Source organism: Cavia porcellus, unplaced genomic scaffold, assembly GCF_034190915.1.
Source record: "Cavia porcellus strain 051 isolate PalLab524CR breed Dunkin Hartley unplaced genomic scaffold, mCavPor4.1 scaffold_5, whole genome shotgun sequence".
Taxonomy (NCBI): domain Eukaryota; kingdom Metazoa; phylum Chordata; class Mammalia; order Rodentia; family Caviidae; genus Cavia; species Cavia porcellus.
Genome location: NW_026947488.1, coordinates 24,073,987 through 24,134,934, shown reverse-complemented (window position 1 = coordinate 24,134,934; position 60,948 = coordinate 24,073,987). Strand labels below are relative to the sequence as shown.

Sequence of the window (60,948 nt, the reverse complement as noted above, 5' to 3'; positions counted from 1 at the left end):
TGTGGCCTGGGTGAGGGCGGGCTTCCTGGCCCCGTGGCCTCCTCCAGCTGCTTGTTGTCCACCCTTCTGCCTTTTTTCCAAAGTTGCCGTGGCAAAGTCCCCAAAGGCCAGGTCTTGGGCATGCCTGGCCTTCCCTGTGCATATGGCCCACCAGTGCACTCTTCCTCTGGAAACTCCTGCCCTGGCTTCTTGGCCTAGCTTTCCCTGCCTTTCCTGTTCTCAGGCTCCCCTTTCTGTGTCCAGCACCAACTGCCATTGTTGGTGTGCCCAGGTTATGGGCTCTGGCCTACTCAACTTCATGAAACCCTAAAGCTTGGGACTAATCCCCCAAAAGTGATATCCATGGAGCCTCCCTGGAGCTCTGTCTTTCCATGGACCCACACTCCGTCTTTCTCTGTACTGATCCCTCATCCATTTCCAGTCCAGGATTTCCCCCTGAGTCCCAGACCATTTGATCAACCACTCATCTCAACAACATGCAATTCTTGTTATTCTCCTTTCACCTGATCTTTTTGCATTCAAATTTCTAATCTTTCTTCTCCCAATTTGTTCTCTTTTATGCTTCTTGTTTAGAGGATGACAGCTCCACCATGGTGGGGAACCGTGGCAGTCCCCCAGGAGTCTCCTACTGCTCTCTCCCAATGCCTATGAGAGGGTTGTACCTCCTAGCCATCTCCATCATCATCACCAGCAGTTCAGCCAAGCCATCACCTCTTTCTATGGCCACTGCAGTCATCTGTCAATTGCTTTATTTAAATCCCTTCTTTCCCCCTTTTAAACCAATCCACAACCAAAGTGGTCTTTCTAAAATGTACAGCTTACCTATGCCTGTCCTCTTACTGAAAACCTTTCACCAGCTCTAAGAGAAATGTCTACTTTTAACTTCTCCTGCCTGGCCATACGACATGCCCATTCCAACATAGTTCCTACCCAACAGTTATTTTTTCTTGGTTCTTGACCTCCTTCTCCATGCCCTTCCGGGAGCTAGGCTTGGCCTTTGTAGGGTGATGAATCATGATTGACCCGTCAGCTGTTTCTTTTGCCAATGACTGGCTAATGAGTGAGCATCTGATGCCAATCTGATCAGTGCAAGTCTTCAGTTGTGGTGTTGGCGGGGTTCTCTGAAAGGTGTCTTAGCCCTTTAAAAGACATATAAGGAAAAACCATCTCCTGTCATTCTTCGCTGCTACTGATATGGTAAATACAACATCGGGAGTGACCATAGCCCTGTGGTGACTATAGAAGATGGGGAAACTGAGGGATGACAATGTCCAGGTCCCTGATAACATCCGAGCTGCCTCTCTTGGGACTTCTCTTTATGTGTGATAATAAATCTCTGTATTGTCTTAATGCTTTTGAGTTATTTTTTTTGTACAATCTTTCTTATTGATAAATGCCTCAACCACGATAGCCTTCTAGCTTTTAGAAGGTACCACCATCCTGCTGCTCAAGGCTTCCTTGTGGATTCCTTTCATTCCTAGTTAATTTTCACTCCTCTGGCCAAGTTTCACTTCCTGACCTGGAAAGGTTTCTCTATGGCACCTGCAGAGTTTAAAATTATGGATTTCTGTGTCATGGACACATACTGACTTCCCACAAGGAATGTAAACATTATGTAAAAATACATTTGCAAGACGTAAGTAAAGTTATGGCCCTCTTTTATGTTCATGAATAACACTGGCTTCCTTGCTGTACTGCCGGCCCCATGAAGGCAGACAGCAGGTCCATTTTTGTTCAACTTGATGCATTTTCCTACTATATTTATCGTCACAGAGATTGGACAAACAAGTTCGCTGACCCAGTTGAGATCTGGTAGAATCATTTAGTGCATGCCAAATGAGTTGCCTGAAACTCACGTAAGAAAAGGACTGTTGGTAGAATGGTTTGTGGCTCAGGGTTCCAGAGATGATAAGGTGCCCAGGCTGAGCAGTAGCCGGAAGTCATCACACTTCTAACCCTAAAGAGGTAAGAGGAGGGTGTGATTTTCACTACATGGAGAGAAAACTGAAGCAGTAGGAAAGGGACCATATCTGTGGCCCCAAATAAGGCACCATAGACCCTTCCCATCCACAGCCCCTAGGGAGGCTGCCAGGGTCGTCACTCCTCCTTCCATCCAATCTCTTGCTGGTGTCTTCATTGGTTAAGTTCACCCAGATGCCAGGGGACCAAGGGTGTGGATGGTGCTTACGTCAGCCACCTGGGACACAGAACCCGATGGGGAAGGGCAGAGAACACTCGAGGGGCCAGTGAAGAATATGCAGAATGGGCACCAGTGGTCATCAAACTGTGCAGCCCAACACCTCTTTTCTCTCACTTTTAGATCTTTCTTTTCATCGTGCTCTGTCTTTTGGAGGCTTCTTTCAAGACCAGAAAATTCTAAGTTCTCTCTTGTTGCTCAAAACCCTCCTTTAATCACCCATGTTTTTCTTGCTGCCCCGAACTCCTCTAGTCATCCGGTCTTCTCTGAGGAGGTGGCTGCCTCTCTTCCACCGATTCACCCCATCATCCCTGGGTGCTAGCTTTTACTCCTCACCCTCAGTACAGTTCCTACCATAATGGCCTTCTGATTGCGAGATTCAAAGGACTTTGTTTGCTTATTTTTCTGAGATTCAGGGCATATAGTTTCCTTGTGTACTTTCTCCCTGAAACCTTTCACTATCTTGGTTGCCAAGGCAACCCCCTCTTTTGGTTGCTTTTGCGTTTCTCAGGCCCCTCTTTCTCTTTGTTGCCTGCCCACATCTCTATTGGCCCCTATAATGTCTCTGTCTCATTTTTGTCCTAGGCCCTCTCCCACTCTCTTTACATTTCTGTTGGTCTCACTCACTTCTGGCCTTTCTGGCCTTCCTTCCTGTCTTCCTCTGTCCCAGGGTTGGTCCCTCTAGCTGAATCTCTTCCTGAGTCCCAGGAATCTTCCTGTGCCTCTGGTCCCTCAGCTCTGCTTCTCTGAAGCTGAGCCACTGTTGTTCCCTTAAAGCTGATTCACATGCTATGTTCCCATTTCTAACACCTCCCCAGCATTCATCAAAACCTGCCCAAAACACATGGCAGTTATTCTCAGCTCTACCCGCTATCTTTCAAACAGTCAACAAACAGTATACATTTCGTGTGTGTGTGTGTGTGTGTGTGTGTGTGTGTGTGTGTGTGTGTTTCCCCCCATTTTGAGACAGGGTCTTGCTATGCAGTTCAGGCTGGCCTTCAACTCATTTTGTAGCCCAGGCTACCCTTGAACTCATAGCAATTCCCCTGCCTCAGGCTCCCAAGTGCTGGGATTACAGGGATGGGATGTGCCACCACACCAGGCAAGCAGTATACATTTCTGAGTTTCTTTTCTGAATTGGTCTCTGTATCCATTAGGATTCATGAAAGGAACAGATTTTGTATATACTTCTACATTTAACTATGTATAATTATATGCAATTATATATGTAACTATAATTATATATATGATTTTATAAAGTAGGCTCACAGTGACTGCCTATGGATTCAAGGTGGAAAAATGTGAAATGGTCGCTTGTGCGCTAGAGAGCCAGGGAGTCCAGCAGAAGGTCAAAGGCCCGGAGCTCACTGCAGTCTGGGTGGTTCATGCCTGAAAGCCACAGAGTCTGTGCTGGAAGGCTGAAGAATCTATGCTGGAACCCTGAGAGAACTGGAGACAAATGTCCAAAGGCAACAGTGAAGACTGGAACTCCAAAGAAGAAGAAAAAGGGAGATGGCTTTCTTTCTTCTTTTCCTTTTTATTCTGTCCAGGGTACAAGCTTATTAGTTGTCACCCATATTTGCGGTGGGGTTTACCATCTCAGTTTGTAGACTATGTTTCAATCATTTGGTTCTTCTCAAGTTGATATGCCACAAATAATAATCTCAGTCTCTACCTAGAGACTGTCACCTCCAAATGTGGCCTTTATATTTGCCTCCATAGTAATCTTCCCAAACCAAAAATCTCTTTTATTGAGTGTGTGTGTTAGTGAGGACTGAACTCAGGGTCTTCACAGTGAGTTACATCACCAGCCTTTTTAACAACTTGAGACAGGGTCTTACTAAGTACTAAGTTGTGCAGGCTTGAACTTGCAGTCCTCTTGCTTCAATCTCCCAGAGAGCTGGGATTACAGGCATACATCACCATGCTTGGCCAAGATCACAAATCTGAACATATCTCTACAGTGTAAAATCTTTCCAGAGTGCCCACTGGCTTAAAGAGAGTGCCCGGACTCCTTGACATGGGTACCATCCCGGCCTCGCAAGGCTGAGCTCTGCTTACTTCTTCAGTCTCACAAGTCCCATTCCCTGCTTCCTTCCTCTATATTCCAGAAATACTAGATACTCTCAAAATCGCTCTTGTCCTCAATTCCAAGACTTCACTTATGCTGTTCCCTCCACCTGCAACGTCTGTCCAGCCCCCTCTACCTGACTCACTTTTGCTCATTTTAAGAAGTCAGACAAATGATCACCTCTTCTGGAAAGTTCTGGGCATAACTTACCATACTGGCATAACAGCCTATTTAAATACTGTGTGGTAGGATAGCTAACATATTATTGATATGGTACACACCACACATACATATTTCATTACTGTCCATGCCCATTACTGTCATAATATATAACTTCTAAACTCTAGTGATTTAAGAACATAATTTATTATTTCTCATGATTCTGGGATTTGACAGGGCTTGGCTGAGTGACTTTTGCTTAAAATCTCTTATGTAGTTACAGTCAGATGGCAGCTGTGGCTGGAATCCTTTGAAGGCACAACTGGTTTAATGTCCAAGAAAGCTCTAGCACAGCAGGCAGTCGGCTGGGAGCTTGGTGTGCCATGGATTGGTGTAGCACATGTGGGTTCGCTTCAGTGGGGTTTCTCATAGCAAAGCAGCTCAGCTGCAGGAGGGAGTATTGCAAGATCAAGAATTTTAAGATCAGGACTTCTTATAACCTAGTCTCACAAATCCCACAATGTCTCTTCTGCTATATTCTGTTGCCAAGGTCATTAACATGTCCTAGATCCTCAGGGAGGGGAGTTACATTCCTCTTGTTGGGGTAAGGAGGACAGATATACAGGGAGGGCAGTTGTTGGTGCCCACCTTTACCAGCTGTCTTGCCCACTCTCCTGAGTCAGTCAGAGCTTTGGGGATGATCTGGGGTGTTACCGTGAGTGCAGTGAGAAAGTCAGTGGTTTCAAATAGTCTCTTGAAATCTATAGCAAAAATAGGATATTTGATTGCAGTAGTGAGGCTTTTGTAAGGAGAAAATATCTGAGGGACTCAGAACTTGAAATTGATGCCATAAACAGTACATAAGGAAGAATGCAACTTCTTTCTTTCTTTCTTTTTTTTTTTTTTTTTATGGTTCCCTGACCGGGAAACGAAGCAACTTCTTTCTGACTAAAAGGAAATAAAAGTCTGACTAGCTAGTAGAAGGATCATAAAGAGATATAACTAACAGTAGATCCTAGCTCTTCCCCCACCCCACTAAATTTGGGACATCCTCATGAAGACAGGACTGCTCCCTGGCTCCTCAGGTGTTGCCTGGGAGACCAAAGGCTCCCAGCAGGGGCAGGAGAAGCTGGGAGCCCCAGTGGGCGTAGGGTCTGCTTGTGTCTCCTTGCTTGGTGGTTCTGGTGAGGGTCTGGAGAGCAGATGAGAGCAGGTGCTGCCCTTGGAAATGCCTTTATGGTCAGGATGGATCCACCTTGGCTCAGTGAATAAATGATGGTAACTATCCAGGCATCCGACCATCATGCCAGGGCAAAATGGAAGCTCCTAAAACACAGAACACCTGCCAGAAGAAGATGGGGAGCATGGAAAAAGTGCCAGGAAAAGAGAAGGTGCCATAGTGGGAAGCAGAGAACTGGAAGTGAATCAAGATTCTACATGGAGAGATTTATCGTAAGTCTAGATGGGACTTTGTTTACCCTGAAGTAACAGTAAGTTTTGTGCAGCTGCACAGAATGAGGTGCTGGTGGTGGGGTGGGAAAAGTGAGTGGAGTATTAAAGCGGCTCCTTTGGCAAGACTGTAGCCATTCTGGGCCAGCATCCAGGGCCATCTTCAGTTTTGCATCCTCTCTCCCTGTGTAGCTGGCATGTGCCCCTATTTCCGCCTCTCAGCTTGCCTTGCCTCTGCCTCCTCTCCACCCAGACTGCTAGCTCAGGCTGTATCACTTATCACTGGGTGATCCCTTTGAGTATTCTCCCCAGTCGAGGCTGCTAGGCCCCCTTGAAACCCTTTTCTGCCAAAGCCAGAGAGATGACGGGTTGTATCTACTGTTTTCTTTCTCTAGAACAGTCTCAGGCCTCCTGGGAAAGCACTCTATACACCAACCTATTTGACTGGGATTTCATCTTCTGATTATATAATCTACTTTTGTCAGCCATTAATGCTTTGGCTAAAGGTGGGCCCTGACTTGGGCTGGGTCAATGGGAGCCTTTCCCCAAATTTCTGTAGCTAACACTATGGTACGCTTACTAGGTGGGAGCTGCGGGCTAAGGATTTTATAGGCATCACCTTTGACTCTATGATGTGCTAAAGCTGGTGCTGTTATTATCCTCCCTGCACAGAGGAGGACACTGTAGACAGAGATATTAGATGAAACAGTGAGTAGTTAATTGGCACTGATTAGTATGGTCTCTCAGGCAAGTGCCTACGTATCCATCTGGTGTCTTTGTAGTTGTGACCCTGAATGACATAAACATTCATGGCTTCCAATTCCAGTATGTAGGAGATGGCAAGGCCAGCATGCAGAGATGGAGGCAGAGGTGGGTGAGAGGCCTCCAAACTCCCCTGTGTGTGCAGCCCTTCTCCTTGAGCTGACTGCTGTAGTTCTTGGTTCCCTTGCATTAGAAAGAATATTTTCACTGCAATGAACAGAACGCCTACAAGTGGCTTAACAATTAGCACATTTATTTATTTCAAATATGTGAAGTTCGGAGCTGGGGATTTAGCTCAGCGGCATAAGCACCTCTCTTGCAAGCAGGCGGTCATGAGTTCGATCCCTGGTACCAGAAAAAAAAAAAAAAAGGCAAATATGTGACGTTCAGAAGTCAGCAGTTTCAGGTATTCTGGGCTCTCAATTAACAAAGAGCTACAAGTCTCCTGGCCTTTCTCTCCTGGTCACAAGATGGTTGTCAGAGCTCTATGTTCCATGTTTTCATCCAACAGCATCTAGATGGGACAGAAAAGTGACAGCCAAGAAACCACTCCCGGTACATTTCTATGAGTATGGAGACAAGCGCTTCCCTGAAGTGACTGAAAGTGGCCTCTTCGAAGTCAAACTGGGCCCTGGGAGTTCTCTAAACAGCATCTGCTATATACCCTTTTCCTAGTTCATAAGAGTCACGACCATCCCATGTGACAGACTACGCTTTGGGTCAATTCTGGGTCACTCCTTTTCACCCTTGTGTCTCCCAACGCAGTTTTAAGTGAGTCTTCTGGTTATCTTTTTAATTTTAAGAAATTTTCTAGCCCCTTCACTCCCTGTGTGGCCACAGAAGACCTCACTTCCCCACTCGTGTCCCTGCCTGTTTTCTGCACTGCTATTTCTCAACTTCTGTGTCTTTTCTTTCTTATTCCGATAGATGATAATACTGACATTCTATGCTGTAACCATAATAAAATTCACTCAATATGAAAACTGAATATCAATGAAAACTGAAAAGGAAAAATTCTCATTACTTGATACAACTATACCATGTATTTCCTGTGGGTACCTACCTATGTATTTACAGGTTTTTAGAAAGCTCTAGATAAGTACACACTGAGCCCATTACTGTGGCTACCTCTGGGGAAGAAGGAGGGAATGGGATGACAGTGGGTGGCCAGAAGGGACTTTAGTGTCAGTTGCAGTGTTCTTCTTCTTTTTTTTTTTTTTTAAATGACAATGTATTCATGTTTTGCTTGTGTCGTTAAGTTTTAATTTGAAAAAATTCCCATTCATTTTCAGCCAATTATGCTGGCTCTGTGTGCTTGGCCATGCAGTGTGTTTGTGCCAAGGGAGGACGAATGTTTACTTTGTGCGTGCCTGTGAATGAAGTACAGTGATTAGAAAGCAAATTAAAAAGAAATGTGGCAACCAAAAGGAAAACAGAGTGCAAAAATTAAAAAAACCTCATTACAATAATAAAAACTATAGAAATAAGCCCATTAGGAAATGAGCAAGTTCTTTATGGGGAAAACTGTCCATGGGTGCAAGGGACACATGGGTGGTGGGAATAAGTGCAGAGAACCACTGGATTCATACACTGAACAGCATAGCATTTACTGGTGTCAGGTTCTCCAAAATTAATCTGTAAATGGATAGAACTTGATGAGTGGGCTTTAAAACTCATATGAAGGAGTGAGCTCTGCTTCTCAAGGAGAAGCAGAATAAATTGTATTTTAATTAACAGAAAGTAAAAAATGGTAAAAAGCTATAGCAAATAAAATAGTCTGGTAATGACAAAAACCAATAGATTGGTAGGAAAAAACCAGAGGCCTCAGGATCACCTAGTCTCAGTCTATAAGGGAGCCTCACTCCACACCAGCATGTTGGGGTAACTGACTATTCATTTAGACAAAGGCTAGATATTTCAAGTCAATCATAAAAATCTATTTTAGACAGAAAAATTATAAATTAGAAAATAAAACTACATTTCAATCTTAGGGGGAAAGATGGGTATATATCTGGTATTAGAAATTGAACTCAGGACCTTGTGCTTCTCAGGCAAGTGGTATGCCACTGTACTATATCCCTGGCACAATAACTTCTGTCTAAAATAAGATTCTGTAAAAAATTAAAGGCAACAGCAGGCTGGGAGAAAATATTTGACCATAATCACCAAAGATTAATATCAGATTATATTAGAAGGTTATACAAATCAATGAGTTAAAGAGAACCCAATGTTTAAAATGAGCAAAAACAAACAGGCAATTCAGAAAATACAAATGTTCAATACACATATGAAAATCTCACTAGCAAACAGAAAAATACAAATTTAAAGGGGGATTTAACTTTTCAACCATCAGATTGGCAAATATTTAAGACAAGTGCAAAGTCCAAGAATCTGAGTCCTCTCCTACCCTTTGGCAGGAGGTTTCAATGGTACAGAAATCAAGAAGGGCACCTTGGTAATGCTTATTAAAACTAAAACTAAAACTAAAACTAAAACTTGAGACCTACCATTCCACCACTCCATCTCCAACCAACGGCATCACAGAGTAGGCCATACAAAGCTGCTCTCTTTAGCACTGTGAACAGCTGAGACAGAAAAAGAAGTAACCAAATGTTTATGACACTTAGGACAAATATGGGAATAAATACAATACCATTATTAAAGAGGAAGAGCTTTATGTATCAACAGAGATGTATTGTAAAAATATAAGCTTAAGTAAGAAAATGCAGCCTACAATGAAATTCCAATACTGTGGTACAACTCATTCAAAACACCTATATCCATATTAATATCATTTATTTTGGGGAAGGAGATGCATAAAATTGTGGAAGGGGTGGGCTATCAGAACTTCAGAGGGTGGCCAAATTGTGAAGGGTCTGGAAAATTAGGACTTCAGTGTGTGGAACTGTAGCTATATTCATTTTATTCAACTTGCAAAAAGGAAAATATATTCATGCTTTGCTTGTTTAATTAAAGTATAATTTGAAAAGATTCTAATAATTCAATTATGCTGGCTCTGTTTGGCCATACATGCATGTTTGTGGCCAAGGAAGAAGACGTTTGCTTGTGTGCATCTGCAAATCAAACTCAGTGATTAGCAAACAGGTTGAAATGGAATATGGAAAGACAAGGGCCAAACAAATAAGAGCAGAAGGGACTATTTGCAGTTGGCAGCAAAGCCTTTAAAATACATAGGAATGAATTTACCGAGAAGGAGACAAGACTTTAGCCAGAGAAAACCATAAAACTTCTCTGAAAGACAAAAAGGATGATCTGAACTGGGAGTAGAACAATATGCATTAATAGGAAGACTATGATAAAGATGTTAATTTATCTGAAATTTATCCATAAATTCAGGTAAAATTCCAGTGAAAATTCTAAAACTTGATGGGCTGATTCTAAAATTTAAAAGGTGAGATAAATGCAAGAATGACCAAAGCAATTTTATGAAACCAAGAGAGACGAATTTGTCTTTCCAGTTAGAAAAGCAAAGCTCAGAAGATAAATAGATCAATAGACCAGAAAGAGCCCTGACATAGACCAGCTTTGGGATTTAGAGTCAGACAATGGTAGCAATTTTAAGTCACTGGTGAAATGACAAATTATTCAATATATTGAGAAGCTTAGTTGTCAAATTATTAAACACCAGTACTTTAGCAATCCAATTTTCAGTAAATCTTTAAATGTGAAAAGTGAAAATAATATAACATTTAACACAAGAAAGAAAACTAAATTTCAGGATAAAATGGTTGTGATCTTCACATAGGAGGTTCTTCAAAAGCAAGGTAAGTTTCTTAATTTGAAATACAAAGAAAAACCTCAGTAATAAAAGAGACAATATAGCTGAGGGTCAGCAAGGGTGAGAATGATGGAGAATTGTGCAGTATGCATACAACACATGAAGAATTAGTATCAAAAATACATAAAAGCGGGGCTGGGGATTTAGCTCAGCGGCATAAGCACCTGCCTTGCAAGCAGGTAGTCATGAGTTCGATCCCTGGTACTAATTAAAAAAAAAAAAAAAACACCAAAAAACCATAAAAGCTGGATACTGTGGCTCATAACTGTAATCCTGGATACTCAGGAGGCTGAAGAAACAAGATCTTAAGCTTGAGGTCACCCTGAAAACTTTAATGAGTCTCTGTCTTTTTAAAAAAAAAATTATTTGTTAATTTATTTTTTGTGAGTCTCTGTCTTAAAATAATTAAAAAAGGGGCTTAGTGCAGAATGCTTGTTCAAGGATTTGGGTTTAATCCTTAATACTGTAACAAATAATGTATAAACAATTTTCAAAAACTGATAAAAGGACAACCTCGTAGGAAGATGAACAAAGGATATACACAGGTGACCCAAAAGGAGGAAATATAAACGACTAAGAGTGCTTACAGCATGAGCACTTACTCAAAAACACAAATTAAGTCAAGAAATAATCATGTTTTCTACCCATTAGATTTATAAAGTTTAAATTGCAATTATCTGGAAAGATTAAGTGAAAACTAGAGGGTGCTATACAACATCAGTAATGTGGGAAATTTTATTCACAACGCATACATCAACACTTTACTGTGTAGTAGTATGGAGGGAGATAATAACACCCTTACAGTGGTCTACCTCTGTGGAGGGCAAAAAACCCAAAGTCACAGGCCAAAGGGCTGCTGCAGCCATATTTACAGTGTTCTATTTTTAAAAAGGAGAATGTATTTATCCTTCACTCATTTAATTAAAGTATAATTTGAAAAGATTCTAATTTATTTTCAGCCAGTTTTGCTGGCCTTTTGTGTTTGGCTGTGTGGACATTTGTGCCCAGGGAAGAAGAATGTTTGCTTGTGTGTGTATGCAAATCAAGCTCAGTGATTAGCAAACAAGCTGAAATGGAATAAGAAAAAACAAGGGCCAAACAATAAGAGTAGAAGGGACTATTTAGAGCTGACAGCAAAACCTTTAAAATACCTAGGAATAAATTTACCAAGAGATAGGTAAGACTTAGTCAGAGAAAACCAAAACTTCTGAAAAACATAAAAGATGACCTGAACTACAAGTAAAGCAATATGCATTGATAGGAAGAGTATGATAAGGATGTCGATTTCCCTCAAATTTATCCATAAGCTCAATGTAATCCCAATAACATTTTCCAGCAGAAATTTTCTTGAAATTTGACAGGTTAATTTTAAAATGCATGTAGTGGGTTTAAAATGCAAGAATGATAAAACGATTTTGCAAAAACAACAAAGACTGTGAGAGTTGTACGGCCAGTTAGCAAAGCATATTATCAAGCTTAGGAGTAGGCAAACAGATCAGTGGACCAGAAAGAGCCCCGACAAAATTGCAGTGGGATTTAATGTCAGACAAATGTAGCAATTTTGAATTACTAATAATATTTACATATATTTATTTTACATTTTTGTATATGACATAAAAGGCTTAAATATGTATGTAAGCTACATGAGGATATAAATTTTAAAAATGCCATGACCTTGATGTAGACAGGCCTTTTCCAGGTTGCCAAACCTAAGATAAAAGACACTATTTAAATGATGAAAATCACAATATAGAAAATATTTGCCATATGTGTAACAACGTACTTAACATGTAACTCCTAAAAATTAGTAATGAGAGGATAAACTATCTTAAAAATAGGTCATAGGCAAAGGATATGGCCATATCAACTCAAAGGAACAAACATAAGTAGAAAATACACAGATCTCAGTCTTGCTAGTAATTTAAAAATACGCAAAGTGATAAAAGATACCTATTTTTTATCCATCAGATTAGTTAACATGTAAAACCTGGAGATGTTCTAGAGAGAGACTGAGTTAAAAGGTACTTTGGAGAACATGTTAGCAGTTTGTAGTAGAATTTAAGATGTTTTATCCTATGACCCATGAATTCCAAGTATCTGTCAAAGGGAACTCTCATACATGAGCCAAGGGGCATACACAGGGATGCTCTAACAGTTATGTCTTAAAGGAAAAATTTTAATAGGCTCCAACTATACAATCAGTTTTGACATATGCCTTATAGCTGCTGAAAAGAGCACTGGAGAGAGAGACGAGACAGCAAGGGCCATGCGAGGCAAGTTCCGTAGGGTGCAGGAAACTCAGCACCTCCCCTGTGTAGATCACTCCATCTTTGCAAACAAACAGAAGCAACGGTGGAGCAGAATTATGTTTTAAGGGCTGGAGGAAAAGAATGTGGACAAATGGCAAATTCTTAAAAGAAGCTCCCCTCTGCTACAGCAGAGATCGAGGAGACTAGTAGATTTCTTTATCTATAATGCTCTTGATTTTATTTAAAAGAAAATATATTCATATTCATGTATTACTTGTAAGCTTTGTTTTTTTTTTTTTTTTTTTTTTTTTTTTGTCTTTTTCTTTTTTATTGGTACCGGGGATCAAACTCACGACCGCCTGCTTGCAAGGCAGGTACTTATGCCGCTGAGCTAAATCCCCAGCCCTTCATGTATTACTTGTATAATTAAAATTTAATTCAAAATTTAAATACATTTCCAACCAATTAGACTTGATTTATGTGTGTGCTATGTGGTATTTTATGTGTCCAGGGACAAAACACATTTATTCTGTTTGTCTGTGAATGAAGTGTAGTGATTAGGAAATTGATTAAAATTTGGAAAGTAAAAGGAAAGAAAGGGAAAGTTTATTCACTCATAAAAGTAACAAAACTAGTAAGTATGTAGGAATGGACCCATTAAGAAATGTGAAAAACTCAGAAGTTGGAGGCTGAGGATTTAGCTCAGTGGCATAAGCGCCTGCCTTACAAGCAGGCAGTCGTGAGTTCGATCCTCGGTACTGATAAAAAGACAAAAAAAAAAAAAAAAAAAAAAAAAGGTGAAAAACTTTTATGATAAAAGTGACCAGCCTTTATTTTTTAATCCTTCAAGATTAAATTAAATCCAAAACAAAACAAGTAAGACTCTGACATAAGTGGACAGATACCATATTTACAGATGAGAACAACTGATACTCTAAAGATGGTTTTTTTCCCTCCAGTGCAGTATCACTGGAAATTCCAACAGGACTTTTTCCATTCATGTGGAAAAAGTAAAATGTGCAATATAACCAAAATATTTTTTAAAAAGCGTATTAGGCATAGAGGAGCAGCTTATCTTATCAAGTAGTAAGGTACTTTATAAAGGTCTGCTCTTAAAAATGTGGTATTGGTTCAGAGATAGACGAACAGATGAATGGAGCTGAAGAGCATAGATACAGAAAACTGGGAGAAAAGATAGGGTTGGAATAGTAAGAGGTGCTTAGCAAACTGGACACCCATTTGAAAAAAGATCAAATTAAATCTGTGTCACATCATACATGGAAATATATTTCAGATGGGTTTTGACTTAAACATATGAAACAATGATAGACGTTTTCAATGCAAGTACAGAATGTCTGTGTACATGGAGAGGCCTGCTATTGCTTCCATCAACAGTGTGACAGGACACTTGATGGGACATCTAAATATGTTGGGCAGGGCCGGCAGACTTGGCCTTCCACTTTCTCCAAGGGCTGCCAACAGGGACTGCAAAGCCTCTTCCTTCTCTCTCCAGCTTAGTCTGGTCCAGGGAACAGGGACTGTTGCAAGTTCCTACCACTTTGTTAACACGATAAGGCACGTTTGTTCTTTGGCTTCCTTTCCCTCCACTATGAAATGTAGTAATTCTGATTCTTGCGGGGAGATGGGAAGGTTATATGAGATGATGAAGCTGAGCATGGAGAAACGGCACAGAACTTGGATGGAGGGTAGGGGAGATTCCTAAAGCCCCTGCCACCCAAGACTTAATGCCTTAATTTTTTCTAGCATTGTAGCCTTTGGAAGGTTGTCATAGAAGTGTTATTTTTAGTCAAAAGAAGTTTGGATGTTGACTTTTGATATCCTATTGTAAGGCAGAAAATACAATTTCTACGCAAAGGGCTCAATGCCTGTTGCTAGGTAGTAAGCAAAACAAAAAATAATACATGATTCCAGTCATGAGATAGGATAAAGCTGGTGTTAATCAGACACGTAGGCAATACACAGGTTAGATAAAAGCTCCCAAAAGATCACTTTATTCTCTAAAAGGTAAATAATTTAATTTTGCTCTATTTGGTCAAACACATTATTATTGCCCCAAACTAATTTATCCACCTCCACACTTGATCTTAGTCTTTTGGGAGGTCATTTCACTAATTGTCTCCATCCGTAATCACTCAATTACTCAGGCTCTTTACCCTCAGAATAGTCATATGCCAGCATCTTTCCTTCAAGATTAGAATTAAAAAGGCATGAATCTTGCTCCCCCCCCCCCTTCCTTAGTTGACTTCCCCTTAACTGGCTCCCTTTCTGCTCTTTCCTGCCCTTCTTCACTCTATACTTCAATTTGCTTCATCAAGCGACCTCCTTCCTCCTTTACAAAAGCTGCTTTAGAACACCGCCTCCTCAGGGAAGCCTCTCCGCGTCAGAGCAGGGCAGGTTCCCTTGCTGTCCACCCTACTTGAGGTCTTCCCTTTGCAGTGCTGTAGAATGTCAGAGTCTGGTTATGTCTTCTTCCCTTGCTATTTACTATGCCGACATCACTAGAACAAAGATTCTGCCTGTCTTAATTCATTCCCCACAAAGTATGCACAGTTCTAGGCGCCCTGCCAGGCACAAAGTAGGTGCTAAATTAGAATATGCAGAATGTATAAGCGTTTGCCACTCAACACATCACATTGGGAATTGATGTCTGCCGATGAACTTGCTCTCTTTTCCTAGCTTCAACCTTGCCACCCCCATAATTCACCTCTTTAAGTCTTTCTTCTAAGGTCCTTATAGGACTCTTACGGACAACTTCAAGTCCCTCTCCACGTATCAACTTTATTTCAGTTTCTGTCCCTATTACTGTCCTAAAATGCTCTTATTAAGGTAGTAAGACGTTAGCTAATCATGAAATTCAAAGGAAAAATTCTGTCTTTAACTTGTTGGAAATCACTGCTGTATTTGACAGTGTTGATTACTTTCCCCTTGAAATGCTTCACTACCTTAGTTGTCATGGCAACCCTTCTACTTGTTTTTTTCAAATCTCAGACTCTTTCTTCTCTCTGTCACCTGCCCTTTCCTTGATGGCCTCCTCAAATGTCTCTGTGACTCATGATCCTGCCTCATTCCTTTCATTCTCTATCTCTGGTGGCCTCACTTTTCTCAGGGGCCCCATTACTCTGAGTGGTAATGGCTCTGGACCAGTGCTTCCAGTCAAATATCTTCCTGAGCCCTGAACCCCAGGACTCTTGTGCCGGCTGGGCTCTACCTGCCTGTGTCCCTGGCCCCTGAAATACCTGAGCCACTCTCCTGCATTTCAGACTGGCTGTCCAAGCTGTTTTTCCCACTCAGGGGCCTCCCTGGTACCTACCCAGGACTCTACTCAAGACACATGGGATGCCCCTTGAGACTGACCCTCTTTCTCAAACAGTTAACCATTCATGAATTACTCTTGGTTTTTATCTACTACAAGTTTCTGATCGCTTTCTCTCCAATTTCCCATCTAGCCCCATCTCTCTTATGTCTCTCTCTTTCTCTTATCTGTAGGTACTCTGGTCTGGACTGGTGACGGCTTATAATAAAAACCTGGGTTTTGGTTTATCTTGACCTTCTAGCACCTCTTTTTCCTCCCTACGCCTCTGTATTGCCTTTTGTGATCTCTTGGTCCCTGTTTCATGCGGCTGGGGAGGGACCTGGCTGCTTTATCACACAGAAGCCACAGAGCCCCTCCTCCAACTCCTGCCTTTTAGTATCCAGTGCTGTCAAGGGGAGGCACAAGGCCCAAGTTCAGCCAGCTAACCAAGGTTCTTTCCAGGCACTGATTTCTTTTTTTTTTTTTTTTTTTGTCTTTTTCATTTTTATTGGTACCAGGGATTGAACTCACGACCGCCTGCTTGCAAGGCAGGCGCTTATGCTGCTGAGCTAAACCTCCAGCCCCTCAGCCACTGATTTCTATCCATATGTGGAAGAAATAGTTAGTTATACAATGTTTAAAGGCCACCAGGTAGGACTGCTCCTGACACACTGAGATGTCAAGACTGTGACCCAGTCCTCATGCCCTACATTGCTCACCATTTCCTCCTCTTGTCCTGCTCCTCTGGGACTCAGTTTTTCTTCCCTGTGAAATGGGGCTAAGGCAGCTGGCAGCTTCACTGGGGGCACATGGGGGATTGTGATGATCGGACAAAACAATGGCCATGAACCCAGGACATAAACCATAAAGAGCTGGTGGGGCTACAGTGAGAGCACAGTGTATCTCCTGAGACCCAGACAGCTTCAACTTTGACCTTTGTTTCCTTGTTTAATTCTCTGGATGTTGTTAGAGTCTTTTTCATAAAAAGATATTTCTAAACCTTCATGGCAGACACTAAAGATTTCAGGCAGAAAATCATTATTCTGCCCCTACCTCACCAGCTGGCTGCTGCCAGGTGCCGAAAGGTCAGAGGCAACCGCAGCCATGAGGGGAGGTGGGATGAGATCACAGCTAATCAGAGCAGCAGTCAGGACCCCGAGGGCTGAGCCAGGCTCCTGGAGAACACACAGATCAGGATCCCTGGTAAAATGAACATGATTGAATTTTGTTCTTCCATCAACACGACTAATCCCTTTACCTCAACACTTAATCCCCCTGCTCTGGGGCCCCTTCACTGCCTGTCCTTGCTCTTCACGCTCAGCTTGCACAGCCCTGCCCTGTCCCGGTGTGGCCTGGGTGAGGGCGGGCTTCCTGGCCCCGTGGCCTCCTCTAGCTGCGTGCTCCTTCCTGCTTTCTCAGTTGGACTTGAGATTGTTGTCCACCCTTCTGCCTTTTTTCCAAAGCTGCGGTGGCAAAGTCCCCAAAGGCCAGGTCTTGGGCATGCCTGGCCTTCCCTGTGCATATGGCCCACCAGTGCACTCTTCCTCTGGAAACTCCTGCCCTGGCTTCTTGGCCTAGCTTTCCCTGCCTTTTCTGTTCTCAGGCTCCCCTTTCTGTGTCCAGCACCAACTGCCAACTTTTCTTCCCAGGCTTCTGAAACTCTTGCTTTTTTGGTCTTCTCTGGCTCTTCCTTATCAGTCTCTTTAGCAAGATCCTATGGCTAGAACCACCTCCTAAAATGTCAGTGATAAGGCAGTCTTCAGTCTTGTTTCCATGAACTCTGCATCTTCCCTCATAAGCACATCCCTAGATCCCCATGTTTCCTCTTTGGAAGATTGCTCACACCATTTCTGTGAGCGTAGATCAGCCGAGGTACTTCCTTACTTGATGCCACCTCCAGTCAAGGTCATCAATGAACATTTTCCTTCCTTTTCATCCTTGTTCTTTGGTCTTGCCTCTGATTTATTCATAGGACTTCTAGTAAGAGCTTTTGGAGGTCTTCTATAGTGCCTATCTTTATTTCATCATAGTCTAGATTGTCTTAGAAACTGTCTCCTCATCAAATTGTTACTCTAGCAGTTTCTCTCAGAATAGCAGTCATATTGCCTGCCTTTCATTTCCTGTCATCTTTCACACAGAAAACTGTTTTGCCTGAGAATGTAGTGGTCCCCTTATTACTACATCCAGTAGGCTCTCAGTCCTTATCTAACTAGTCTTTTTCTTTTGTCTGTTGTTTGCTCTTTTTGGAAACATCTCACATCCTTGAGTTTCTAAGAAAACATGGGCTCCAGGTACCTTTTCCACATCTTTAAATTTTTTTTTTTTTTTTTTTTTGCCTTTGTGGCCTTTCTTTCTGCCCATCACTTAAATGGAAATAAGGCTCTGTTCCTGGACTCTCTTTTTTCAGCTGGCCTGCTTTCCTAGATTCAGCTCACCAAAGCCCATGATTACAATCATTATGAGTCCCAACCCAAATGTCTTGCTTGAATCTGCTGGGATCCAGACCCTCCTTGCAGGCTATCTCCATGTGAATGCCCATAATTGACTTTAACTGTCCAAAACTGAGCTGGATAATCCTTCTTCAGCCGCCCCTTTTCCTGGATGTCCTATCCATTTATCTGTGCAGTCACCCAAGATAGAAGCTGGGAAGGTATCCTCAACTTTCCTTCTTTAACCCCAGCAACCATCCAGTTAGCAAATCCTCTTAAACCCACCTCCTAGGTCTGACCTCTTCTCTCCACTCTCTTAGCCCCACCCTAATTCAGGCTTTGTCTTCTCTACCTGGAACAAGGCAATCTGCACTGTTTCTCAGTGGACATACCCATGAGTTCACATTTGCACTACCATCCCTGGCTGCCCTTGCTCCCATGTCTGAAGCATACCTCTGGGTATGCTGGCCATGTATCATTTTACTATCAGTTTGTCTTTCTTACCCTTTGCATGCTCAAGAACAAGGATCATATCTTTTTTTTTTTTTGTCTTTTTTTGAGGCGGGATCTCACTATGCAGTTGAGGCTGGACTTGAGCTCACTTTGTACCTACGCCAGGCTGGTCTCGAACTCGCAACGATCCTCACACCTCATTCTCTCCGAGTGCTGGGATTACAGGTGTGAGCCACCACGCCCAGCGATCATCTTATTTATTTTATGTATTAAAACATAGCATCCTGCCTGACACAAAGTAAACACTCAATATTTTCTGTATAAATATGTAGAACACTTACCTTGTCTTGAAACTTTCATTTGTTTTCTCTGACTACCAGAAACTATACAATAGTTCATGTACCACTCCCCAACCCTCACCCCATGCATAGTGTGCCTATGTCATTGTATCAACACGGGGTATTCCGAAACTTTTCCTCCCATAATTTCTTGGTGAAAACCTGTATTTCCTTATTGTTTTATTGTTGCTTGTTGGTTACTACTGAAGTGAAATAACTTTTCAAAAAATTTTTAAGTCAAATATTTCTCTTCTGTTTAGGTGACTTAAAAGTTACCAGTTTCATTTTTATCGTTAAAGTTTTGAGTAAATTCCTTTACACATTATTGACCTGCAAATATTTTACCCGTCTTGTTTTTTTTTTTTTTTGGTCTTTTTCATTTTTATCGGTACCAGGTATCGAACTCATGACTGCCTGCTTGCAAGGCAGGCGCTTATGCCGCTGAGCTAAATCCCCAGCCCCCGTCTTGTTTTTTGTTTGACTTAGAAATACAGTAGTTTTAATATAATTAACAGTTTCAACTTTTTTAAAAAAAGATGCTTTTTTTATGTCATTTTTTTGTATGTTAGCTTAAATGGGCTCCCCAAGACACTTGTTAGATATTCACTTCTTTTTCTCCCTAGATTTAATGGGCTCTTAACTCCTTTTGACCTTTTAAAATTATTTCTGAATCTGAGTGTTTGTACTAATGTGAAGTTGGAAAGCCCCCCCCCCCCCCCGCTTCTTTCTAGTGAATAATGAATCAGTAGTCTGAACTGAACATCATTTTTGGAGAAGTTTTTTCTATTGATTCCATTTGTGAATTAAGCTGGCTGACTATGACATTTATGGCCACAACTTTCTCAAAGGATGTGTCATTTGGATGTAGAACTAAGGCTAAAGCAAGGTGTAGTTCCAGGTAGAGTACAGTGACAAATACAGGATGGAAGTAGAGAGCATTTCTGGAAGTCCTGTCAAGAGAATGTGTGGGAAGATGGGTCACCTACTTTGCCAATATGAACAGCTGGATCTAGCTGGTATCCACTCATCCTGTAGGTGTCCAGTCCTGCAAGGAAACATTTATTCAGGGGTCACAAGAAAGGGAGAGTCCCACCCTACTTACCTTTACCAACCTACCTGCATGGACTTGGCTAGGATATTTCACCATCAGCATAAGAATTGTTTCAGCCAGCTTGTGCAAGATTCATTTTCCCTGGACTAGAGCTATCACCATAATTCCTCTGTGTTCCAAGATATGGCTTTGACCCAGAGCTAGGAGTCAACATGCCCCGGTTCAATTACTAATCTAGGTACCAGATCATCTGAGGATATGATGCTAAAGCTGAAAAGAACTCAGGGGTTATATAGTCCAACTATCTTAGTTTTTTATCAAGGCCCAGTGAGAGATGGTAAACTACCTAGCTAGTGGAAGACATCCTTGTGGGGAAAACCAGTATGGAAATTTTGCCTATCTAAACTAGAACACAAAAATATTTGGTTGCAAAAAAAAATTACATAGTGAATTAGCATATTGTTCAGGGGCATGGCATAGTATATAAATGTGACACTAAAGGCAGAGAAAACAGGCTTATTTCTGCTAGTTCTTGTTGGAGGAAGTGGATTGTGTTCTCTTCTCTATGTATGGGGGTAATTAAGAATCCCAGGTGTGGGGCTGGGGATTTAGCTCAGCGGCATAAGCGCCGGCCTTGAAAGCAGGCAGTCGTGAGTTCAATCCCTGGTACCGATAAAAACGAAAAAGCCAAAAAAAAAAAAAAAAAAAAAAAAAGAATCCCAGGTGATAGAAGCAAACTCAGCCAACAGACTGAGTCAGTCTATATGGGTGTTCTCAAATCCCAGACCCTGAATAGAGAATACTGTGACTGCATCAAAGAAACACCTAAACCATGTAGAAGTAGGCCTATAGGGAGCGGGGTTGGTTTTCCCATCTTGACTACCATGTAGATAGCAACTGTGAATACCCTAGACCAATGATGGTGAGCCATTTAGAACTTTCAGCGATAACAAACAGCTGGTAGTGGCATGCTTGCTATAGGTTTGCCACCACTGCCCTAGGCAGTCCAACACAATTTGCCCAAGGATGGGACCCCTACACTTTTCCATCATTAACAGTGTAATATGGTATTTTTCCTCTTTGACCTAATTTCTCATTTCAGATGTTTACTTCACATCAGTAAATATTTACTCAACACCTCCCACAATGGCCTGAAGACAGATGGAACTCACTGGCCTAGTGCTAAGTCTCTCAGATTTGCAGGGTAGGGTTACTACATGCTTTCTGTCCAAGACTAACCTCTCTCTGTTCATCTAGCCTGGGCCACTCCAGGTAAAGTGAAACTCAAGCCATCCCTTGACCATGTTCACTACTGGCTTTTGCCTTTTGGAAGTTATTCTGTTATTTTGTCGCTTTTAGGAGGTCCCTCAGGAGACATTTATTAAATACTCACTTCCTTTCCACTTAGTTTTTAATGGGCTCATATCTCCTATTTGACTTTTAAAAATAGTTGCTCTCTTCCCTGGTCCTATGTCCTCTGAAAAGACATGCTCCAATCCTCAAATTCTACCAAATTTCCATAATCTCCCTTGTGCCCTCCCCAGTTCTCCACTTCAGGCACCCCCTACCTCCTTTTCACTATCACAGCTGGAGAGGATAGGGAGAGTGGTTAAAGTGGAGCTCTGGAGAACAATCAAATGGAGTGCAGATCTCAGCCCTGCCCCTAATCTTGGGCGGGCTGTTTCATTTTTGGAACTTCTTCCACAAAGCAGGCATAACTGCAGCAAATGTACGAAGCACAGAGAGGTTTCCGGGAAGTACTGCTGGTAAACTGCTCATTGGGCCTAATCCAAAAAAACCACTTGCCAAATATGAGCCAAATTAGAAAAGAACAGTTTAAACAGGTGCTTCTACTCCTCCATGTCTTTCTCTTCACAGCTGGAAGAAGCAGTGGCTGCCTCTCATTTCACTTCTTCCTCTCATTCTCACCTCTTCCTATGACAATATGATATATGTCTCTAATTACTCTGCTGATCCCAACAGAGGCAAAGACCTTTTAAGCGATCCAATGTCCCTTTCTTGGCCTCTTGCTGGCAGCAGTTATCAGAGATAACTTCCTGTTCTTTCTCAAAGCCCCTCCCTTAACATGTGTTGCCTGGGCAATCTCCTGGTCTCTCCTGTGAAAGAAGCCATTTATTCAGGGAAGACAGGTGGGCTTATCTCACTGGGTATCTGGAGAGGCATAGTAGGAGCACACAGTGGTAGGTGGGAGCCATACTGTGAAGAGTGCCTTCTCTGTTAGTGGTGAGAGCTCCATCCTCTAGAACAGAACAAAAGTTAAGCCAAGAGCCACAGAGCAAGACCTAAGCTGTTAAGGAGCCCAATAATGGCCACGTGCATGATAGGTTTAAAGTGACAGGAGTGGAAACAGAGAGACATCTGGTGCAAATGATGAGCCAGAGATGACTGGGTCCAAATTAAAATGAGGAAACAGACACAGGAAAGATTTAAGGGCCAAACTAGGAACCAGAGGTACAATGGTGTCATCATGATGAGGGAGGAGGGGGTCACAATCCAATCTCACTGTCTCAGAACACTACTCACTGCTACACACTCAGAATAGTAGGAGGGCACCATCAAAAGGACCACGAGTTTCAGTAGCTGTTGTGTGAGCTGTGTGCCATGGGTCTCAGTTCCTGTTAGTGCAAAATGGAACCATATGGCATTCATAAAAATGGTTCTGATAGTGGAAATAAGAACTGGTTCATATTTGACCAATAAGTAAAAACAAAGCCAGCTACCAAAATGCAGCCCTCTACCAAACAGCGTAGCCAATCTGTGAGTAGAAGCCTAACCTCCATACTACCATAGCTGAGAGTCTGCAGACTGCATTGATGCTGGGTCTCCAACTAGGGTAAAAACAGAGCCAGAGGCAATACTTAAATCTGGATGATGTGCTCAGACACACGTGCAAATGGTGTGTGGTAGTGGGGTGGGGCTGAAAGGAAGGGAGTTCTAATACTGTCACTTTAAGGCAGAAGAAGGAATTGCAAAGATCAGCAATGCAGAAAACCAACCCAGTTTTCAGTCAGAGCTCTGGAATAAAGGACTAGCCTGGCCTAATGCAAATTAATGCAAACTGTTGGGCAAGTCAGAGACCCTTAATGATAACTAACTGGCTATGAAATAGTGCACACTCCGTGCTCTGCACTCCTGCAGCTCACCTGCATGCCCTGGTACAGGGAGGTATGATGCATGAAGACAGGAAAGCCATATGTGTTAAGGAGGATATCAGGTATACAGAGAGATTAGAAGAGGAAGAGGAAATTCCTTTTGTTTACAAGCAACTCAAGAATCTATCTACATCGAGCCTTATGCAGTATCTACCACCTGGTAAAGCTACTGTCAAACCAGGTGTGGACTTCTGCTGCCAGAGATAATACTGGCTGGGAACTTTTAATGCGGTTCTTTCATCCCCCTCCCCAACAGAATATTAGTCTGGAGGCTGGAAAATAAATCTGTCCTTCCAGAGTTGCTAAGGGGAGACTTGGGAATCTCCTTCCTTCTAGGAACAATCAGGTTACATAATTAAGTCTAGCAAATGACTGAGCCTCTCATCTATTGATCCCTAGAGTTGGTCAATCCATACATACTATACTAGACCTGCTGAGATAAGTTACATGCCTAGCCAAGGGGCAAAGACTAAATACCAACCCTCAAGCGTTGTGCAGGGTCTTAGTAGCCAAACTAAAGAGTTTAGACTACAAGCAACAGGAAACTACTGAAAAGCTTTGTTTGTCTCCCTCATAGACCCTTCCAAGTTTGCCTTCACTGCAACCTAACTTTCTCTACAGTTCTGTACTTGACAGATTTAAAGTTTATTCTTTATTGCAGAATCCTTTCTTTAAATACTTATCTTAATATACTTTCTTTAAAAAATATACTTTCTTTCAATCAGATCTCTCAGACTGAAGTAACAAAGATAAAGGTCACCAATGTTTCACAGAAGATGTGAAATGTTACAGACTCCCCTGGTCCAGCCTCCTAATTGATTTGCGAATAGAGAAACACAGACCCAGAGGAGATAAAAGAATAGAGGACAATAAGACCACTTGGCAAGTGGTAAGACTCAAGTCCAGGGTGTTAGCTCTAGCTCCGTATCCTTTCCTTGGAGGGCTGCCATAGCCAGTGTAGGACGAGGACTGGTAGGGCTTAGCTTTGGCAGAGGTGGTGAGCTATCTAAAGTGCAAACTTTCCTAAAGCTGCCCAGGAAAAGAGGTGAAAAGCGTATCTTCCAAAGGATTAGGCTTTGGGCAAGGGTAACGTTCAGTCCATGTGTGATAAAGCACACAAACACATTCTCATACTGGCTAGAGGATGCTGGACAGGCAAGGATCATTCTTTAAGTGGAGGAACTTTGTAGTGGTTACTGAATAAGCTGTTGGCCAAAAAGGAACTTGAACCAGGACTTTGGTCTCCCAGGAAAAGCTGTTTTGGTGTTTCTTTCATTTTTAGGAAACTGCTTCTAGAGAAGGTAACAAATAATTAAGAGACTTTACACTAAGGTTACTGACATACATTCTCCCAAATATCTTTTCAGCTTACTCTACTAAAGCTTTAACAATATAACTGAGACATTCACCTATGAGTCTGCTTTGAAGATTTCCATCTTACTTCTTGAGTTTCTCAATGGATATAGTTTATTTTGTATCCCTTTCTCAGTTTGGTGAGAAGCCTGGCCAATGCTCCTTAAGAAATGAATGAGCAGGAGACTTGGAGGCTCAGATCCCATCCCTGAGGCCCAAGCCCAAAATGGGTTGGTGACAGTGGGGCACAGAACAAGGGGAATAACAGTGTGAAGACTTTGTTTGAGGCATATGGTAAGATGGATCTTATGGTCTTCATTTTACAAGTGAGAAAATGGAGGCTCAAGGAGATACAGTTACAAGGCAGGGCTAAGGCCCAGTGTTCCTAAAGTTTCCCAACAGGGCTGTTTGGTTTCCCAAGCCCATCCCTCATTCAGTCTTTTAAGTCCCTTTCCCAATATCCCAAAGCGAGATAAAGGCTTTTGTCTAAAATCTTCAGGGGCTGCTTGGCCAACCTTTCCCCTTGCTTGAGCCTAGTCTATAATAGAAGTTTTTCTCAACATACTAAACAGAACAAACTCTGTCTTCCCATGAAGATACCAGAAGAAGGCTTGCTAGGCGGAGGCTGCTAGGCAAGCCTCCCAGTCAGGATTATTCCTCATGTAACTGAGGAGAGCACTTATTAGCTTGCTCTTTTCAGAGCAGGGATTCTTCCATTTATTTTGATGGGGTGGAATGTGCGCACTGCAGTGCCAGTAGTATGGGTTCTGTTCTGCCAATCACCTGGGCACACATGACCTTCTTCTCTGGCCTTTCTCTGCATCTATTAAAGAGATAGCTCCTCTTCTATCATTTCTCACTGCCTCCTCCCACCCTAGACCCCTCTTCTCCTGCCTTCCCCTTCCGCACTTATAGGTCGCTCATACCATCTACTTCTCATTCCCAGTGAGCTAGGTAGTTTAGTGGCTTTCTTAGTAGCCCTGCTACTGTCACTGCTCAAATGCTGGGCTATTCCCTATGGAACAAATTTCATCTTAAATGAGATTTAGATCGAGTTACTCTCCAACTTCTATCAACTTTGAGACAGTTCTCAGTTAGTTGGAAACTGAAAAGTTCTCAGGATTGTTTGTGGGCTGCCATCAGCATCTCAGCCTCAGATCAGACTTTACTATCTCCCAAGGGTTAGCACTTTCACTTTAAACAGACTGACTTCTTTTGCCCAAAAAGCCTTTTTGAGTATCAATTTTAGGGCAGCCAGTTTATTGGTGATCCATTTTACTTTCAACCCAATCACTTTATTGGTAAGCCTAGAAATGCTCGAGATGAGAAATATTACTTCACTGCTCAAACATTTACACTTGACCTTTAGTTCTCAGCCTGAATGCCAATCCTCCAGGCCAGCATCAGATCCTTCTGAGACGCTGTTCTAGCACTTGCTGTAGTCCACAGTTGTGTATCTTGGAATTGTCTGTTCAATGCCATCTTTCCCATTAGCCAGGAAGACTCCCTGATGACAGAGGCTGTCTACTATGTAGTCTAAAATCTAGTATTGCCTGAGAGCCTGACAAATACCAGCCGGACAAGTAATAATGCAGGCCTCCTTTCCAGGCAGGAAAAACCCTCATGGCCATGCCTTCCAAGAATTCAGTCACTAAGAACAAGTCTACCAGCAGCATCTGTAGACTGTGAAGTGCTCTAGGCAATCTATAAGGTGAAGAAACACAGAAAGTTCCGACAGAGATATCTAGGTTCACATGGTACAATGATTAAGCATACAGCACACACCCAAGCTATACTCAAAGTATGCTGCCACCTATCAGAGGTTAGCCACCTTCCTTAAGCAAATTCAGAAAGACCTATGATGTTGGAAGAAAAAATTCATTAGGAACCCAGAGTAGAAAACCTGTCTTTACTCCAAAGATTACATTTTACCTTTAAGGAAACTGAGGCCTAGAGAGTAGGTCAAAGAACGGTTCCAAAAGGCCCAGGTCTCATGGGGTCTTGTGGTTTCTAACACCATGTATGTGTGTATATATATATATAATTTTTATATCAGGAGTCACCGTGAAAACAGAATTGCAGACCATGGCTTATCTAAGGCATGTTGCTTCTAATTTTATAGAAGAAATATCAATCTTCTCACTTTCCTGAAATACTTTTCAGGAAAAAGGTTTGGAGTGCTGAGCCAGGTGGGAAATGGTATCTGGCAGATACAATGCTGATGTGGCAGGGGAGGGTGAGCTGCAGCCTTCCTGCTGGAAAAGATCACAAATATTTCATAGGGAGGCCTGTTTGTGACTCCTAAGCAAGTTTAACCTAAAACAAAGCTGCTTTTTGAGGGGGAACAAAATAAGCAACAATCTTTGCTTCATTTATCAACCAGGTGCCTCCACAGGAGAGTAAGGACACAAGTCTTTGTTTATTTGTTTTGTTTTTGGAATTTGCAATTGTCTGTTTCGTCAAGTCTTCTCACTAGGCCAGAATCATGAGGTCTTGGGAGTCAGGCCTGGGTTGTGCCCCTGATATCCCCAGCAAGTCTAGTACAGGGCTTCAGTGTTTGTTGAACCCACTACCCTTTCCACATGTGCACCTTCTCAGCTTGTCAAGACTCTGCAGAACCACAGATAGATCCAGAAACCCAGGGGTCGGGAGAGGTAGACAGGGATGGGGATTTAGAGATAAAAGCACCAAAGAATCAAGTAGAAAAAATACCCAGTGGACAGGATAAATAAAAGTTTGGTTCTTTGAAAAACTCCTAAAAAAAAAAAAAGAAAAAGGAAACTCTAAAACAGGCAAATCTTTGGTAAGTTCTGATCAAGAGCAAAAAGCATGGATAAGCCATGTGAGGAATGTAAAAAGGGATAAAGTAACTAAAGGACAGATTTTAAAAACCAGGGAAAAACTGCACACAACTTTATAGCAATGAATCAAGTCTAGGTAAAACAAGTGATCCTTAAAATTACCAAAACCCTTCACAACTTTTACCTCAGAAACTCCTCACAACAGCCCTGTGCCTTGAGTAGACAGTGCTCCTATTATGCTTTCTGGAAGAAAGAAGAGATTCAGAGGTGAATGCCCAGCAAGGGTTCTGACAGGCTCCCTCCTCACCTTGTCTCACAGGTCACTGCAACCCGAGCATATGCACATTTGCCACAGGGATCCATACCACTCTTTTGCTTCTAGCCATCACTTAAGTGTGCTGATTGGACAGTCAGTCTTATTTATTTTTCCACTTGACATACCATGAGGGGTTTCACTGTATTTTTATTTCAAAAGCAGCACATAAAAATCCTTGATGATTAGAGCTCCAGCTGTCTTACGTTGTTTGTCAAGGGATCAGTTACTCAAATCTCCTATGGAGGAGAACAATTTCAGGCAGGAAGCCATGGGAGCTAAGACACACCAATGTCTCATCTGAAAACTTTTCAGACTCCCTTCTGTTTACTGCCTGGCCTGCCCTATCTTCTCCCTCCCCCATCCTACCATCTGCTCTTTAGAGAGCAGATCAAATTTTCGGGGTAAGATATTCTGGTGCCAAGGACTCAGCCCCTTCAGGCTTCTCCCTGCTCCCCACCAACTCAGAAATCTAACACCACAACCCAAATGGACTACAGTCACATAAAACCACAAAGTAAAGTTTATAAAGCTTTATTAAACATTTCAAACAGCTGTGCAATGAACACACCAGAAATAAAAGCTCTAGAACAGCAGTCCAAATATTTCACAAGTGTGGCCTTGCAGTTTCATTCCCTAGATGGACTGCCTCCAATTCTGTCCTCTGCCTGGCCCACCTCCCTCCATCCTCAGGCAAGAGAGCGATGGTTCCGACTGGAAGGACAATCATGCTGATCCCCAGTGGGTAGGGGCCAGAAGAAAGTCTTGTTTGCCAATACTTGTTACTGAAGCGCAGAGGAAAAAAAAGCAAGTGACAGTCACAAAGTCTTCCTGTGTATTCTTCGCAAGGTACAGTCTACCTGCACAGGAACAAAGAAGCTCCTGGCGGGAGGACGATGGTCATTGCTCCCCTGTGTCTTTTATGAACCACCGTGGAGTCCACTGTGCTGGTCACTCTGCAATCCCCATGCTAAATAAAAACTGCAGTGGCACCTACTATAGCTAGCTACTGCTAAACCTCAAAATCAGAACACATTCTGTAAAGCTTCTTTAAAATGAATATACACATGTATTTACACACACACACACACACACACACACACACACACACACACACACTCGCACGCACACAGGGCACATCAAAAAATATCCAAACACCTATCAAGGGGATTGTGGCTACTATGACTCACTCAAATACTTTTCCATTCATTCAGCTGGGGACTGCTAGGTCTACATGAATATATCATATCTCCATCTTGCAAAGCATGCACAGGAAATACAAGGAGGCCCCCCTCTCGGGAAGGCTGAGAAAGGCAGGAGGAACAGTACAGGAAGCGAGGCTGGGCTGAAAGCACAAGCCCAGACACCCAGGTAAAAGAGCAACACTTATCTGTTGCTTCTTTTAAAAATGAAATGGAGAAAATACTGGAGGTTTATGGACAACGAACAATCAACACATATATCTATCTATCTAGCCTGCTGAACAGGGAAAGAAGGATGAAAAAGCGAGGCTCTCGGGCGTCAGCAATCTCTTCAAATTCGAGATAAGTGCAAAAATGAGCTCTGCCATGGACAGGAGCTCCCCAAAAAAGGAAAGGAATAGAAGAGAACTAAAGGGAAACCAGGAAAGGGACAGAGAAGTCAGTAACATTCTGGGAAGGAGGGAGATTTCGACAAGAAGGGATCACAGAGGTGACAATGAGACTGGCATTTTATCTGCCCAGGCCAAGTCAGGATGGTTGACCAGGATGGGTATGGATTCCTCGCGGTAATGAGGCAAGGGGTGGCCATCCTGTCAGCCAGGACCCAGGTGGGGACAGAACACACACAACCACAAGACCACCCACAACTACAGGACTCTACGATAAAAGCACCGGTCAGTGCCGTTATTCACATTATAAGGATAAAACATCACAGGCCAAAAAGGCGCCATCAGGAATGTGATACTACCGCAGGGCTGCGGGATTTGAAACTCCAATGCTTTATGACCTATGTCAATGCCTCCCCTCCCGTCTTCTGCTTCCTTGGAAAGCTAACATGACGGCTGTTAGGTGCCTACAACACCAGGGTCGTGTGCTGAATCCGGAAGTGGGGAATCAGTGCAGTGGTACAGGAAACAGTTGCCCCAGCAGCTATAACAGATGAGAAACAGGGCTGCCAGGAAAACCAAAGCACAGATTGTGCAAGGCTTCCGTTCCAGAAGAAAGCTGAGCAGGTAGAAGCCCATGAACATGGAGTGGCTGAACCACAGGGCAGGGTTGAGGGGCTTGGGGATGAGGAGGACGGGCAGCAGCCACTGGAGGCAATACATGATCTCTGCCGGGCAGGGCCTTCACCAAGGCTGCCAGGTACCGCTGCAGGAACCGACCTAATGGGAGCCAGTGGGCGGAGGTGGCTGCCCTCTGCTTTCTTCAACCCTCTCTCCAGGAGCTGAGCCGCTGTGCTCTCTGGCTGTCAGCCTGGGATCACCAAGACAGCAGGGATCCTGAAGAGAAAAGTCAACACAACAGACAAACAGACAAAACAGACAGACAGACAGACAAAAAAAAAAAAAAAAAAAAAACAGGAACAGAATGTATACTTATTTGGGAAATGGATCATGGTTAACAACAGCAAATTTGACTGCCCTTTCCTCCCTTCCCACCCATGGGAAACTGTACTTCTTTCCATGTCACCAGTTTCAGAAGCCTCCTGAGGTATCTTCCTTGAAGCCTCTTAAGGATATCTGCCCTGGGTTTCCACAGGTGAGGGGCATCTCAAGAAAGCTCTTTGGCATGGTCTCACACAGTGGACTGGCTTTGCCTGGGCCCTGCCCAGCAGAGATCATGTATCGCCTCCTGAGGCTGCAGCCCGTCCTCAAAAGGCCCAGACCTCACAATACCACCCTGTGGTTGCCACAGGACTGTCATAGGCTCTGTACTGTGTCCCTACATGCTAAGGAAGGATACTGTATCTAATGTCTTACTGTGCTGGTAGGGGCCATTCTCTGGTAGCATGGTGAGTTAAAGCAGTCAGGAGTGCACTGAAGGCTGGACACGACAAGTAATGGATCCTGGCAAATTCTTGGAAGCCATGGCAGTGATGGCACCAAAAAGGTGCAGTCTGGGCAAAGTTTGTCTTTTCCAAGCAGCCCAGTGTCATTTTATCAAAACCAGCAACTTCTTCAAAGTCAGTGTAGGCAGAAAAATTACTGTGCTTTGTCCAAACTAAACTGGATCATTACACCTCCAGCTGCTGTTGCCACTGTATATAACCTGACCTCTATAAGCTTTTAATTAAAACTAGTTTCCTATCCACAAAGGGGCAAATGTCAGTTGGTCCCTATGCCAGGCAGGTTGCTGAAGAGAAGTGCTTTGAAGGCTCTGTTTTGGGCTCCAGCCCACAAAGCCCAGCTTCTCAATGGACCCACAAGACATCCGAACTCTGAGGGACCCATAAAATCTATGCTCCACGGGGAATGCAAAAGACAGGTACTCAGAGGTATTTGATTCCCCTTGAAATAGGGCTATGACAGTCACACCTGTTAGCAGTCACAGCAAAACCCCTGCATCTTGCTACAGATGCTTAGTGAAAGAGGTACAAAGAACCATATGGCTGAGATTGATCTACCCAGGTCTGGGGGAGGGGAGTGGAAGACCGAAAGTTCAAACAATTCATCCGGAGGAAAAATATCTGCAAACACATTTGGATTTGCCAACCACTCTTACAGTTCATTCTTTTTCCGCACACACAAAGGTGCAATTCTCCCCACACCCCTCCCACTGAACAGACACTACTGCTTTTGCACCCAGAGTGCAGCACCCTATTCTAGTTCCCTACTGCCACAACAGACCCCAATTCTCACTGCTATAAAGAGGTGAGCTGTGAAGAGCTGCACTCTTTTTTTTTTTTTTTTTTTTTTTTTTTAATCGGTGCCGGGGGATCGAACTCAGGACCGCCTGCTTGCAAGGCAGGTGCTTATGCCACTGAGCTAAATCCCCAGCCCCTAGGAGCTGCACTCTTAAGGGAACCTCACGAAGCAGAAGGCATGGGTTTAAAACTCACTGGCTATCAGAAAGAGTGTTGAGTAGTGTCCTATAAAGCCAAGCCTCTTGGAAGGGCCACCTTTTTTGTTTTACAAGGCAGATGACCCCTCCCTACCATCGATTTTCTATAGCATGAGAGGTCCATTCTGGCGGGGGACTGAGCTCAAATTTCCAGATTAAGACTTGAAAAGAAGGGCACTGCACTTAGAAGCTTGCACCTCCTACCATGTGTTCTATGCAGTAATAGCGCCCCTCCATTTTATACTGAAATTCGAAAGCGGATACGGTGGAATCTTCTGCAAAGGGTCTAAGATGGGACTCAGGAGCAGGGGTCGGTGTGCAAAGAGCAGATGCATTTTTTTCTCTCTTCCCCTAGCGAATGCAGAGCGCCACTGGTCACCCCTCCTCGGAACTACCACTCCAAGCGCGCATGCGCACTTAGGCGGCAGGCAGATACTTAAGGCGCGGCAACCGCGGCTGCAGCAGCGCGCCCAACAGCAGACTCCGGACCTCGGCAAGAACCCTTGCTCTCGACCACCCATCCACCACTCTTGGTACCATGGCGGCAGTGGCGGCAGCCTCGGCTGAACTGCTCATTATCGGCTGGTACATCTTTCGTGTGCTGCTGCAGGTAAGTGTACTGAGGCTCGGGTGGGAGGACTCCCGAAGCGCGCACCCTAAACTTGCAAATCCGCGTCGCGACTGCCGCCTCCTAGATCCATCCTATTCCTATTGCCGCGATCCCTATCTGCCCAAGTGCCGCTGCGGCACGCCCCTCGCTGGTTCCCTGCGCCCATATCCTCATGCAAACCCTCCCCAGTGTGCCCGCGCCGGGCGGGAACAAAGACTCGGGGCGCGGCGGTCGCCACAGATGATCGGAGAGGCTTTTAGCGACCTATGTGGTAAGAAAAATCGCTACACCCAGACTCAACTTCAGGAGGGAGGCGGGACACGTGTGTTTTAAGACTTTACAGTTCGTTTAGCAAAAAATTCCGCCTTAAAAAATTGCGCATTGCAGGTTAATTTTTTTTAAAAAATACACACAGATGTGTATACACACAATCACATAGCGCTTGCAGGCGTGAGACGAAAAATGCACTTCTCAAATTTGAAAAAGGCACTTATCAAAAAAAACACAAAACTGCACAGAACAACACTTGAACAAACAGAAACATAACCGGGAAAAAAAAATCAGACAAAACAAACAAAACCCCAAAAACCATGCATTGCAGGCAAAAGAAATGAAATAAAAGCAGTTGGTAGAAAAAATGCATTAGACAAAAAGCGCATTGCAGGAAAACAGACAAAGGCGATAACAGAAAAAATTAATTGGACAAAACACTTTGAATAAAACAATTAGAGGAAAAAGCCCCTCGCAGGAAAAATGGAAGGGGGAAAAGTTCTTCCAAAAAAGATCAAAATGTTTTATTTTTTTTTTTAAAGGCAAAAGTGCTTTTTTTGCCCATAAAATAATCTACTCTAAAAGCTCCCTTTGCAGGAAGAATTGCCTGCTAAAAGAATCCTTTGCCAAAGGAATCGCGTATTTCCTTCAAGGTGTTCCTGGAATGCTGCATTTACTGGGTAGGATTCGCTTTTCGAAATCCTCCAGGGACACAGCCCATTGCCAGAAGTGAGGTATACCTAAGTTGTGGGTCCAATCAGCTTACTGCCATGCAGCTCTCAGCACAGTTGGAAAAGCTCCAGCTGCCCTGACTCGTGGACAAGCTGCACCCACACCTGCCTCTCTGGCCCATGCTGGACAGGAGGGTGGGGCAGGGGGTGCTGGGGGTGGATTGGGGTGGGTGGGCACGGCATCGCCACAGCCTCTCTGCTGTTGCACTCCACTGAGGGTGGGTCTCTCACTGCAGGTGTTCAGATACTCCCTGCAGAAGCTGGCATATACGGTGTCCCGGACCGGTCGAAAGGTGCTGGGGGAGCGCAGGCAGCGAGCCCCCAACTGAGGCCCCAGCTCCCAGCCCTGGGCGGCCCTATCATCAGGTGCTCCTGTGCATCTCAGCCAGCAAGGGAGCAAATGCCGCACAGGAATGGGGGGGTCCCCTGTGTTCCCTCGCCAGAGAAGCACTTGCCAAGGTCAGTGAGGGGCCGGTAGGCCCCCTAAGAAGCAGCACCGACAATGATGAAGATATCAGATTCTTTTCTAACCCCTTTGCGAAGGTCCCCTTGTCAGGCGGGTCAGGAAGGGAAGGGGTTTGGGGAGTAGGTCCTGGAGATTTGGGCACAGGCATCACATTCTGATCTGGACCAACCTGGGACAGTACCATCCTAGCCCTGAAGTCATGGCCATGCCAGCAGGCCCCACGATAAGAGATCGAAACACACCAACCAGCAGAATAAACATTTCAACACCACCAGCTGAAGCCCTGGATCTCAGTGCAGCAGAGAAGGCGCCAACTCCATTTCCCGTGGGGAGGGATTGGAGGGCATGGACAAGGGAGGAAAAGAGTTAAGGAACAGTGGGGTCCCCTCACTGTTCCTTGCCTGCATCATATGTTTATTCCAGCCTTGCTGCCTCTGCTCCCTTGATTCCCCCTTTCTCCTAACTGCCCCACCAGCCCATCCCAACCCCTAAAAATTGTGTCATTTGATTGGGACCTATTCAACCAGTAAATTAATCCCGTCTTTACTAAAACACCCTACCCCTCACTGATCTTGCTTCCCTTGGTCTCATGCAGTTGTGGTCAATATTGTGGTAATTGCTAATTGTTTAAGTGTGTGTTAGCTGTGCCCCCCTCCCAGCTAGATTGTAAGCTCCTGGAGGACAGGGACCGCCTCTACAAAAATAAAAATCAGTACCTCTCCTGCCTTGCAGTGTCCTAGGAACCTGCAAGGTGGTGAAGGCACACCAAAAAGTTGTGTCTGGGGCTTCTTTTGTGTTCATGACACAGTTCTAAGAATGAGATGATGCAGTAACTGCAGAGTGCTTGGGAGAGGAAGAGGGGAAACAAAAATGGGAATAAACTGGAACTATCACACACCTAGCTCCATTTCAACACTATCCTGACATAAAAGACTTTCTTTCCCCTCCTCAAAGAAGAAAGGTAACATCTTCACTTTCCATCTCAGAATTAAGGGACCACTTTCTCTTCCCTGTAATTCAGGTCTCCACTTAGGAATCCCAAAGAAATGAGCCTTGGATAGGGTGGACACTGGTTTGGACAATGAACATAGGATAACAGGTGTGCATAGCACCATCTGCACCCAGCTTAATGCTCTGGGCCCTGTAACCACCAGGACTACCTCTAGGCCACCCTGTCTGGTCTTGCTACTTTCTAGGGTCTCAGCACCGAAACCTCCTCCTACTTATTCTCCCCTCTGCTGGTTTCCTGCTTTTCTTAGCACTAGCCTCCCTGTTCTTAAGGGTGTACTTACCAGGTCCCTGTCCCTGGGATCTCCCCTGTCATCAAGTCAGGGCTGTTGTTCCCCTCTTCAGTGAGCCAGAGCTCTTTTTATAGAGGGTCAGCTAAGGATTCCTGCCACCTGTTCAGCCTCATCTCTGGCTTTATACGTCCCTGTCACTGTAGACTTGTTCCTGGGTCAACATGAAGGAAGGGAGTTGGAAGGTCATAAATCATTTCCTGCCACTTCCTCAAATCCCTTAATCACAGTTGTCACACTGTAGTACAATGGAACTCACCCCTTTGAACCTGAATTTACCTCCCTATGTAAGAGCCTTAAATTTCTCTGCCTAATCAGCAGCACCTCTAAAGACACCCACAACTTTCCTCACCACCAGAATTATGAGGTAAGGGGTGCAGATTTTGGTTTGGTCATGGTTTTGCCATCAATCAAAGCAATTTAGGTAACCCAGCCAGGTCACCTCCCACCCCTTACCTTTAGTTTTTTTCTAAAATTCTGCTGAACCCTCCAGATGCTAGAAACATTCTACCAAACAAGCAATCAAGAGCCATCAGGACTTGGTGGGATGTACAATCTGAGACTCTATCTTCCTTATTGTGGTGGTCATAGCTACTACTACAGCCAAAAGGTGAGACAGGCCTCTTCCTGCTCGAGTGAACTCAGCAGCTAGCAACATCCACACCTCTTTTCACCTGAAGCCCATATTTTGGACAGGCCTCCAGGCTGAAGTTTCTGTAGTTTTCAACACTAAAACTTCAAAACCATGCATATATTTCAATGTATGTCCTTAATGAAGGCTGTCATTCCCTCAGAGCCTTCCAGGGGTGTGCCTATAGTCCCACTAACCTTAGCTCAGTTAGAAAGTGGATGAGGGACTGGGGATTTAGCTCAGCGGCATAAGCACCTGCCTTGCAAGCAGGCAGTCATGAGTTCGATCCCTGGTACCGATAAAAAACAAAAAGACAAAAAAAGAGAAAGAAAGTGGATGAAGTACTTTATGGATGAAGGCCAAAATAGCATAGGTCTGGCTGCTGTAGACAGAGCACCTCTAATGCTCCTCACCCACTAAAAAGGCAGGAAGCTGCTGGTACCCCCACCCCGGGACTTTCTTGATCCTGGCAAAGCCCCTTTCCTCCAATCATCGAACAGCAGGGCTCTGCATGTGGCATGGAGAGATGACAGATTTACAAGAGGCAAGGGCTACTTGATGGCCTGCATGCCATGAACAAGTGAGCTTGTGTACTTCCACTTTCATTCCCTAGCCTCCAAACCTCCTGTTTTGGCAGCAATACTTAACCCATCAGAGGAGACAGAAGGAATGTGTTCACTTTCTATCCCCATGATGGATAATGGTAAAAAGTCTGATCCAAATACAGTACATCTTGATTATAAACTGTTTTTCCCAAAAGCTATACCATTGAAACATTTTATTCTCACAGAGAATAGGATGCTTTCTTTTATTGCAAAGCCTTAGTACACAGAGCTAAACATCCCCTTTCCCTAAACCATTGCCTCATCCCACCCCCAACAAGGTCAATGAGAGAGAAAATGAGGAGAATGGAATGACTTTGTTGGGACTCCAGCAACAGGTCAGACCCTTGGGACTAATGCCTAACTAGCTGACATTAAATCTAGGGGGTGCAGAATTTGGTACCACAAGTTTTAAGAGGTGTGGGGTGCTATGTGACAGTTACCTCTGTGGAGTGTATGAACTATGATTAAAGGGACAGGTAATCTGTTCTGGAATCAGAGCCAGGACAAGTTTCTTGAGGTTCAGCTATAGAGCCAGCAACAGCTTAGTACACACAGGCTGCACAGGAGAGCAGGTTTGCTGTGAGCCATTTACTCCATATCTATTTTCAACTTTACATCTTCTATGGAGCACTACTCCAAAGAGAGATTCTGAATTTACAGTTAATTTCCCCTAGAAGATACAAACTTGTGCACATATGGACATGCACACATTCATTTGTCTAAGAGTTTCTTTTTCCAGGGAGTATCTCTCACTTCCTTCATATCTTGTCACCATTCTCACTGGGAATGATTCCCTTTATTCTCCCTTCTTCCCCTCCCACAGGGCCCATACTCCAGCAGGATCCAGATTCCTGAGTATTCCCAGAGCAGGAAGTGAGAAAGGCTGGTAACACGTGGCTCTAGTGTATCACACAGTGACAGGCTAGAAATGGAATGCGTGTGTTTCAAAGATAGAACAACGACAACAAAAGACAGCCTAACCCAGATTCCTCTGTGAAATAACCTATTACAGAGAAAAGGTTAAACTCTTGGCATCAACTCTAAGATAACCAGTTTTGGATACAGAATTGATCTGATCACTGGAAAATGATCAAGCAAGCGTCTAGCAAACAAATCTTTTAAATGATTTGCTTGATATTAATCTCTGATTTAAAATAAACAAACAAGATCTAACACTAGGTATTAACACTTAAATGAGAACTTTTTTTTTTTGGTCCTGGCTTTGGTGTTGCCCTCCAGAAGGTCTGGAGGCTGGACCATGTCAGACAGGGCAGAGCCGCTCTCCCCAACATGCCGGTTCACAGAAAGGGATAAAAGCCGATCCAAATCAATTAACAAAAAAGGCCGTTTCTTTCCCAGGACAGATCCCAGTTTCCTAACATTAATTGTTGAAAAGGAACATGGGGGCCTGGGAGGAAACTGAAAAAGGTTTGGGAGGAGGAAAAAAAAGCAACTGTCCCCATCCCCCATTCTTCCTTTCCAGGCATTCTGTTCGTTCCTTCAGCCGCCCTTGAGAGCCACTCACCAAATATTGGAGGAAAGGGAACAGGTATCACACTTAATACAAAGTTAGTGACAGTGATTAGCGCCCGCGACCTGAAGCACAGCGTCAACGACACTGGAGCCCTTTGCTTCTTTCTCCCCCTAAATCCCATCTGATTTTTAAAAAAACGTAACCGAAGTGGCGCGGCAAGAGCGATAGGCCTATTCCAAGCTGGGCCCCTGCCAGGAGCCGGGCAGAAGAGGGGAAAGTGACGCTCTTCGCCTCCCCGCCCCCAGGCCCGCGCTCCGCCTGCCCCATCCTGGGAGTGCGCTGACCTTGGAGGTCAGAACGAGAACCCAGGATTCGGGTCCCACCCGTGAGGCCAAGCAAGAGCCCCCAAGGCCTAGGCTGGAGCGAAGCAGGGGAATCACCTGACGCCAAATAGGGGTACTCCAACCCCCGGGTGAGCGGAAAAAAAATTCCAGTGAAAGACCCAGCGACGCCTAAGATGACCCCGTAGGGACAACATGGCGGCGCGGCCGCACCGAGGGCCTCTTATCACGCCCTTAGCAAGCTGACGCCACGGTACCTGAGAGCCCCGCCATGGCGCCGCCGCCCCTGCCGCCGTCGCTGCCACAGCTTGCCTCCACCTCAGCGAGCCACAGACGCCGCAGAAGCTGAGGAGACGCCCCCTTCGTCTTCCAGTGGAGCCGGCAGAGGTCCCCCTCGTAGGGCTGGGCTATCTACAGCGAATGCCTGATCATATAGCACAAAAGTGTGTCATTTTCTCTGGGTTTACCCTCACTTTCTGTCACAGAAGACCCTTTAAAAGTTTTCTGTGTATATTTACGAAATTATGTGGCGTCTATGTCATTAAACCCGAAGACTTTTTAATCAGGCGCTTTCTGGCCAGCCCGAACCACGGACCCTATGGTCCCCTCATGCATATGCAGCAGATTATGATCTGTACTCTTTGAGAGCAGAGCGAAGCTTAGTCCCTAGGGTGTAAACCCCTCTTCCCTTTGGCCAGCTTACTCACGGATCCATGTACTTCAAGGACACTTTCTTGGCACAGTGTCCGCCTCCTCCCTGGGCCTTTTCATCATGAGGAAGGATACAGGCTTATAACGTGGGACCTGTTCCTCGCCCTGGACCGTGGGCAAGCAAGTCAGTTACCAATCCCGACTCTCCCAACTTCCCTGTGTCTGATGAGTTGTTATGGGCGCTGGATGAGTCAGTGCCTTCATTTACGAGCTAATTAGGTACGTTCCTTGAGCGCCTACTATGTTCAGGCACAATGCTGAAGGCGGGAAAGTGGAGTGAGTTAAGATCTTGTTTGCTCTTGATCTCCAGGCTCTGATAGGGTGGGGAGAGGAAAGACAAGCATCAAATAATCACTATATGTGTTAATTATAATAAGTCAATATTTAATTATGCATGTTGGTAAGTGGTGCTGTGAGGGAGGGTAAAGAGTGTTGTGAGACAATTATGAGGTCCTAGATTGGGTTGAATGGTGGAGGAGCTTTCTTGAGAAAACAGCAATCAGGCTATGCAAGAAAGGACAATTAAGAGTTTTATATAGCAGAAGTGAGGGAAAACTGTCCTAGACAGAAGGGGCAACTTATCCCAGATGTGGAGGTGAGAAGAAAAGAGAGGATGACAGGAGAGCAAGGAATAGGGTAGGTAACATCTCATAATGAATTTGCATTTTGTCTTGAAAAGGAAGCCATTTTCATCAGGGGAATGATACCAAATTTGGATTTCTGAAAGGTCATTCATGCTGCATGGCTTAGAAGGCACGGGGGAGTGGGTGTTAGGAGACCAGTAGGAGGCTGCTGAAGCTTTCCAGGCACAAAGTAACAGTGACTCAGACTGAGTGGTGGCTCCAGAGCTGGAAGAGAGGATGTACGAGTGGATGTGGGTGGGTGGCGAGGTATTGAAGTAACACTTGGCTTTTAAGTCTTCACTCAGTGAAGGGTTGGAAATCCTTGGTTAACCTGCAGAAGAACAGAATGAGGGAGAAGATCTAAAGTTTGGCTTTGAAAAATTGAGTTTGAGATGCCTGGGCAACGTGAGTATGATATGAGGGTGAATAGCAGTTTTCTGTGATCCTGGAGCACAGAAAGGATGATACATCACAGTCCTTGGAGGTTCCAAAGGAGAGAAGGTAGATAGAAAAATGGACACTGGAGGAGGAATCAGGAGAGGAGACTGAAAATCAGGATGAGGTGAGCATGGGATCCCAGACAGAGGTTTCAAGAAGAAAGGAGTACTAAGTAGGGTTAGGTGCTGTGAAGGGTAGAAATGATACCTTGTGTTTGTGCAGAGGAGGATTTGTAGACTGTGCTCTTTATGCTGCAAGTTTAAAAAAAGTTATGTGGCTTAAAAAATAAGTAGTCTGCCACTCAGAGGCAAGCAGAGTGGCTTGGTACTGTCATCAGAAGCCCAGGTTCATTCCATCACTCTGTTGTCTTTTTGTTGGTTTCATGCTGATGGTCACAAGATGGTCACCCTACTTCCTGGAGTCACATCCAAGTCAAAGAGATGCCCATTCCTTCTCTAGCTGACACTCAAAGAGGCCTGAGTGTAGCTGCTCACCATTCTGCTGCTGGCAGGGGTAGCGAACCTATGGCATACCTGCCACAGGGGACTGTTGATATCATTAAATGGTTTGCCATCGCTGCACTGAGGGCCTAATGCACCCATGCCAGGCCTAGCCAGTTTCAACATGGGAGGGAAAGAGAAGCTTTAGTGGAAACATGTTTAGAAAAAGAGAGGGTTAAGCACTGGAAGGATGAGGAGCAACTAAATTTCTTACACACTGTTGATGGCAGAGAAAGTTGTGCATCCTTTTTAGAAATCACAGTATCTACTAAATTTAAGCATACCTTTATGCTAGGGTTTAAAATTTCCACTCCTCCTGAGTATTTACCCAAGAGAAATGAGCTCCTAAATCTACATAAAGATTATGTGAGAATGTTCATAGGAGATTAATTCATAGCTCAACTGAATAGCCTAGTATCCATCAACAAGACAATGGGTCAGCAAATTGTAACCTATTCATCCAGTGGAATCCAGCTGGCCATTTGTATCCACAGGTTCTGTATCTAAGCTTTCAGCCAACATCAGATTGAAAACATTTCAACCAATTTCAAATTAGTAAAAAATGTATGTGTGCTGAACATTATGGAATTTTTCTTACTAATCCCTAAAAAATACAGTACAGCAACTATTTACACAGTGATACTGCATTAGGTACTGTAAGTCACTAGAGATGGCTTCAAATATAAGGGAGGATGTGGATAGGTTATATGCAAATACTGCCTCACTGTATATAAGGGACTTGAATATCCGTGGATTTTGGTATCCACAGGGTTGTTGGTCCTCATTTCTTCTGGTGAAGGACAATTATACTGTGTTTATTTTTGTATCAAAGAACTGTTGGTTACTGAAAGGATTATGGCCCAGACGGGACACTGTAGCCGGTAGAGCCTCAGGCGGAACCAAGGAGCTCTGTCTTCCCCATCCCTAGGAATTTGCGTCTGGCGCAAAATGAATACCGATGAGATACCTGCACATCCCTAATGCCCCTCAGGCTCCACCCCAAACCTAAGCTACATGTATGCCCCCACTCCACATGTCCGATGGAGAGATCTCGGACCCTGGGGAGATGCCAGACCCCAGAGGGTCAGGGCGGGTCTCTCCCCGAATTCTTAAAATAAAGTCATTTATATTTCATACTTATCTTTTCAGCTGAGCCACAATTCTATCAGTTACCTTTCTCTGGTTGCTGGGATAAAAATAACTGAAACCTAAAATGAAAGAAGCAAAGTTTTATTTACCTCACTGTGGAGGTTTCAGTCCATAATCAGTTGGCAGGGTGGTTTGGCACCCAGGCTAACACTACAAGGCAGCAGCCAGCCAAAGCAGCCAGGACGAAAGGGGAGAAGAACAAGCCTCTTTTCCTCCCTTATATTGTATGCAGGACACCTCCCCACGCCACCCCCAATCCTGCAGATGTAGCACTGACAAAATCCCTGTGCCCTGGTCTTTCACAGCATGAGGATATTTACAAAGTAAGGATCCTGGGTCCCTGCTGAGTGGTTAAACTTCTGAACTTCTCAAGTTGATACAGTGTATCAACCACGACAAGAATGAACTTCTAATACATGTAACACCATGGATTAATCTGGCATATAGTATGCAGGATAACAAGTTAGGTATAAAAATAGTATACACTGTATGTTCTATTCATAGAAAGTTCAGAAGAAGGCAAAACTAATCTCTGATAATAGCAATCTAAATAATGGTCATTGGATCAGGAGAGGTCTAGGCAAAGAAAGAAACCAGAGGGGTTTTACTGGGGCACAGGAAAAAGAAGAAAGAAAGAAAAAGAGAGAAAGAAAGAAGATAAACTATATTTACTAGGCAATCACACAGAAAAAACTCATCAAGCTGTCTAAGACCAGAGAATGTTCAGTATATAATATTGCAGGAAATATAAGAAGGACTCCCGACATCGCAGGGCACATGATGCATGTGCTGCTGAGCAGGGATCAAAAAGTATGTTTTGGGGGATACCACTTTCCAGTAGCTCCATGCCAGGTCTGGGCATCAGCAGGGCCTCAGCAGCCAACCCTCTTCTTGGGGCTTTAGAAAACTGGAGAAGAGGAGGCTGAGCTTTGCACTCACATTTGGGCCCTTGCCTCTCTCCATGGCCTGTCTGTCCCACCTCTGTGCTTAGGTCCAATGATAGGTACACCACTCTGGAAACCTTGAGGGGCCTGGAAAGGCTATCTGCCCTGACAGTTTGCAAACAAATCTCAATTTCCTGCCAAGACCCTGCCAGCCTGCCCTCCACTCCCTAGGCACTCAACATTGCCAACATCGCTGTCACTCAGTGGCTGTTGTAGGAGTGAATGATGGAAAGCTTGTTTCTCTTATTTGTGCTCCAAGTCTCTGATCTGCTGGCAACAAAGTACATGAAATTCAACTGAAAATGAGTAACAATTTGAGACCAAATGATGAAGAACCCAGAAGTAGTTATTTATGAATGGGACACAATACTGTGAAATCAGAATACCAACTTTCCTACACCATCACCTTGACAATTTTTTTTTTTTTTTTTTTTTTTTTTGGTACCAGGGATTGAACTCACGACTTAGCATTTGCCAAGCAGGTACTTTCGACGCTGAGCTAACCCCCCAGCCCCTGATAATTTTTTTTTTAAATCAACATTATGTTATCAAGACTTGGATTCGAGAGATTCAACCTGTAATGGAATGGTAAAGCACCAAAGAAGCTATGTGATACCAAAAGATATAAAATGTATTAAGATGGCTGAGGTGTAGCTCAGCCTAGTATGCATATGGCCTCGAGTTCAATCTGACGCACTACTGAGACAGAGACAGAAGAAGAAGTTGTTTTTCTAGGGTAGCACAGACTGTGGCCAGAATGTTACAATTTATTCCCATTCCTCATTTACTAGAGCAATTTACTTAACCCCTTTGACCTCTCTATGCCTTCTTTTTCCCATCTGTAAAATGGGGAGAGTTTTAGACTTTATTTGACATGGGTATTTGAGGAGAGTCAATGAGTTCACATCACAGAGAGCTTAAAAACAGCACCTGTCCTGCAGTAATCGCAGCTGCCTGTTACTACAAATGAATAAAACGCGCTGTCCTAGGCACTAGGCATGTTGTGAGTGTGGCTGTTTTCCACTGCTGCAGCTGAGAAGCGCCAGAGCCTACCACCTGCCTCAGGGAAGGACCTTGGCTTGGGTCTTGCTGCCTGTGACAGCACAGGGCATCTCTAGGTGAACAGAGTGAGCTCGGTTTTCTCCTCTTACAAAACTGCTCATGCCACCCTGCGGACCTCACTCTCCAGATTTCATGTAACCCTAATTACCTTCTCAAAGCCTCGCCTCCTGTATCATTAACGTATAAGTTTGAACGTTAAATTTGAAACACAAACACGTAACCTTTTGTGGGGGGAGGAGGATACGTGACAGCCCCTCCTAACGCTGCTCTTAAGGGGACAGGACCACTAGACTCAATTTGTTTTTCAGACTTCAGAAGGCCTCTTTCTCTCCTTTTTCCCCTCCTCCTCTTCTTTCCCCTCTCCTGGTCTCGCTCGGTTTTTTGTATACGATTTAAGGATCCCTCAAGGGGACCCGTGCTGTTTTAGCCAAGTCTATAGTGACACCTAGTGGTATGTTGGGGAAACGTCTCAACATCGATTAGTAGGTTCCTCCAACCTATTAATTGATATGCTATATTAAGCTCTTACTGCATGCCAGACGTTGTTACATGAAACGTCTATTATTTTTCAGTGTAATCATGTAAAATATAGACTGACTCTACAAAACAGGTGAAGACCAAGAAAGAAAACCTTCCAGTTTGAAGGAGACTAATGAAGTGTAACAACTAAATGTTGCATGTACTTCTGAATGGAATTCTGCACTTGAAAAGGTTTGCTATAAAAGACATTATTGTGAAATCCGGCAGAATTTCAATGTGGACCGTGAACTGGATAACAGTATGTTGTCAAGTGTTGAATTTTCTGATTTAATGATTATACTACAGTTATGTAAGAAAATATCTTAGAGGGACATACTTAGAGGGAAAAGAGGCAACTTTCTTCTGAATGATTCAGTCTATCCGAGTGAGAGAATTTTAAAGTAAATGCAGCAAAATGTGTAACAGTCTGTGATTCTGGATGAGGGGACACATAAGAGTTCTTTCCACTATTTTTGTAACTTTTTTGTAGATTAGAAATTACTTTGGAATAAAAGTTTAAGAATTAAAGCACATTTAAAAATTATGGCTTCTCTACTTTTCCTGTATTTTATAAAAAATTCCAAGTGTAGCAGTGTGCAAATGTGAGAAAAGTGTTTCTTGGAAGTATGAGATAAGAAAGTGAAACAATTTCTCACCTTCCAGGGCCTTGGTGTCCCCATCTGTACAATGGCTGGTAGTCTTCAGTGGGCTGAGGGGGCAAAGCAGAAACTTTAGGCCAGATCAAACTAGGCAGGCACATAGGAAATGCTTAATAAATGAGGATGTTTGTCACTGTGATTGCGGTGACCATTTTATGGGTATAATTCATGAATACATTTCACTTAAATCTTACCAAACTCTGCCCTTTACATACATCCAGTTTCTTGTATGTCAATTGTGTTTCAATAAAGAGAAGAAAACAAACTACAGGTTGAGTATGCCCAGTGCAGGACTAAAATATGCATTGGATTTTGGAATGTTTGCATATATGTGAAATACCTTAGGAGTGAGACTCTAAGCATGAAATTCACATATGTTTCATTTATGCCTCACACAGAAAACCTGAAGGTGATTTTGTATGATATTATTAGTGCACTTGTGTTTCTACTGTGACCAATGACATCAGGTCAGATGTGGACTTTTCCACTTGTGGAATCCTGTTGGTGCTCAAATAATTTGAGATTTTGGAGCACTTCCGAGATCAGGTTAAGGATGCCTAACCTGTAACTGAAGCTCCCTTGAACTAATTTCCCAAAAACAAAACAGGTAGATGGATGGGAAATCTCATGGGGCAAAATGTTACACCTGGAATCTAGGTGGTTGTATATGAATGTTGGTTGTAAAGTTATCTAAGCTTTTTTGTATGTTTAAGATTTTTCAGAAAAAATGTTGCGGGGAAAAGCATAGAATTGTTTCTGTTGAATTCTTCTTGGCGAGTGGCTTAGAGTGCTGGGTGAGATAGATAGCAGTAAAACACACCCCCAAGAAGAATTCTGTAGTTTTTCTCACGAAAGTCATAAGTGCCCATCCTGTTTTAGAGACACCAAAACTGGAAAACAGGGCTGGGGATTTAGCTCAGCGGCATAAGCGCCTGCCTTGCAAGCAGGCGGTCGTGAGTTCGATCCCTGGTACCAATAAAAAAAAAAAAAAAAAAAAAAAAAAACAAAATTGGAAAACAGACGTAGATGATGATAAGGAATTCTGATCAGCATGCTCCTCCAAAAAAGCCTTAGCCCTGTGCCAAAGGATTCTATATTTTACATTAAAATAAAGTACTTCAAACTTGCAGCATTTTAAGTCCTTTTAAAAAAATTAATAGAATACCCCTTAGCATGTTCTTCGAGGAGTGCATATCAGTAATACAATAAAGTATTTTGCTATATTGGTATATTGGTTCGTGCATACAATGTATTTTGCATATGTGTTATTTATATACATGAATGTTTAAATAAGAATATTATGATAAAATATATATTGCCGTTAATTCCCCTCAAAATATTCCCTGTTGCTTCAGACACGCTCATCCCATCATTCTTGTCACTTTGTACCTTTCTGCTGTGCCCTCAGATATCTCACTCAGTGAGTCTGAGACCACGTGTCTTCTGATTCTTCCCCAGAGTCAAAACGATGCGCTGGGTATCTCCCCACCTCCACAGCCCTCTGCATACATCATCCCATTGTACCCTGGCCTGCAAGGTTTCTGCCGAGAAGCTGGCTCCAGGTGACCTGCAACGCCTTTTTGTATTCTTTTTCTTACCTTTAGAACTCCCTTTGTCTTTGATCTTCATGAACTGATTATATTATATCCTGGGGTACACTTATCTGGGTAGGTTCTGAATGGTGAGTTTTGACTTTCCCATACTTGGTTATTTATGTCTTTCTCTAGATTTGGCAAGTTTTAAATTTTCTTTTTGAACAAGCTTTCTCTCCCTTTGACATTCTTAAATCCTGCCTGAACCCCAATAGTTTAAATATTTGTTGTTTTGATGCCATCCTATAGTTCCCGTAAGGTTTTTTTCCCCACTCTTTGTGTTTTTTCCCCTCTGACCATGTATTTACAAATTTCTTTTATTTCTTTATTTAGTTAACTAGTTATTTAGTTATTAAATGCTTGTAGTACATAATGGTCATATTCCTGGTGGGGGAGTTGCTATATGTATTCTTTTTTTTTTTATCGGTACCAGGATCAAACTCACGACCGCCTGCTTGCAAGGCAGGTGCTTATGCCGTTCAGCTAAATCCCCAGCCCCTAGGGAGTTGCTATAACGCATTTTACTTCTTTTTAAAAGTCCTCCTCCTCTCCTCTCACTATCTCACTATTTTTTGTTATCTATTTTTTATTTTGCTGTATATTTATATTTTGAGTTTCTCATGTAAGAGATACCCTGTGACATTTAAGCTTTTGTGTCTGCTTTATTTCACTCAACATTATTGTCTCAAGATGCATACATTTTCCTACAAATGACTCGTTTATCTTTCTTTATGGAAGCATAGTACTCCACTGTGTATAAATACACATTTTATTTATCTCTTTTTCTGTTGATAGACATATTGGGCACTTCTGAGGTTTAGCTACTTTGAGCTGTCCTTCTATAAACAAGGCTCTACATGTATCATTGTAATATAGTGTCTTTAATTCTTTTGGGAAGATACCCAGAAGGAGAATGGCTGGGTCTAATGGAATTTCTTCAGTTTTTTGAGGAATCTCTATACTGACTCCCATAGTGGTTATTCTGGTTTACATTCCCTCCAGCAATGTAGAAGGGTCCCCCATAACAGCCTTATTAGCATTTATTGTTACCTGATATGTTTATGATAGCCATGCTTCTGGAGTAAGATGGAATCTCAGTGTTGTTTTAATTTACATTTCTCTAATGGCCAGGGCTGTTGAACATTTTTCTAAGCATTTATTGACCATTTAAATATTTTCTGAGAACTGTCTGTTCACTTCAGCTGTCCATTTTAAAACTGTCTTTTGGGAGGTCTGATTTTTTATTTAGTTTTAATATATCCTTTATATTAGTCCTCTTTCTGAGGAGAAGTGGCTGGCAAAAAAATTTCCTACTCTGTGGGTTGTCTCTTAACATTATTGTCTATTTCCTTTGCTGTGCAAAGCTTATTAATTTGACATGATCTCATTTGTTGATTCTTGATATTATATCTTATGCATTTTGGGTTCTCTTCAGTAAGTCCTTGCCTACACCTTCGTCTTTAAGATTTTTATTTATTTTAGCTGGGTGTGGTGGGGCTTGCCTGTAATCCCAGCACTCGGGAGGCCAAGGCAGGAGGATTGCTGTGAGTTCGAGACCAGCCTGGGCTATAAAGTGAGCTCAGGGCCAGCCTGAACTACATAATGAGACCCTGTCTCACAAATGACAAAAAAAGAGTTTTACCTATTTACCTATTTTATCTTCCAGCTGATTGTTTCTGTTTTAATAATTAGGTCTTTGATCCATTTTCACTTTTTGTTTGGAAGAGATGTGGATCTAGAATCGGTCTTCTTCTTGTGGACAGTTTTTCCAGCACCATTTATTAAAGAGGCTATCTTTCCTTGAGTATATGTTTTTAACCCCTTTCTCAAAGATCAGGTAGCTGATTGTACCTGGAGTTGTTTCTCCATCCTCCCTTCTGTTCCACTGATGTATATCAACACCATCCTGTTTTTATTATTCTAACTCTGTAGTATAGCTTGAAGTCCAGGATTGTGTTGCCTCCTGTCTTAGTCTTGTTGCCCAAGATTGCTTTTGCTATTGTGAGTCTCTTCTGGTTCCATATGAATTTTAGAATAGTTTTCTATAGTTCTGTGAGGAATTCTGTTGGCATTTTGATTGAGATTGTGTTAAATCTGCATACCATGTTTGGAGGTTTGGTCATTTTGACTATATTGGTCCTGCCTATGGAGAAACAGGAGTTATCTTTCTGTTTTCTTTTTTTTAAATCTTTCTATTTTCTGATGTCCCTTTTGATCTCCTTTTTGATTACTATAGTGTTCATTGTATAGGTCTTTCATTTCCTTGGTTAGATTTATTCTTTTTTTTAGTTAGATTTATTCTTAAGTACTTAATTTTTCTTGATGCTATTGTGAAAGGTATTGTTTCCCTAATGACTTGATGAATTTATTATTGATGTTCAAGAATGATATTGATTTTTGTGTTGACTTTGTATCCTGTTATATTACTGAATTTAGTCATTAATTCCAGGAGTCTTGGTGGAATGTTGGGGGTCTTCTGTGTAGAGGATTGTGTCATGTGCAAATAATGATAAATTTGACTTTTCCCTTTCTTGTACATATCCCTTTTATTTCTTTCTCTTTCCTGATTGCTCTGGCTAATGTTTCTAGAACTATATTGAAGAGTAGTGATGATAGCAGATACCTTTGTGTTGTTCCTGATTTTAGAGAGAAAGCTTTTAGCTTCTCTCCATTTAATATGATGTTAGTCATTGATTTGTCATAAATAGCTTTGATCAGGTTGAGATAAGGTTCTTTTATACCTACTTTCTTCAGGTTTTTATTATGAACAGATGTTGGATTTTTTTCAGACCTTTACTGTGTCAATTAAGATGATCATGTGATTTTGTTCTTGCTTCTGTTTATGTGATTTATTGATTTATGTTAAACCATCTCTGCATCCCTCGGATAAGTCCTATTTGGTCATGATACATGATTTTTTTAACTGACTATTTAGTTATTTTTTATGACTTATGTATTTTTATTAAATACATGTGTTTGTGGTACCCAATGATAACATTTATCATGGGGACTTTGTATATTACGTAACCCATCTTAATTCTTTTTCTCCCTTTGTCTCTTATCCCCATGCTCCTTCAAGCTCTTGACCCTCTTCTCATTTGATGAAACCCTATTTTCAGTTTATTTATTCTTTCTTTTTTGATCCCTTTTCCTTTTCTCCCCTCCCCATCTCTTGTTCCCTTCCCATTTGATAAAGACCTCCCTACTGCCAATTATCTATCTTTTCTTTTGCTCTTTATTTATATTTTGGGTTTCTCAGTAAGAGAGAGCAGGAGATATTTAAGCTGTGTCTGATTTATTTTGCTTAACGTGGTCTCAAGGTGCATCCATTTGTTTACAAATGTTTCAAGGTTATCCTTCTTTATGGCTCTGTACTACTCCACTGTGTATTAGGATCACGTTTTCTTTGTCTGTTGGTCTGTTGATGGACATATGAGCTGTTTCCAAGGTTTAACTATTATAAATTGTGCTGCTATAAACATGAGTATGCATATATCACTGTAATGTGATGACTCTAACTCTTTTAGAGAGCATGATCTTTTTAATGATTTGTTGCAGTTTTTTTGTCAATATCTTGTTGAGAATTTTTGCAGCTATGTTCCTTAATGAGATTCTTTTTTTTTTTCAGTTGAATCTTTTTCTTTTGTGGAATCAGGGTATCGCTAGCTTTCAGGAATGACTTTTGGAGTACTTCTTCCCTTTCAAACTCCTTGGCTTTTCTCTAGGATTCTGTCATGATGTTGGGCTTCTGGGATTTTGGTTATGTTGCAACTGGAAAGGTTCTCTTTTGATTGTGGCTATTCAGGGTTCTATATGTCTCACTTATCTGTTTATTTACATATATTTGAAAAGTTTTCTGCCATGATTTTTGTAGATTTTTTTTTAATGCCCTATGTGTTGTCTTCTGATTTTTCACTTACTCCAATTAATCTTAGATCAGTCCTCTTTGTATCATTTAGCAGTTGTTGGATCCATTTTTCATGTTATCTTGTTTTTAATGTATCTTTGAGTAATTGGTCTTTGAAAGTATCTCTATCTTCTAATTCTGGTATTCTGTCCTCACATTGGTCTTTTCTGCTACTCATACTTTTTTTTTCTTTGAGGTAAGGCTGACCTTGAACTCACTGTGTAGCCCAGGCTGACCTCGCACGTGTGGCAGGCCTCCTGTCTCAGCCTCCCAAGTGCTGGGATTACAGGTGTCATTCATGTTTCCTGTCATTTTGTTTAGCTCAGCTAACTTTTTATTAGTGTCTTCTGTAAGCTCACAGATCATTTTGTTTATTACATCCATTATCTATTTAGTTATAACTTCTGTGATTCTGCTGAGCATCTTACTGATCTGGTTTATAATCTCCTCTGTTGCCTTTTTGAATAATTTGACCCATGTGGCTTTTGTTTTCGTCTCCCCCGGTGCCCCATGGATAGTCTTTGGGGAGCTGAAAGTTTTGGGAGGCAGATTGTTGCCTTATTTTTTTGTTTTGTTTTGTGCTTGGGTTTGTGGTTGCTTATAATAAAAGTCTTTGTTACTAGTGTGGAGATCTCTTTAGTCTGCTTTTCAGAGGTGCACTCAGGGTGTGACTAGCCACAGGCCTTTTCCAAGATCTGACCACCACTATTAATTTTAAAGAGATTGGTTCATAGTTCTCTTTTTTGCTTGGCTCTTTTTCTGTTTTGGAATCAGGGTATTTCTGGCTTCCAGGAAGGACTTTGGGAATACTTCCCTTTTGAGGTCTCCTGGCCTTTCAAGTTTGTGTTGTTAGGCTGTTTTTACCCCAGGCTGTGGCAGTGTCCATGCTAAGATGTATTCTTATTCATGTTAGTACATAGGGAAGGCAGTCAGACCTCAGATCTGTGCTGCACCCGTGGGGGAGAGCAGAGACTGCTGGGGGAGGCTTTGTGATAGCAACAAGCCTTGTTTATTTCTCACTTGCTCAGGTGCAGTTGGGCCGAGACCTAGAAAGGAATCAGCAGCAAGCTGGGAAGGAACCAAAGTTTTAAGGGGAGCTGGTTGCCAGGCACAGCAGGTGGTGGCCAGGTGCAGTGAGTGGCTGCCAGATGTTGCTCTGAGGACTTGCTGTCCTGAGGAGTCCGGGGACAGACAGCGTGGCCACACTCCTTGGGCAGAGGTGTTGGTTTCCTGGAACTGAGGGGAGGGAGCATGGTGCTCTGCAGTGGCTCCTCCTTCTGGTGCAAGTTTGTCTGTAGTGGTTTTACCCATCTGTGGAAAGTTTCCCACCAGATGTGACATTGCTGTCTGTTTGTTATAAAAGAGAGTGAGGGTAGAAAAGAAAGAGAAAGAGAAAATGGAGGAGGTGGTGCTGTTTCTCGTGGCTTCTTCATGCAGGACATAGGAGCATGGGGCATAAGACGGTGTAGGAAGGTGGTGAGAGCACGCATTTGTTGCAATGACTGATGAATGATAACCTTAACTGGATTCTGTAAAAATCCTGAAAGAACCCCGAGGAGGCCTGGCCCGAAGAGGAGGAGGAAGAGAAGGAGGAGGAATGGGAGAAAGAAGAGGTGCAGGAGCAGGAAGTGGAGGGGAAGGAGGGTGAAGACGAGGAGGAGGAGGAGAATACAGACAAGGGACTGAATAAAGGAAGGAGCCACAAAGCCCAGCTCCACACACCAGTTAGCGCTCTGGTTGGACGGACGCGCTGCCCAGTTTCTTTAGCCTTCTCAGCCTTTGGGCTGTGTCTTGTAGTATGCCTGACCAGTTGATATAGAAGCAATATTCTTTTCTTAGAAAGATATATAGGCATCCTTTTCGACTGTGAGAAGATCTAGGCCCCTGTGATTTTGGAGGGTCATCACGGCCAGCGAGTCTAACTGATTTTGTAAGGTGAGAATGGAGTCAGCTGTTTCTTTGAGGCTGTGAGAGAGGTCTTGAGATAGAGAATGGCAGTAGTCAGGGAGCTAGTCAGACCCCCCCCCACGCCTGTCCTCATGGCAGTGGCAATGCCCAGACTGATTCGCGGGGGTATTAACAGGTCCCTACATTGTTGGACCAGGGCACTAAGGGGACAGGCAGGCTGCGGTTTCCCAGAGGAATGTCTATTTTGGGGCTGAGGTATATCAGTGTACAGGTGCTGGCCCAGTTAGTGGGAGGCATAGGTAAGTGGATGTCCCACAAAAGAAAAAGATGCCTTGGCAGGGAAAGTAGACTTGGTAATGGATTTTTTAGAGTTGTGAGAATTTTTTGTTTTCCTTCTCCCAGACGCCGAAAGTACCTGGTAGGGTCACTTGCTGTTTCATCGTTTCACTGTACAAAGACTCTTTTGGTGTCTGTGAGACAACATTATGAGGAGTGGTTAAAATTAGGCGGGGGGGGGGCTGGGGATTCAGCTCAGCGGCATAAACGTCTGCCTTGCAAACAGGCAGTCGTGAATTTGATCCCCGGTACTGATAAAAAAGAAAAAGACCAAAAAAAAAAAAAAAAAAAAAAAATAGGCAAGGGGTGGCTGCCAAGAGTCCAGGGGTATATGGCCATGCACAGGACACGGCACTGTTATAGAAGCCTGACGGCCAATCAAGCTGTGAAGATTATTACTATAACCTTGGAAGGGGCAGAAATTGTACAGGCCGGGAGAATGGAGCACCCTGGTAACCTGGTAACTGGTGTGATCGGCAGGGGCCAGTAGCCACAGCGTATGTGTGGTTACACAGATGGGGGAGGAGATTTTCTAGTGCTGAGCCAGAGCGGAGGGTGCACCGAAAGAATATGGAGGCTCGGGAGAGCACAGTGGTCAGCGATTCAGGGGCCATATGTGGGCGTTGTTGGGTCCTGGGAGACAGAAAGATTAGTGAAACAGGACTGAAGGAGTCTGGCTGCATGTCCAGTCTAAGTTCTTTTCCACGTCATCGATAAAGAAATTAGTTAGAGACCTTTGGTCAAGGAGTTGGAGTGGGCCCTTTGTTTCGTATTGGGGGTAGTATGTAAGGGTCCAGCCCTGAGGAGGGACAGGAGTGACCATATAGGTAGCTGCACACATGGAGATACAAAGCCAGCAATTTTTGCCTAAGGAAGGACTGGACCGATTTAGCAGGGAGTGAGTTAACTGTAGGGAGCTGCAGAGGTTATTAGGGACCCTTGGGAGAAGCAGTGGGGGTGCAGCCATGGGGCTTGGTGAAAGGAACAGAGCACAGAAAGGAAGTGTCCGGGGCCTAGTGAGGGCGAAGGTGAACATGGGCATGACAAGTGGTTCCACCCCTGAGGCAAAAGATAATTGATTTGAGACCATAAATAAAATCTACAGGAGAATGTGTAGTAGAAAGAGAGGGTGTTTCGGTCCTCTATTAGTCATTAGTGTACTTAGGGGCCATCAAGGGGAGTGGCTGGAGTGTGCCTGGGGGGCAGGTGAGAGGAGGTAGGGAGAGGGCTGGCCGGACAGAGGGAGGAAGGAAGGAGAACACTGGACCTCCTTTGGGGAGGTGTCACATAGGGTACCCTGAAACGGAGATCTACCCATCTAAAGAATGACTCGAAGGTGGGTCCTGAGGGTGAAACCAAGAAAGAGCAAGGCAGACTGAGTGAATCTGCGTGAAGAGGCAGGACGGGACAGGCAGGGGCAGGACAGGCAGGGGCAGGACATCAGGGCGTTTAGAATTTAGGTCAGCCTGAGGGAAGTAGGGGAGACTGCTTGTGATTTCCACAAAGGACATAACTTTACCCAGGAACAGTGTACCCACTGAGGAAGAGGGGTCTCACAGGTGAACTTGGTTTCGGGGTGCTGTAGATGACCAAGAAAGATCCCATTCACTTGGACGCTAGCGGTCAGGGGTTTAAATCTTTAACCCGGACCAGTTTGTTATCTTCATAGCGAGAAGGCAAGAGGTTAGTGGCGAGTTATGTCTCTTCTCAGGCAGCTGCAGGACTGGAAGATAGCATCTGAGGGGGCTGGCCTTTGAGCTCAGGTTTGGCCCAAGCAGAAAAGGTGCAGCTGTACAAAAGCTCAAATGTGTCCCATAGGCTCCCAGGGGTGGCTCCAATGTGAAGGAGAGGGATCTGGAGCAGCTCCCCCGTCCACTTTTTTTTTGGTATCAGAAATCAAACTCAGGACCTTGCACTTTCCAGGCAGGCACTTGTGCTGCTGAGCTACATCCCAGCCCGGGAAACCCACTCTTTTGTAGCTAGAGTATGAATTTAGTGAGGTAGGCCTTGAGGAAGCTGCTGGCTCTGCCTTTCCAGAGATTGAGGCCAGCATAGGGTGTGGGGAGGTTCCATTGGACCACAAGTGTCTTGGATACTTTCTAGGTAATTTGACTGATGAAAGTTGGGCCATTGTCTGACTGGAGGTAGAAAGGCCAAACTGGGGGATAATATTGGGTAGAGGAGAGTTGGTAACAGTTGGGACCTTTTCTGAGCCAGTGGGAAAGGCCTCCATCCATCCAGTAAACATATCAACCCACTCTAGGAGGTAACTTAGCTTTTTAACTCATGGCTTGTAGGGGATATCAGTTTGCTAGTCCTGTGTTGGAGAAAAGCCCGCTGTGTGGGGAAGAGAGGATCCCTCAGAAAATCCTGAGGTATGGCTGTGTGGCACACAGGGCATTGAGCAGTGATAGTTTTGAGAAGAGTCTTCTGGGAGGGAAAGCAGATGAGAGGCTCAGCAGTATGGCTAGGAGTCTATAGCCTGCATGAAAGTTGTCATGAAGGATGAAAGAATGGTGTGGGCCAGTGAAACGGGAAGGAGGAACTTTCCCTGGCTTAGGAACCATCTGTCTGTAGTGGGGAGGTCTTTATATTGTTGGCATTCAGGAAGGGAATAGGCTGGGGTCATGGCAGAAAGGGCAAAATTTTGACCCTCTGGGGTGTAGAGGGGGAAGCTGGCTGTCTCTTTAGCAGTTTATCTGCAAAGGTGTTTCCAGCGACTATGGGATCTGAAGGCCTCTCATGCCCTCTGCAGTGAAGTATATGCTCCTCCCAAGTCAGCAATAGGGAAGACTGGAGAAGGGCTTTAGTGAGTGGGGCATTAATGATCAAAGGTCCTCAGGGGATGAGAAACCCCCTTTCTGCCCAGATGGCAGTGTGACAATGTAGTATGTGGAAAGCATAGTTGGAGTCTGTATATAGGTTTTATTTTTTTAATTTTAATTTTTTGGTACCAGGGATCAAACTCACAACCTCACAACTTGCCAGGCAGGTGCTTGTGCTGCTGAGCTATATCCCTGGCCCAGCCTGTACAGGTGTTAACTTGCAGGATCTCAGCTGGTGCAAGTCCAGGAATAGTCAGTTCAGCCTGTTGAGAGGTGGTAGATGGAGGGGGAGCTGACACTTCTGTGATAGAATCAGAGGAGACTCCCTGGTACGGGAGTTGGGTGTGGGTTTATATGAACTCCCATCGGTGAGCCAGGTGTGGTAGGGTTGGGAAGGGTAAACGTGGAAATGTGAGGGAAAGTGAAGTTGCTGGGTATATTAAAGATATGCAGTCATGTTGTTGAGACTTTTTAGGAGAAGGCAGTGGTAGGTTGATAAAGTGAGAGACTGGGATAAAATCGGAGCCCAAAGCAATGGGAATCTTTGATATATCTTTTCTTATTATTATGCTAAAACTAGGTCCCATCATCCCTCATCTGTTGGGAGAAGCTGAAGCTGAAAATTGATCACAGGTGCTGGTCTGGAGCAAAGCCATCTGGAGAACAAAGAGTGTCCAGGGTGAGCCATATGAACAAGCTGCTCCAGCCCAGAGAACACCAAGCCCCAATGCAATCCAAGTAGTGGGTTGCTAGGCAAAGGGGTGCATGTGACTGTATCTTGCTACATGTATAAATGAAGGCCCCTACTGTGGTTGAGCAGTTCCTTTCCTCCCATCAAGAGAGGGTTCTGCCTGACTCCAGTTTTTGTTTCTTTACTTTATTTTCCCAATCCTCTCACTGACATTCCCCCCAGGAATATCTAGAGCTCAGCCAGATGCCACACTCATCTTGTGTCTTTAGATCTTGTGAAGGTAACATCATGCATGGATATTGCTCAAATTCTAAGAGGAACCAATTGCTGGATGGCCCTGGACTGCCATATTGTTTCACCTCTTCACTGTAAACCTTATTATATGTCCTTTGTGTCAGTCTTCCTTCACGATTTTTAGATTTTTGGTGTTCAGCATTTTAATTGTGATGGGAGAGGCAGGGAGAGAGAGAGAGAGAGAGAGAGAGAGAGAGAGAGAGAGAGAAACAGAAAGATAGGAATAGTGAGACAGAAAGACAGATTATCCTGCTGGTGGGTGATTTTCTTAGATCCATAATTTTTGCCTTTCAGTAATTTTTGACGTCCGTCAGTCATTTTTTCCTAATATTTTCTTTTCCTGTTATCTTCCACTGTCTCCTTCTGGAACCCCAAGTAGATGCTTATTAGTTTCTTGGATATTGTTCCACAGCTCTTGGAAGTCCTGTTTTTAATATTTCAATTCTCTTTTTCTCTTTGAGTTTGTTTAGATAACTTATACTGATTTATAACAGAGCTCAGTAATTCTTTCCTCAGCTATGTCTAGTCTGCTGTTGAGTCCATTGAGGCATTTTGCCTCTCGATCATATATTTTTATCCTAGCATTACAATTTGACACTCTCTTATAGCTTCCATTTTCTTTCTGAGATTCACTGTCCCATCACACAAGTTGTTCACCTTTTCTACTGGATCCTTTAGCAGTTTACTTGTAATTATTTAAATTCTCTGGTAGTCCCAACATTAGGCTTATCTCTGGGTTTTGTTCTGTTGACTGTTCTGTGGACCCTGAAAAAGGGTTGCGTTGTTATCTTCCTAATGTGTGTGTATCTTGAAATTTTTTTAACTACTGGACAGGATGGTGAAACAGAAGCAGACACTGCAGCAAGTGGTGTTTATGCCGGAAACTGACACACTACTGTGGGGGTGGCTCACTGCTACTCTAGTCACTGGGAGTTTTCCACAGATTGCAACGTCCCCCAGTGCTTGATGAAAACCTGGAGTGCTGAGCATTTTTGTGTTCTGCTCCATGCTCAGCAATCATCTTACCCACACACTTGCACGTTGAACGGGGTCTCACCACACTTGCACCACAAGGGGATATCAGCACATCTAGTTTTTGTGTTGTGCAAAGGGTGACACATTTGTGGGAGATGGACAGTTCTTCAGGTAACCTTGGGCCAACTCCAACCTCTTTTTTTTTTTTTTTTTTGCTTATAGTTTTTAAGAATAATTATATCCAGAGACTGTAGCATCCTGAGATAGGGAGAAGCTGGCTGGAGCATGCTGGGCTCTGTCCTTACCTGTATTAGTCAGTATTTACTCGGGAAACAGATACAATATAAGATATACAAATACCTAAGAATTTACAAGGCTGGTTTACAATCTGGCTACCCACGGAGTCAGATAAGGAAGAATGCACAGGGTTCAGTTGAAGGTCTGGCACTCACTGCAGTGTTCTATACGAGTCTTATCAGGAGGTCAATTGGTCTGCAATGGAAGGCTGAAGAGTCCATGCTAGAAGGCTGACGGGTCTGTGCCAGAGGCATTAGAAGCCAGGAGATGATGTCCACGGTGAAGGTGAAGACTGGAGCTCCTTGAAGAAGTAGAAAGAGATCTGTCCTTCTTCATTCCCCCTTAATGCCATCTAGGTGACAATCTGCCCTTGGGTGGGTCTTCCACACCCTGAGGTGTGGAATCGCTGGGCTGACTTAAACTTCTCTTACTTGAGTTGATGCAGTCAGTCAGCCATCGCAGAACCCCTTCTAGCAACAGGATGCCCTGCAACACATTGGCTCACCATGCTTGAGGGCCCCTAGGGTGTAAAAGAAGGGCACAGGCAGAGAGGCCCTATCTCCCTCGGTCACTTTTCCTTTCCTTGGAAAACCCGCCCATTGGAGCGCTGGGCTCCTGCTGTCCCTTGCTGCCAGTCTGTAAATATCAAATCTGCTTCATGTGACTTGCGCCTGAATGTTCTGGCTCCCTGTGCTTGAGCAAGCAATAATATGCAGCCCAAGAGCAGCTGGAGTGAGTGCAGTGCAGGGATCCTGCCCCGCTGTGGGTCTTTCAGGATGCCATTCACACGGTCGCCTTGTGAGTTCTGTTCTCTGATGAGCTCAAGACAAGTTATGATTTTGTAGACAAATTGTTTTTCTTATTGCTGGGATGAATGCAATATTCTCTTACAGTTTTCTATATCCTAGGCAGAAATAGAATCCCATATTAATACATTTTTTTAAGATCAAGTAACTTTGTTTCCAAACATATGAAAGTCAAAACTTAAAATAATACCATTATAATATCTCCAAAGAAAATGAGATATAAGGTCTAAACTTATAAAAATTGTGCAAAATCTGTATGCTGAACCTCATAAAATGCTGATGAATGAGCTCAAAGAATACGTAAATAAATGGAGAGACCCTGTGTTTATGATTGGATGACTTAACATTGTAAAGATGTCAATTTTCCCCAAACTGATTTATATTTTAGCTCAATTCTTGCAAAAATCTGAGAAAAAATTTTTGGTAAGAGACAAGCTTATTGTAAAGTTTATATAGAAAGGCACAAGCCCTAGGATAATAAAGCCCAGAAGAATAAGGTTGGAGAAGTGACTATTTGATATTAAGGATTACTATGTACCCCCTGAAATTTAGATAGCATATTACTGGCAGAGGATCAGGCACACAGAGGAATGGAACACCATAGAGAATCCAAAGCAGACCCACAGAGATACAGCCAGGTGATTTCTGACAAAGACACAGAGTCATTCACTGGAGGGAAAGGAGCCTTTACAACATATGGTACTGGAGCACTGGCCAGCGCTGGGCAAAAACCATCAGAGGATCAACCTGAGTCTCTTGCCTTATACAAAAGTCAACTCAAAATGGATCACAGACTTAAATGTAAAAATATAAGGCTTTTGCCAAGAAAGATAGGAAGAAAGAAAGAAAGAAAGAAAGAAAAAGATGATCCTTTATAGTCTTGGGCTAGAGACAGAATTTTTAGGTTCCATATTGAAAGCAAGATCATAAAAGAGAAAGTTGGCCTTATTAATTTTGACTCTGTAAATTTTGCTTCACAAAAGACTACGTAGAGGATGAAAAGACAAGCTACAGACTGAAACACAATATTTGAAAAAGCTACTATCTAGAATATACCAAGAACTCTCAAAATCTCAAAGTAAAAAAAAGTTAGAAAATCGGCAAAAGACATGAACAAACATTTCACCGAAGAAACTGTGTAGACAACAAATGAACACACGAAGAGATCATCAGCATCATCAGCCATCAGAGAAATGCAAAGCCCCGTCACAACGAGGCATCACTATAGACCTATCAGAATGCCTGAGAGAAAAAAGATGGCAGCACCGAGTGCTGGTGAGGATGTGGACAAACTGGATCATTTGTGCATTGCTGGTGGGCATGTAAAAGGATAGAGCCCCTCTAGAAAATGGGTTAGTAATTTCTTTAAAAATTAAGCATGCAGTTAGGCATGGTGGTACACACCTGTAATCCCAGCACTCAGGAGGCTGAGGCAAGAGGATCGCCATGAGTTCAAGGGCAGCCTGGGCTACACAGTACAAGGCCAGACTGAACTACAAAGTGAGACCCTGTCTCAAAAATAAATGAATAAAAATTAAGCACACAATTACTATCACCCAACAAGTGTGCCTTTGGTCATTTATCCTACAGAAGTGGAAATTTATGTTCACACATAATCTGTCTATGACAGCTTCTTTGTAATAGATCCAATCTGGAAATGAGCTAAATATTCCTCAAGGGGTTAATGGTTAAATAAACCATGATGTCCCTACCAGGGGATACTACTTAGCAATAAAAGGACCTTGTATGGATATGTGCATCCACATAGATGCAATCTCCAAACAATGATGCTGAGTGAAAAAAGTCAGTCCTATATGACTTTATTTCTATAACATTCCAAAATAAGAAAACTGTAATAATTGAGAAGAGATCACTGTTTCCAGGAGTTAAGAATGGGGTGGGAGGACACAGAAGGAACAGGTGAGTGGGTGTATTTATTTTAAAAGACGGGCTGGGGATTTAGCTCGGCGGCATAAGTGTCTGTCTTGCAAGTATGTGGTCATGAGTCCGATCCCTGGTACTGATAAAAACTAAAAAGACAAAAAAAAAAAAAGGCAATGCAGCTAGACATGGTGGTGCATGTCTGTTATCCCAGCACTCTGGGAGGCTGAGGCAGAAGGATCAAAAATTCAAACCTAGTTCTGACAACTTAAGGTTTATCAAGACCATCTCAGAATAAAAAAAAGTGACAGGCTAAGGGTGCAAAGACCCTGGGTTCAATCCTGCTATAAACAGAGAAATAAATAATAAAGAATGTGATGCAAAAGGTCCTGGGAGTGCTGGAATTGCTGGTCCTGACTCTGTGGTGGCCACACAGACCTGCGTGTGTA

General features: G+C 43.3%; 2 protein-coding genes across 8 annotated transcripts; one reads left to right on the top strand and one right to left on the bottom strand.

Annotated features, from left to right (window-relative positions):
• Window positions 1-6,870: 6,870 nt before the first annotated feature.
• Window positions 6,871-39,104, bottom strand: Blcap (BLCAP apoptosis inducing factor). Of its 3 annotated transcripts, XR_010047393.1 has the most exons (7): window positions 39,090-39,104; window positions 38,640-38,806; window positions 30,279-30,395; window positions 27,782-27,840; window positions 20,206-20,264; window positions 9,146-9,223; window positions 6,871-6,983 (listed from the first exon to the last, which is right to left on the bottom strand). XR_010047393.1 is itself a non-coding variant. In XM_005002767.4 (2 exons), exon 2 carries the CDS (start codon window positions 30,219-30,221, stop codon window positions 29,958-29,960), a length of 264 nt encoding a protein of 87 aa, XP_005002824.1. In that variant the 5' UTR covers window positions 30,222-30,395; window positions 38,640-38,788; the 3' UTR covers window positions 28,429-29,957. The 3 variants fall into 3 exon arrangements, 1 of the variants encoding a protein (XP_005002824.1); XR_001200762.3 differs by lacking the exon at window positions 27,782-27,840; XM_005002767.4 differs by lacking the exons at window positions 6,871-6,983; window positions 9,146-9,223; window positions 20,206-20,264; window positions 27,782-27,840; window positions 39,090-39,104 and having other exon boundaries at window positions 28,429-30,395; window positions 38,640-38,788.
• Window positions 32,390-34,805, top strand: Nnat (neuronatin). 5 transcript variants are annotated; one of them, XM_063248370.1, is made up of 3 exons: window positions 32,390-32,566; window positions 33,434-33,516; window positions 33,804-34,805. In XM_063248370.1, exons 1-3 carry the CDS (start codon window positions 32,495-32,497, stop codon window positions 34,189-34,191), a joined length of 543 nt encoding a protein of 180 aa, XP_063104440.1. In that variant the 5' UTR covers window positions 32,390-32,494; the 3' UTR covers window positions 34,192-34,805. The 5 variants fall into 5 exon arrangements, with proteins under 5 accessions (XP_063104440.1, XP_063104439.1, XP_005002822.1 ...); XM_063248369.1 differs by having other exon boundaries at window positions 33,422-33,516; XM_005002765.4 differs by having other exon boundaries at window positions 33,490-33,516; window positions 33,804-34,095.
• Window positions 39,105-60,948: the final 21,844 nt, after the last annotated feature.

Coding starts and splice junctions, on each gene's coding strand:
- Blcap (XM_005002767.4), bottom strand. CDS start 30,221: ATGTATTGCCTCCAGTGGCTGCTGCCCGTCCTCCTCATCCCCAAGCCC.
- Nnat (XM_063248369.1), top strand. CDS start 32,495: ATGGCGGCAGTGGCGGCAGCCTCGGCTGAACTGCTCATTATCGGCTGG. Junction 32,567..33,421: donor TCTTTCGTGTGCTGCTGCAG/GTAAGTGTACTG, acceptor CTACTCTAAAAG/CTCCCTTTGCAGGAAGAATT. Junction 33,517..33,803: donor TGGAATGCTGCATTTACTGG/GTAGGATTCGCT, acceptor CTCTCACTGCAG/GTGTTCAGATACTCCCTGCA.